Source organism: Dermacentor andersoni, chromosome 5 (assembly GCF_023375885.2).
Source record: "Dermacentor andersoni chromosome 5, qqDerAnde1_hic_scaffold, whole genome shotgun sequence".
NCBI lineage: Eukaryota > Metazoa > Arthropoda > Arachnida > Ixodida > Ixodidae > Dermacentor > Dermacentor andersoni.
This window is the reverse complement of record NC_092818.1, coordinates 181267470-181339558: the sequence shown is the minus strand read 5'-3', so window position 1 is coordinate 181339558 and position 72089 is coordinate 181267470. Positions and strand designations below refer to the sequence as shown.

At 44.4% G+C, this 72089-nt stretch overlaps 2 protein-coding genes and 2 long non-coding RNA genes across 4 annotated transcripts; 2 read left to right on the top strand and 2 right to left on the bottom strand.

Moving 5' to 3' along the window:
• Positions 1-1122: 1122 nt before the first annotated feature.
• LOC129384839 (uncharacterized) lies at positions 1123-9271 on the bottom strand. Its single transcript, XM_055070414.1, has 4 exons — positions 9126-9271; positions 7815-7938; positions 2491-2796; positions 1123-1528 (listed from the first exon to the last, which is right to left on the bottom strand). The coding sequence occupies exons 1-4, from the start codon at positions 9230-9232 to the stop codon at positions 1388-1390; spliced, it is 678 nt and encodes a 225-aa protein (XP_054926389.1). The 5' UTR covers positions 9233-9271; the 3' UTR covers positions 1123-1387.
• A 911-nt stretch (positions 9272-10182) lies between these two features.
• On the bottom strand, positions 10183-28388 carry LOC126532213 (uncharacterized). Its single transcript, XM_055070571.2, has 4 exons — positions 27739-28388; positions 19056-19106; positions 14736-16156; positions 10183-10416 (listed from the first exon to the last, which is right to left on the bottom strand). The coding sequence occupies exons 3-4, from the start codon at positions 16068-16070 to the stop codon at positions 10183-10185; spliced, it is 1569 nt and encodes a 522-aa protein (XP_054926546.1). The 5' UTR covers positions 16071-16156; positions 19056-19106; positions 27739-28388.
• A 19287-nt stretch (positions 28389-47675) lies between these two features.
• Positions 47676-50859, top strand: LOC126532443 (uncharacterized). Its single transcript, XR_007599794.2, has 3 exons — positions 47676-47784; positions 48806-48845; positions 50482-50859. It is a non-coding gene; the product is annotated as an uncharacterized lncRNA (long non-coding RNA).
• A 3851-nt stretch (positions 50860-54710) lies between these two features.
• LOC129384838 (uncharacterized) lies at positions 54711-64699 on the top strand. The gene is made up of 5 exons (XR_008612466.1): positions 54711-54780; positions 59114-59234; positions 61867-61964; positions 63811-63853; positions 64324-64699. It is a non-coding gene; the product is annotated as an uncharacterized lncRNA (long non-coding RNA).
• Positions 64700-72089: the final 7390 nt, after the last annotated feature.

Below are 72089 nucleotides of genomic sequence, written 5' to 3'. Positions count from 1 at the left end.
CTTTTCTTGCTCCATTTTGTCGTGCTTCTTTATTTCTACGCTGACATTCTTTTCGTCATCCCAGATGAAAACACGGTTGTTAATGAATAGTTTGTTGTACGCTAACGACATCTTGTCTTTATTTTCGCGGTTTGCCTGTGCACTGTTCCAGAGTTTCTTGCGGGTCTCTCTAACTTTTCACGAAATATCTTCCCCTAGTGAGAGGTCTGATTTCTTTAGATTAAAGCAGTTTTTTTAGTATGACACTTTTATCTCTTGCGTCTAGTAATTTAAATATCACTGGCCTCATCTTGTTCGGTCCTCGTCTTCCTAAACGATGTATGCGCTCAATGGCCACAGGTTCGAGTTCAAGAAATCTTGCGATTATTTCCTCATTTACGGCCTCTTCTAGAGCTTCGCTTGTTTCTTCTTCCATTTCTGGTAGGCCATAAGCAATTAGGTTTGACCTTCTAATGAAATTAATTTTTATGCTGGGTACCACTGGTACACATAAATGTTTAAAAAGGGAGGGAGAGGTAAGGGGGACCTTTACATTGTTCAGATGCTGCCATTGGTTACGCCTCTGGTGTGTGGACAATAAAGAAACCCATGTGGTTAATACAAAGATCTCCGATATACAGCGTGCCCAACATTCAAATCATCGTTTTGGCATGTAAATGTTGAGAGTTTAGCAAACAATTTCACTCAGAGTCTGACTGCCAACAAAACATTTCTAGGAAGACGAACTCTAGCGCTCGTTAGGTAGCAAAATATTGACGCCCCTCCTTTTTGAAGTTTGCGGCATTTTCGCACTTGCACTAGTTATGTTTTATTTGACAACTCTAGATAACGAAAAATCTAGGATGGTTTCTTGCTTTTTGTAACAACGTCTGATGATATAAGTCTCATGAATTTACTTGTAGGCGCCTCACGCCGAAAAAAAAAGGACAATGCGGCTCTTCCAGTCTCTTCCGAGAGGCCCGGCGAGTCATTCCATCAATACTCGGGTCGGAGCCCTACGAGGCTGAAACGAGCTTCGCCGCCGGTACTTTGGCGAAAGCATTGCAACATCTAGCCCGTACTTTTCAGTTTCATTAAATACTGAAGACCTGCCTTGCCTAGAAACTCACCCAAAGACGGAAAAACAAATCACACACTTTTTTTTTATAAATAAGGCTTCAAAGGTTGAAAAAACAATCGCCATCGGTGGCTTGTGCAGCGCCAGGTTGACTGACACAAAGGTCAGGGCTCGAGCTTTGCGCAGTTTCGCCAAAGCCGGGTTAAGGGTTGAGATTTACTCATCGGTCATGCGGTATAACAAATCCCAAAAGAGAGCTCGCATTACAGAAAAGGAAGGCGGACAATCATAAACGTCCCAGATGAATTGTGACACCGCGTGGTGGCGAGGTTATCCTCCAGAGCGGTTCTTTACAGCCGTGGCAAAGGCAATCACACGCTCCAAGTTCTTGTCGGAACCGCAAAGCGTGCGTACGTCTAAGTCGGGATGGAAGACGGCCCACCCATCACTTTTGTGTATGTAGTCTTTGATCTGGTGAAAAAAGAAAGCGGGAGAAATTAAGAGGCGATATAGCAGTAAATGCGAGAGAAACGCGTGAGCATTACGCCGAACTTTCATTTCCCAGAATCATGATTTAAACAGCTTGCACCACGCTGCAAAGTGTTCAGTAGCTAACTCGACCCATGACCATCCTCTACAAGGCTCGAAGTGAAGCTGATGGTCGTCTGTATATATATATATATATATATACAGACGACCATCAGCTTCACTTCGAGCCTTGTATATATATATATATATATGCGCCATGTGACCGGCTTCCCACACTTCACTCACATTTACTTTTTTATATTTTGACACCCCTAACGCTCAGGCATTAAAAACTGTGACCACAATATCAGGGACTATAGATGTTGCCGCTCTGACTTCAACAGTATGCGAATGCACACAACGAAGTGTCGCGACCTGCGAGTGGTAATGAAGAAAAGAGGCCATAAAACGCCGTTGCTGTCGCTCTAGATTTTTCATCCTGGTGTTAACAGCGCAAAACGCAGACGGGACACGAGACGAGACGATGGACACCACAAGCGCTGTGTGATCGCATTTAACACCAGTATGGAAAACCAACAAGCTCATGCTGCTACTCTAGACTTTTGTATAGCATTCCGTTTCATTGCCTATTAAACGGGCGTTCATCATCCACTATTGCGCATAATGAAAATGTCAGCGAAAGAAAAAGAAACTCCTAACATAGTCACTCTCAAGTTTACGCCCTCAAAGAACCGTGCTGGCGCTCCGATAATACGACGCCGATGGCGTAACCAGGAAATTACTTGTTCCCCCCCCCCCCCCCCCCCCCGTCCTATGCGGCGTCAACTGTGATTGCTCCCGTTCTTTCCCAAAAGATTCGATCACGCGGATACATACAACGCGAGCACGCAGAAATGGCCTCGGTAAATGTCCCCTAATAACTAAATGACCACGAATTCACGTACCTTGGCCTCTATTGTATTCATCTCCTCCCAGGTAACGAAGTGGTACTGGTTGTACTGCTCGTAGATCTGGTAGCACACTGATTCTGCGGCGTTGACCTTAAACGCGCGTTGAGCGTGCTTAGTTATGCACAAGACATCGTGGTCGTGCAAGCTGCCGCGCTCGCATGCTTGACCGGTCGAATTATTGTCAGCGTAAAGGACTTTCCCCTTCGCCACGTAGACCATGACGCCCAGGGACGTTGAGAACATGATGCTGAAGTTTCCCGCCAGAGCTCTGAATTTGTCGACCGAGTGATTGACCACGTCCTGCGCGCGCAGCAGTAGGCGAGAGTGGATGTGTTCAGGAGGTTTGTGCTTGGGCGATAGACCGGTCTGCTCGTGTCGTCCCCACAACCATTAAACCACCACTCTATGGAAACTTCCCCATAGGGCTACACTACTACAAACACAGGTTACCGCGTGTTTATAGAAATCACATACGTGGCAGCTTTCCAGAATTTTTCGCAATCTTTACGAATTTTGGCTTTCTCTACCGTTTTACGAGTGTCAAGCTTTACGAAAAATAAATTCGGCTCGCGAAAAAGTTGAATGATGCTGGAAAATAGGGCCGGGCCTCATTGAAAAAAGATGGATGCAAAAAATAAGAAGAGCAGGATGAATGTACCCATACCGCGCCCTCTTGTTCGTTCAAAACCACCCGCATACCCTCCAAAATAATTTTCAATACCTGCTGTATTCCAGCAGCTATATAGTACTGCAAACACCTGCCTTCGTCAATGCATTTGAATGTTGTGAATGGTGAAAGGACACCAGAAGAGTACTTGCCCTGAGCAGTTTCTTTAAGAGGCAAAATCGGCAAATCGCAAAAAAATCTGCTTACCAGCCCTCTCACTGTGGTAAATGAGATCCGCAATGTGTCCCTTCACAGTCTCTATTGCTCCAAGTTTGCTGCTGATTGTGGGTCGTACAAAAAGATATATAATCTTTAACAAATATGTGCATAGGCCACAAAACGTGAGGGATCATCTGCCTCAGTCACATGCCTGGGTTACATGCACTGGAAGTTTACGAACTTCATTTGTTAATAGGTTGGCTGGTATAAAATCAAAATCTGTCACACAAAAAAGAAACGAGAAAAGCGAAGCTTCCTACTCAAAGGACCAGAAGTTTATTTGTAGGAGAAAGTGCACTATTATAGAAACAAAATATGCGGCACATGAAGAAATCGTTGCTGAATAATCAGAACAAGATTACCACTGCCAAAAACTAAAAAAAATTAACATGTGCTTCCACACAGAAACGTCAAGACACAGCCAGCAGTTTCTGCTGCCGGCCCTCCCTCCCACTTCTTAATATTAGGCATTGTAATTTTGATAAATTGTGCGGATTCAATGTAGAGAGGCAAAATACCCCGTGCAAAGTGACAATAATTTGAAAATATGAATAGTCATTTTCTTCTTTATCTACCATGTTTAGTAGGGGCGACATTTCATAGTTTCTCTATTTCCAGAAAGAACTGCTCGGAAATCAACTAAAATTGGCCTCTCTCTCTCTCTTATAATCACAATGTTTCAGAGTTAGCTGTCATACCAAACACTGCCCCAACATACATACATATAAACGTATATATATATATATATACATATATATATATATATATATATATATATATATATATATATATATATCATCATCATCAGCCTAGTTACGCCCACTGCAGGGCAAAGGCCTCTCCCATACTTCTCCAACTACCCCGGTCATGTACTAATTGTGGCCATGTTGTCCCTGCAAACGTCTTAATGTCATCTGCCCACCTAACCTTCTGCCGCCCCCTGCTACGCTTCCCTTCCCTTGGAATCCAGTCCGTAACTCTTAGTGACCATCGGTTATCTTCCCTCCTCATTACATGTCCGGCCCATGCCCATTTCTTTTTCTTGATTTCAACTAAGATGTCGTTTACCCGCGTTTGTTGCCTCACCCAATCTGCTCTTTTCTTATCCCTTAACGTTACACCCAGCATTCTTCTTTCCATAGCTCGTTGCGTCGTCCTCAATTTCAGCAGAACCCTTTTCGTAAGCCTCCAGGTTTCTGCCCCATATGTGAGTACTGGTAACACACAGCTGTTGTACACTTTCCTTTTGAGGGATAGTGGCAACCTACTGTTCATGATTTGAGAATGCCTGCCAAACGCACCCCAACCCATTCTTATTCTTCTGGGTATTTCAGTCTCATGATCCGGATCCGTGGTCACTACCTGCCCTAAGCAGATGTATTCCCTTACCACTTCCAGTGTTTCGCTACCTATCGTAAACTGCTGTTCTCTTCCGAGACTGTTAAACAGTACTTTAGTTTTCTGCAGATTAATTTTCAGACCCACCCTTCTGCTTTGCCTCTCCAGGTCAGTGAGCATGCATTGCAATTGGTCTCCTGAGTTACTAAGCAAGGCAATATCATCAGCGAATCGCAAGTTGCTAAGGTATTCTCCATCAACATTTATCCCCAATTCTTCCCACTCCAGGCCTCTGAATACCTCCTGTAAACATGCTGTGAATAGCATTGGAGATATCGTATCTCCCTGTCTGACGCTTTTCTTTATAGGGATTTTGTTGCTTTCTTTGTGGAGGACTACGGTGGCTGTGGAGCCGCTATAGATATCTTCCAGTATTTTTACATATGGCTCATCTACACCCTGATTCCGTAATGCCTCCATGACTGCTGAGGTTTCGACTGAATCAAACGCTTTCTCGTAATCAATGAAAGCTATATATAAGGGTTGGTTATATCCTGCACATTTCTCTATCACTTGATTGATAGTGTGAATATGGTCTATTGTTGAGTAGCCTTTACGGAATCCTGCCTGGTCCTTTGGTTGACAGAAGTCTAAGGTGTTCCTGATTCTATTTGCGATTACCTTAGTAAATACTTTGTAGGCAACGGACAGTAAGCTGATCGGTCTATAATTTTTCAAGTCTTTGGCGTCCCCTTTCTTATGGATTAGGATTATGTTAGCGTTCTTCCAAGATTCCGGTAAGCTCGAGGTTATGAGGCATTGCGTATACAGAGTGGCCAGTTTCTCTAGAACAATCTGACCACCATCCTTCAACAAATCTGCTGTTACCTGATCCTCCCCAGCTGCCTTCCCCCTTTGCATAGCTCCTAAGGCTTTCTTTACTTCTTCTGGCGTTACCTGTGGGATTTCGAATTCCTCTAGGCTATTCTCTCTTCCACTATCGTCGTGGGTGCCACTGGTACTGTATAAATCTCTATAGAACTCCTCAGCCACTTGAACTATCTCATCCATATTAGTAACGATATTGCCGGCTTTGTCTCTTAACGCACACATCTGATTCTTGCCTATTCCTAGTTTCTTCTTCACTGTTTTTAGGCTTCCTCCGTTCCTGAGGGCCTGTTCAATTCTATCCATATTATAGTTCCTGATGTCCGCTGTCTTACGCTTGTTGATTAACTTAGAAAGTTCTGCCAGTTCTATTCTAGCTGTAGGATTAGAGGCTTTCATACATTGGCGTTTCTTGATCAGATCTTTCGTCTCCTGCGATAGCTTACTGGTTTCCTGTCTAACGGCGTTACCACCGACTTCTATTGCGCACTCCTTAATGATGCCGATGAGATTGTCGTTCATTGCTTCAACACTAAGGTCCTCTTTCTGAGTTAAAGCCGAATACCTGTTCTGTAGTTTGATCCGGAATTCCTCTAGTTTCCCTCTTACCGCTAACTCATTGATTGGCTTCTTGTGTACCAGTTTCTTTCGTTCCCTCCTCAAGTCTAGGCTAATTCGAGTTCTTACCATCCTGTGGTCACTGCAGCGTACCTTGCCGAGCACGTCTACATCTTGAATGATGCCAGGGTTTGCGCAGAGTATGAAGTCGATTTCATTTCTAGTCTCACCATTCGGGCTCCTCCACGTCCACTTTCGGCTAACCCGCTTGCGGAAAAAGGTATTCATTATCCGCATATTATTCTGTTCTGCAAACTCTACTAATAATTCTCCTCTGCTATTCCTGGAGCCTATGCCATATTCCCCCACTGACTTGTCTCCAGCCTGCTTCTTGCCTACCCTGGCATTGAAGTCGCCCATCAGTATAGTGTATTTTGTTTTGACTTTACCCATCGCCGATTCTACGTCTTCATAAAAGCTTTCGACTTCCTGGTCATCATGACTAGATGTAGGAGCGTAGACCTGTACAACCTTCATTTTGTACCTCTTATTAAGTTTCACAACAAGACATGCCACCCTCTCGTTAATGCTATAGAATTCCTGTATGTTACCAGCTATTTCCTTATTAATCAGGAATCCGACTCCTAGTTCTCGTCTCTCCGCTAAGCCCCGGTAACACAGTACATGCCCGCTTTTTAGCACTGTATATGCTTCTTTTGTCCTCCTAACCTCACTGAGCCCTATTATATCCCATTTACTACCCTCTAATTCCTCCAATAACACTGCTAGACTCGCCTCACTAGATAGCGTTCTATATATATATATATATATATATATATATATATATGCCGAAGGGACTACAGCGACAACGACGACGGCCAACGACACAGCAAAGATGGCGGCAAGACAAGCGACAAAAACACCCACGACGTGTTAACGATGGGACTATGACGACTGCAGCATCAAATACGGAGCTGAACGGCGCTAGTATAGCGCTGTGTATGCAGTCCGTCTATCCTATAGCTTTGTTTAGGTTCACCATACGAGGAATCATGTTGTCCAGACACGTGTACTTATTTTTGTTGGCGGGTTCACCTGCCGAGAAATGTGAACACACTAACGCTTCAAGCAAATCAACCTCTTTGGAACGTTCCCATTTCTGGAGTTTCCCATGCGGCTCTCCAAAGCACCTATTAAAATGCTCTCGCATTGTGGCCCAAACACCTCTTCCCGAGCATTGAGGTCCTGTAATGACCTAGAATCTGGTTGCAGGCGCCCTTGTATGCATTTTGCAGGTATGTACCAGACGGCAAATTTAGACTTAATCCCGGAGCCATCGTGGGTGCCTTACAACAAGGCCGTCTATGTTGGGACAAGGTGCGCCAAAGAAACAACGCCTAGAAATCTCATTTCAGACGAAAACAGCTACAAGTAGCTAAGCACTAGGCCGGGGGACATCTCTACCCATTAGAAACACCGAAGGTTTTCCCAGAACCTTCCACATACTAACCGAATGTTCTACGAAGGGATCACCGCTGCGGTCATAGAAACTATTAAACAAACATGCCTCAGGAATTCGCTCAAATGTTCTGCAAAGTCTTAAAGCAAACATTAGTGTTAACTTTAGCGCACACGTAAGAGAACTCACGAAGGTGGGCACGTCCCGTTGACGCCGACCTGACTTGTATGAAATCAGATGCACCGTGCATTTCGCCGCAAGCATCCTTTCGGCGGGCGTGATGTGCGTCTGCAAGATGACGAGGCCGAGGTTCCTGAAAGGAAAAGGAAGCGGTGGCTGACTCGCTGACCTTTATTTCCCGAATTTGCCAATGCACTAAGGGCAGGGAATTCTGCAAGCTTCTTTGCGATGGTGCTTCAACTGACTAATTTCGAGAGCTCTCGCACCCGCCAACACAGAATCTATGTCTCGCGTTACCCATCAGCTCTGCTGGCTCCCTTTGCGGCAAAATCTTGTACGGTAGCAACAGTAGCTCTGAAAAGTTTTTTTTTGTTTTTTTTTCTTCTTCGAAATTATATGTACCCTCTGGCCACCTGCAAGGAACGCTACGGATGTCGATAGCATATCATAGAGGAGATCAACTGGTGGACACGTTATACGAAATAAAACCATTCTTTCAGTAGCGATGACAGCGGTTGCTGCTTGAGGAAATCGCAACTTAAGCTACAGTAGCTGCGCCAAGAGTACGCGGCACCAAAATGACGCAGAAATAGCCTTCAGATAGTCTTAATCTTTGCAAAAAATGCATATAGCACAGAACCTTCGGATTAACACTCCTGAATAGGCAGTTATTTTATAGCGCAACAATAAAAAGGCCACCACACAACAGCCAGCCAATATGGGTATAGAAATTTTACCTTTCCACTGAAACATGCGCTTTACAGCTTGTCACACAAAACAGATACGTAACTGTTACCTTGTAGGGCTAAGCTATGAATACACGGACAAGAATATTGGTGGAGGGACAACCGCACGTGTAGCATGATACGAATCTTATTTAGTCGCACACGAGAAGTGAAGGTTATGCGTGCGACTTCTACCTGTAGCAGGGTTGTCCCTTCTGCCCCTTTCTTATTGCTGGGAAATTAGTTTATCGCAAGTAAACCGTCACTCTTACTTACTCATACTGTTAAGAAATGTTTATTATCCTTTGCTTTCTTATACTTCAATTGTAGTAGGCATGGCGCTGCTATAACTCAAATAATTCTTATAACTAATGTGATTTTGGATAGATTACCGCCTCTATAAATAAGTGAACGAAAGAAACGTTTACTTTCTTGGAGGTCACGTCGTTCTCTACAGACACGCAGCAAGAAGCTTTTTGATACCGCATCCAGCTATAGCGCAACAGAATCTAGGTGATCTGTACAACTTTCAACAAGTATTAGTGTAGACACGGCAATTTACAACGAAGTATTTGACGATGTCCGAGACACTTACGGTATACTTTGCGTTTCTCGGGCGAGCCTCTCCCCTGAGCGCGTGGTGTATATGTAGGCTCCGAAAAAGAGCAAATGGCTGGCATGATTCCTTATGGCGTCATACATCACCTATAAATATGGGAGAGACAGGGCGGGGTCAGTAGCGTTCACCGAAACAGAAACCTAAAATGTGGGAGTGCGATCCACTTGGAGCAATCGAGTTAGAGTTTCTATACGCAATGATTGTGCACTCCGTCCACCTTTACGTGATCCATACTAGGAGAATTAGATTCTTTTTTTCCCCGTGGTTTTCCAACTTCAACAATGTCTATAGTCCTCTATTTTTCTTTCAGCGTTCGCACTTTGACGCAATCGGATCTGTTGGCTACGCATGTCATGTGCATTGTCTAAATGGCACACGTAGCACAGAACTACTAAACATTCCCTCAAATTCGATGACATTAGTATAATCGTCACTGACACGTCAGGCACTGAGGAAAACGCAGCCTGCATCGGTCGCCCCCAGAGGCGGTTCTCCATCTGGCACTACAATATATCCCACCCAGCACGAGCTCGTATAAAGATGTTCTGAAGCAGAGGGCAGACGCTGCCAGAGCAGGCAGTGACAACGGCTGAAACATAATGCCAATGAGTCAACATTTCCTATAAAAAAAGTATTTAGAACGCATACAAGTCCAGAGATGCTCTGCTGACATGTTCGTGTAACGTTAAAAGGTACCTGCAGTTTTATAGGGTTAAACTATTTGTCGGCCAGTGTCTTTACGTTTTCCAGAATGACCCTGTTTGGGGTTGTATAGGTGGAAACACTCCATTACTGAGTAAAAAAAAAATTTCCCTGAGCCTACAGCCATTAAGCACGACCATATAGGTCATCGGTCAGTTAGAGTAAGGAGTGCTCACGGTGTTTGCACGAATACAAAAAAAAAAAAAACGAGTCTTGTTAAACATTTGTCTCAGAGATAGCCTTGAGTCTATCGATAGCCGAAATGAGAAGTCTACAAGAAAGCGAGTTTTACAAAAAGAGCACGTAATGTGCAGACATGCATCTAAACACGTTAGCCATAAAAACGAGAACTCGCCTTCATCGCTGCTAGGAACGTCTTCACTTTTGTAGGGGCGAAGTTAACGTTGAGGAATCCCATAGCGATGCAAGGGGGTACTCGATTAATGTAGCGTTGCAATTCTTTAGCTCCAACCTTGGGGAGCTGCTGCACCGCGCTCTGCGGGTGCGACGGGCGGTCGGCGTTGAAGCTCAAGCCGGCAACAGTGCGGGAGTTCCTCGGGAACGCCTGCGCAACCGGAGCCGCCAACATGAACGAAGTGCCTTGCACGCATCACCTAAAATATCTCTCCCCCATATCATCTGTATACGTATAAAGTCGCTGACGAATGAAGTTCACGTATAGAGCACCGTGAAGGCTCGCCACATAACATTTTCACCACTTCTATACAAACATCGGTGCTCTAATAATCTCATCGGATTGGCCATAACGTTATGTGAAGGGAGGGGCTGTACAGAGAAATTAGACAGAGATTTGGCTAAATAAACGTTCCTTAACCCTCATTTTGTACCTGTTCAGTATCTACGCTATATGAAACACACACTTCTCCGCTTCCCTTTGAGCACCAAAGATGTCGGAATATATTTGAACAGAATGGTGGCCATGTCTTGAATGAGTTGTACCGAAAGTTTAAAATATAGTAGGTAACCTAAAGCTACATATTTTGTCAATTAATGCTGACTCTCTACATATTTGCTTGCGTTATACCAGGCACGTTTCTATAAATTTGGTTGCAATAGGGAGCCTTTAGTAGGAAAGTAGGATAAAACTGCAGCTTATTAGGAATTTACCAATACAACCGTTTCATGCCGTTAGAAACGTATTTTCGAGCGACGTGGGTATATTGCCGAGTCTTAATAGAACTGAACGAACCATATATTTGACATATCGAGGCACCGTATGGGTGATGTCTAGACAAAGCACAAGGACACCCTGTTAATTACGAGATTATTGTGCGGAACACGTAATTAAATATGTGCGGAAGATCATGGTGACTGCGGCAGCAAGATTTTATCTGGAATGATCTCTATTATTGCTATCGCAACTAAGAAAGTAAAGTGCGGAAGCATGTTAAACTCCTTTAGCACGTGAAGGCGAAAGCCTGTTACACACTTGGAATACGCCGTATCGCATCGTCGCGTTCCGCTTGTTCGGCTCATTTTTGAAGCTTAGTTGCAGCTTCGCGCGCTCATATACCGAAGTAAGACTCGTGCCAACGACGGCTTTCTTGCAGTTTACGCTGCATTCTCTCAGCAGGGAATTCAGACGTATTCTGAAGTGTCTGTTGTATGGGTGATTGCAACGAACGTATGCACTGTTGGCTTCAGTTGACTGAGCGCTTGTGGCCTCAGCCTTACGGGGTTACGATCCATTGCATTTTTTGTTTGTTTACGTGGGTACGAGCCGTTGAGAAGGTCACGTGGTTTTTTGTACCGTTTGACTAGACGCCGCGTTTCTCTAAGTTGTTTGGGAGATTGCAATCAATGTGTTCACTGTAAGATTCCCTTTGCTGAGTGCATGTAGCCTCTGCACTACGAGCCATTGCACTTTACAGCAACGCTATATATTGCAAGGGCATTTCCGTCGTCCGCGAACAACCCGCGAACCAGCTTGTTGGCGGCCCTCGGCGCAACCGCGCGAAAGCGGTCGCACCATTGCACACGTGTTTGTCGTCATCAGCGTCCCTAGCTGGCTCCGTTGCCCATGATCATTGCAGCATAGAATTTCATTATATTAACGCGAAAGCTTTACTAAGCGCGTCGATCCGTGTTTCGCCGTTGCCAGCATTTTGACCTTCATATGACCGCAACTGCACCGTAGCCTTGGCAACACATCACCTGACCCGCCGCGCAGAGCTCCGCCCCCGCCGCCGGCTTGCCGCATGCGCTCTCCGCTGCTAGGTCACCCCCTGACCACGTGACTCGCAGCGCACCGGGTTAAGAGGAGCGCCGCGCTCGCAGGGTTGCCAGATTGGGCTATTAATAGCCAAATTGGGCCACTTATTATGCGGGTTGGCGTCGAAAATTCCGAGTTGGCTACATGGCTATATTTGGACTATTTTTGTCTTAAGGACTTCCGAGTCCAGAAGACGACATGAACACTGACAAAATTCGAGTTTATAAAGCCCAAATCTCACTGATGCTACCAAGATTTGTAGGCAATATCGAAGGCTGTGTTTTTAGGCAATGTTGGCACTGGGAGGACGGTGTTAAGTCATGGCTACCATGTTTATAAGTCACTCCAGTGCTAAGCTCTTCTTTTTGGTGTATTTCCAGCTGTGATGAGAAAAAGTAATGCGTTCGGTATACATAATAGGTACTTGTGGTACTGTCACGTCCATATTTTATTATTTTTGGACAAGTCGTAGTGGTTGGGAAAGAGTTCTTGTCAGTTTATAAAGGTAAATATAATGTTCTAACTTCCTATTCTGACGTACAGTGCTTGAAATTGTTATACAAATGGTTTACTTTGTACTTCACTACAGCCGTGCACGACCCATAAACTCGATTTTGTGTGTTCGCAAGTGGAATTACATTTTTTTTAAGTTGCACTGCGAGTAAGGTACCCAGCCCCTATCAGATATTGTCAAACGCATGCATTCATATCTGCATACACCGAAACTTGCGTACACGTCTTCACATCGCACGACTCTTGCCAGCGATAGGCTGTTTAAATATAGCGCCGTTCAACTCTTTTCAATACTAATACCACCTGGATTATTGCCAGCGCTCTAATCCAGGTGGAAATTAATACGATAAACATTATTTTGCTTCTTTTGTTATGGATCTGCAGGTCGTTCTGTTTATTCGAACTCAAAGGCGAATTGCGGTCAAAACTTCCGCTTATTCGCAAGAATAAAAGGCGAGAAGGTTTAAAGTTTTCTCCAGAGTCCAGTGTGTATACGCCTCCAAGGGGTACATTTGATAACGCAGCGTCGAGCTGCTTTCGAGTAAAACACTCAATATAGAGAGAGAAAGAGAGAGAGCGGGAGATAAATAACATGTTTGTTTTATGAATCAAGCATAGGAAAGTTTTCTCCAGAGTCCAGTGTGTATACGCCTCCAAGGGGTACATTTGATAACGCAGCGTCGAGCTGCTTTCGAGTAAAACATACAAAATAGAGAAAGAAAGAGAGAGAGCGGGAGATAAATAACATGTTTGTTTTATGAATCAAGCATAGGAAAGGCCTCCCTATTCCAAAATGCCTTGAACTCGGGCCGCCTCGTGGACACTAAATCGTGACGAGCCGTAGCTCATCCTCGATGGTGGAGCAAGCAATATTTGGCCCGATTCTTATAGAAAAATGTCTCGGGTAAGGCGAGGCGCTAATTGAAGTTAGCGAAAAACGTGGCTCAGTAAATACTATTAACGGCATAAGTAAATCGGAAAAGAAATCCTTCGGCTCATTGTAACGATAAGTGGTGTCCAAATGCACGTCTGAGTGCCACCTCTCATTAGAATTTTTTACGCAGATCTTGAGGCCGGTGTTGTGCTGGTTGCATGCGCCGGTGTTGTGCTGGTTGCATGCGGAGGAAGTAATTGAAGCAATTTTGGAACCAGAAATACGCGGTAAGGTTTGGACATCATCTACACCTTCTAAGACACCTGCAGAACATCATCAAACATTTTGGCTATGTTTTTGGTTACTTTGCGCTCACTAAAAATTTGAGTCCGGCTATTTCTGGGCAACAATTTAAAATCATTTGGCTATCATTTGTTGGCGCCATCTGGCAACCCTGCGCACTCGCATAGTCAGTGCGACCTTGGCTATGGATGAGAGCGAGGCCGGGCCCTCTTCTGAAGATGTTTGTTATGTAGTTGGAGCTGTATGGAGGTGACAAGCAGAGTGGCATGGTCCCATTGCCTTCAAATGCACGAACTGCTTGTCGAAAGGCTTACTTTGTGGCCCTAGTGGTTGCTCCCGGATTTATTAATTGGTCATCGCGCACCCTAAAATATGGAGGCGTTATCGCCATGTTCGGCCCGCACAAAATACGTGGGAAAAATTCTCCAAGTTGTTGCGAATAATGAAAGACGTACTTACGCTTGAACACGACCTCCCCATTTGAATCATGTCTAAAACACAGTAATGCGTGGAGTAGATAAACGCTGAATAGATTTCGAGAATGTTTCTGTCACTTCAAAATTTCTGACAAGCAAAGTTGAATTTATGCGGTATAAAAGTTCACTTCATGCGCCGAAAAAAACTATTGCGCATGTCGATAAGAAAGTGAACTCCAAAAGTCATTGAATATTTGTGAGTTGGGCTCATACAAATACTAAAATCATAATAAAATAGCAGTAACAGGTCGTTAGCATCGTTAGAGACAAAAGAAATCTCATTAAATCAACTTTAATGCAATAATTGAAGGAATATGAAATTATTGAGTACTAAGCCAGCTTTTCGTTACACTTGTCGAGCGCATTTGTTGCAAGCACGGTGCCAAAGAAGTATAAGCATTTCCCGGTTGCGCTGCCAAAGAAAGAACACACGCGCCCTTGTTCTAATTAAAACCGATGATAAAACTCGGCGTTGTGGGACTCACCTTGAAAAAGATCTCGAGCTTGCGTTGGGCGCCTTCAGGCCACACAGCGCCGAGAAAGGCAGAGCCATCGTATACGGCGTACTCGCATATGTGTTGCTTGATGACCGCATCGCTTGTAAACGTCGGGCCAAACACACAGAACAGCGTAGGCTTGCGCGTAGGGGTACTACTGGTTGTCGTAGGAGTAGGCGTAGTGGTAGGACGTGGCGTAGTGGTAGGGCGACGCGTAGTGGTAGGACGAGGCGTAGTGGTAGGGCGAGGCGTAGTGGTAGGACGAGGCGTAGTGGTAGGACGAGGCGTAGTGGTAGGACGTGGCGTAGTGGTAGGACGAGGCGTAGTGGTAGGGCGAGGCGTAGTGGTAGGCCGAGGTGTTGTAGTTGGCCGGGACGTTGTAGTTGGCCGGGACGTTGTAGTGGGTCGACGCGTTGTAGTGGGTCGACGCGTTGTAGTGGGACGGGGCGTAGTTGTAGGGCGGGGCGTAGTTGTAGGGCGGGGCGTTGTAGTGGGACGAGGCGTTGTAGTGGGACGAGGCGTTGTAGTGGGACGAGGCGTTGTAGTGGGAGGAGGCGTTGTTGTGGGACGAGGCGTTGTAGTGGGACGAGGCGTTGTAGTGGGACGAGGCGTTGTAGTGGGACGAGGCGTTGTAGTGGGACGAGGCGTTGTAGTGGGACGAGGCGTAGTGGTAGGGCGGGGCGTAGTAGTGGGGCGGGGCGTAGTAGTGGGCCGTGTTGTTGTAGTGGGCCGAAGCGTTGTAGTGGGACGAGGCCTTTTAGTGGGGCGAGGCCTTTTAGTGGGACGAGGCGTTGTTGTGGGACGAGGCGTAGTAGTAGGGCGGGGCGTAGTAGTAGGGCGAGGTGCTGTAGTGGGACGAGGCCTTTTCGTGGGACGAGGCGTCGTGGTTGGGCGGGGCGTAGTAGTGGGGCGGGGCGTAGTAGTGGGGCGAGGTGTTCTAGTGGGACGAGGCCTTTTAGTTGGACGAGGCGTTGTAGTGGGACGAGACGTAGTGGTAGGGCGGGGCGTAGTAGTGGGGCGGGGCGTTGTAGTGGGACGCGGCCTTTTAGTGGGACGACGCCTTTTAGTGGGACGAGACCTTTTTGTTGGACGAGGCGTTGTAGTGGGAAGAGGCGTTGTAGTGGGACGAGGCGTTGTAGTGGGACGAGGCGCAGTGGGACGAGGCGTAGTGGGGCGGGGCGGGGGCATAGTAGTGGGGCGGGCCGTAGTAGTGGAACGGGGCGTAGTAGTGGGGCGAGGCGTTGTAGTGGGCCGAAGCGTGCTAGTGGAACGAGGCGTAGTGGTAGGACGAGGCGTAGAAGTAGGCGTTGTACTCTTCGGCATCGGTGGAGTTTTAGTACTCGCGACTTTTTTCTGAGCTGTCGGCTTCGGTAGTGTATTCGCTTTGGTCGTCTTCGGTGGTGAGCTACCTGCGATAAATTAAAACAGTTTGTATGTATTGGCAGGTTAAATAAGCTCTACGTGGTCAGATTTATAAGGAACGTTCAAATACGGCCCTCATAACCAACTGACTGCTTCCAAGAAGCATTTTATCCATGGCTAAAGTCATATAGTGGTTTGCATCATTTACATCAATTACACATCTACATCAATGATCTTACTAACCTCTCTACTAAACCTAAATATGTTTTGTATGTCGACTACGCTAGTATGTTTCTCTCTGGTCCAGATTGCCATATCTTACACAATGACGGGAATTCCCTCCTTACCAAGCTTAAAACGTGGTCAATGGTAAACCATCTAAACATATATGTTAATAAGACGAAAGCTGCAATATTTAGAGCATAATCGAGGCAGCTAAATTCTCATGTAAGCTTAAGTTATGGTGGCGCACCAATAGAAATCACAAATAATATCAAAATTCTGGGTGTTGCATTTTCTCAGAGCATGCTATGGAATGGCCACATTATTGCTGTCCTAAGTTAGCTCGAGCAGTCGGCATTATTTCCCATTACAGATCATATCTTCGGTATCAAGTATAGATTCTGCTTTATAATTCCCTGTTTTACTCTCATCTTAATTACTGTTTCTCAGTCTGGGGCACAACCACGTATACAAATTTGCAAAAGATCTTTATACTTCAAAAAAGCTTATCAGAGTACTTTTTAATCTACCATACCACCGTCACTGGCAAGGTTTTTTTCTACAAAGCATACATAATACCAGTATTCAATCTTTACAGTTATAAGCTAGCACTTGCATTCCAGCGCGAACTAAAATATCATCTTGAGTCACTGCAAGAGTTGTCATTACTGAAAAAGAGCACTGTGTTGTACCCTACCCGTCATAAAGAGGAGTGGATTGCACGAACTCCTAGAACCAATTATACAACGGAAAAATTATCATTTACACTTCCAACTCTATTAAACAACTGTAAAAAAATCGGGACTGACCTACTTAAAATATCTAAACGTGAATTACGACAGCTTCACTGCACACATTCTTAGTAACTCCACCTGTATTCGTATGTGTATACTTAATCCTGTTTATTGTACAGCTTTATACCCTCTGTACGTATTGTATTGATTGTTGTTCTATTTTCTGTTTCTATCTTTATTTTATTTATGAAATGATCCTGTTATTTTTGGCTCTGCTAAATTGCGAAGAGATTATATGTATCCTTGTGTTTGTCTTTCCCTGCTTTTCTGTTGTTGCCCTGTAGAAGGGGGTTGCCGTTTACGAGCAGCTTTTACCCCCAACATCCTCCACCATCCCTTATTATTATTATTATTATTATTATTATTATTATAGTAGGTGAACCTACTCTAAAAAGCCGATTGCTCGTTTAAGATCACGTTGTGAGTTAAGAACTATTGCGCTGAAGTTCCGCAGAAAACATAACGTGTGCATGGAAGACCTATCTGACGCTCTTAATCCATGTATACCGCTTTCCAGTAATTGAAATTCCAATAAAATGCTTGTTCCTATCGCAAATAATGAGATTGCGACGTCGACGACGCGAAAAGGCGCAATCGCAAGCAGCGGAAACTAAGATCGAAAGTTGCGCAAAGTGGTACGCGTCATTACCATAGTGAAGGCTAGCACCAAAACAAATGAAACGTTCACGGCGTTCTTCTGTATTTGCATTACACTTTCACCTATCGTTTCCTCGATGACGCCTTTGCATGCAGTCTTTCATTTACTGCTCATTTACGTACTCGTGACCGCACTAGGGGGCTTTAAGATCATCACAGGTATCAGAAAAGCTCGAGGTTATTTCTTTTCTATTTTATTTTTCCCCTCTCAGGCTCTCTGTATTGATCAAACAGTCTCTGTCTGCCCATAGTTTATCTGCAGTGACTTCGACGAATGAATTCCGCACGAAATGCCACATAATTACGCGCATCCCGCGTTTTCACGTTAGCAGGCTTAGACGATACCATCCCGATAAAGTCACACCGTTTATATGTTAACAAAAGTATAGTCTGCTGCTAATAATCATTCGATTTTGGCCTAGCGAAGATGATGCGGCTGAACTTGAAACTATGTTCTCGAAACAAAAATAAAAAAAAAAGCCATCGCTCTCATGGAGTTATCGACGCTGCACACAGTTTTCTCAAAGAACAGACTATAATTCTTTCATGTGGGATACATTCAGCAATACACTCCATTCGTGTATTTCATGTTAAAATTCTTACTGCTTTGATTTCCTGCATTCCGCAAGACAGATTAGCAAACCGAACCTTAAAGAAAAAGCTTGCTATAGTATTTCCTGGGCACCAAAAAACAATAACAGATACCTAAAAGGTTTTGACAATGTAGCAGAAACGGCTAAATTGGAATTACCTATGTCGCTCAGAAACACAAGCTAATCAAATAGCAACGATGCGCTGAATGCAATAACTACGCAGAGACTGGACCGTATGGTGAAAAATATTACTTTTGTCGCACTAGTAAAACACATATTTTATGAACTATACACCAAGTACAGTGTGATAGAGGGGAGTCCCTCGACGTGAACAAGCATATACAGCGAACAGTATAAAAAACTGCAGTATTGTTTATCGTTTGCTGTACATTTATTGTAGATATAATTCGTGAAAAACAAGAGAATATTCTGACAGGTTCTTTTCGTCGACTGTTCATCATTTTCTTGTTTTCTTTATATAAGAACCCTTATAACTTAAATTTTTATTCATTCTAGATACTGAAGGGTGCTTACAGTTACTGGAGAAACAAACATCAGTTACTAACAGTCCATCTAGTAAGAATACTTATATATTTAGAGAGAGTATCTAGAGAGTATCGTTTTATGCCTTCCATTTCGCAGTCCCGTTTCTGCATTTGCACTTGTGGGCGTGACCTTACCTCCTCCTACTTTGTAAACTGCCGGCTTTTCAGTAGCGTCGACGTCATCTCCTGCAAGAAGTAAATGTTCATTAAAAGCTCTAGAAGGAGTTAAACGGTCAGCCAAGTCCTCACACGATAAACTCATTTTTAAACCAAATTTAAATTTAAACCAAACAATTTTAAACTAAGAAAATGTTTGGTTTAAAAAAACAACAAAGCCTGCCAATGTTGTCTCAAGTCTGAAACTGCAAGTCGGCACATTTGTTCTACTGTCTGGGGGACTACAAGTTGCTGATATTTTTTTTAGAAAGTGCAAGCGCATGAATGCCACATCAAGTAGGACTAAAGAGTCACTAATTAAGCTAAATATTCGGCAAATCTTAAAGATTTGTATGATTAAAATGTATGAATAAATAAACCTATCCCACGTTGTATCTTATGCCAAACTATGCCAGAGGGGCTTTTAGCAAATTTAATTAGAACACCAATGCTTTTTGCAGCGCCGATTTCAAACTGATATCTGGAAACTGGTTCTATAGTACCATGATATAAAGATGAATTAATGGGAACTAAATACTGTTTGGAACAAAGAATTGTGCAATTTACACATGCACCCAAAAATGAATAATTTTGAAATTGAATTGTTGAAACGTGGCGCCATGAAGGGAATCTACATTGGAGTTCACCGAGAATTCCAACTTTCCAAGTAATCCAACTGGAGAGGCAGAATTGGGCGCTCCCATTTGCTAAATATATAGGCGTACATCTCAAATTTTGGCTTTCCAAGCAGATGCAAATAAATAACTAAAGGCCACAGCGAAAATGAAATGCCATAACAAAGATTATTGCCGATATTTTGGCTGAGGGCAGGCCATTACATATGAAGAAGAAATTTGTATTGATGTCTTCGATTTCATTTCAGTAAGCAACCAAGGTATTGACTTTGTTGACACACGCAGCGTTAAGTTAGGCAAACCATCATAATAGGATGCCTTTATTGCATGGCAAAGCAACCGAGCAGCAGCCTCACTGCTGGTTAACAACCATATGGTCAGGTTACAAGGGCCCGCATCCAGGCAGTGACAGCTGCTCATATATAAACGCATCTGTAGGTAAGGGTGATGGTTGATAAGCCCAGCAGAGGAACGCCGTATGTGCGTTTAGAGCAATACGTCACCGATATATCACAGGTAGCCAATCTGCTCGAGGTAAATGCTAAGAAACATTTATCTCTTCGTTTCGTCGAAACGGGCCTATATATTGCGCCACTGTCGGTATATATATATATGGTTAAGCCGGTGTCAAGATAGCTGCCCCTTGGGGTAAAGCTTAATAGTCCCGCTCTTTCGCTTTTTTGAAGGGAACGCTGTTTGCGTGGTTTGCGTTGGGCGTTGATAGTTCAGAATAGCTGAAACATACAGGGTCCTGCAGCAAAACTTTGTGCCAAGTCGTAAAAATCCACGCGTGCGTTAAGGGAATACAACCAGCTTATTATTGTTGACTGACCCCTTGTCCGGCTCAATGTATCTTTTACTTTTAGCTTAGGAAATTGATTACGAATTATTGATTAATTTCTGAGGTATTTCTTTAAACTGAAAATTTTCAGTTAGAAAGTTGTAAAACCTATTGAGAACTAACAAAATATTTCTTTTTTCCGCGGAGATAGCTGCGCTGATTTCAATTGTTTCCGGACTGTCACGAAAATGCGCCACACTCAGAAAAGTACTACGCGACTAGGCGCTTGCGTGCAGCGACATTACTACCCTCGAACATTCTACCAACGAATGATCGATGCTAGACGCAGGCTAAAGCTATGAATAGGCCGCAAGCAAGAACTATGCTTGTTGGCACCTTCATCCACCGCCAAGAGCTCCACGTCCTTCTCGCTATCCGTCAACATCAAAAACACTGACAAAGCTTCAAGGATTGCCATGCGTTAGTTACCGCGTATAACATGGCCTCCTTTTGCTTCATTGCTTCAACAGACAACTTATCGCAGCAATATTGGACGCCAAGACCGTTGTATTCTATCTACGTTGCTTAAGGGGTCTCTGTGAGTTCGATTAGCATGCAGCATCGATTATTCGCAGCTGCATGTTTGAACACGCTAATTAGTCGCGGAATGAGAGGACCTACTCACATGGTACTTCTTCAAATCTCACGCGCTTTTTTGCAGCGAAAAAAAAAATAAGAACCATAACAGAGTAATTTTGAAGTCAGTTATTGTTTCATTGTTAAATAATTGCCTGCGTTCATAGTAAAAAAAAGTCAATTTTGAGTTGTTCAATAGGACAATTAAGAATATTAAGTTGGGTGCACGATGGTGACTCATCTATGGACTTTTTAAGGCTTGGCAGAAGTGAGCTGAAATACAGCTGATATACACAGCACTAACAGGGATGGACCAAAATGAATAAAAGGAGGGAAAGCGACCAGACAGAATGAATTGGAGAATAACATTTTCTCAGGCGAGTTGGCGCCCGCTGATGAACATGATATTGTAGCGCAAAAATACCAGAAATAAAAAAGTAACAGCGACAGACATAGTAGAAGAAAGACGGAGCTACACTCACAACTGTTCATTAGATTGCAGCATATACATGTATCAAACTTTGTGTCTGATAAATAGTTGCGAGTGTTGTGCTGTCTTTCTGCGGTCTGTCGCTGTCACGTCCTTCATTTCCGTTATTTGTGCGCTACAATATCTTGTCAATGAGAACGGGTTGGATCCTGAGAAAAAGCTCGTTTCAAACTTAAGCGTGGTGCTTGAAATGAGGTTGCTGCGATTTGCTACTATGTGTGCGAACTCTGACGCACCAGTAATTCCTTTCCAGTAAAATCAGTAATACCTCCAGCATCTTCCAATGCAACCAATCTACCAATCAATGCAACTAATTGTTCCAGCTTTCAGTAATATTCCTAAACCGTTGACCGTTTCAATAGTCCTAATAAGGTAGCACGCCTCGATATTGTTACGTGTAGGCACAGCAAGAAAACTATTTACGAGGTGTATATTCAGATAGTAGCAAGCACTGGCCAACATGGAAGCCAGCCAACATCAAGCAAGGCACGTCGTCGTCCTCTGATCAGCCAGAGACCGCTTAAAGGGAAGGTCTTACTAAATCGAGAGGTCGGCATCATCTTCCTCGAGTAGCACATAGAAATATTGAACACCATTATTTCGGGAATGCAACTTGCACTTCAAAGTAATATTTATATTTATATTTATTCAATACTGCCCGCCGCCATTTGGTAGCCAAGGCAGGAGTGGAACAAGCATACATCGCTGTGCAACGCGATGCAACAAAGAGAGCGCACACACAATAAAAAGAGAGCACAGGAGCATGAGCAAATATTTTGTGTTTCTCAAAAAAACAAAATGCAAAAAATACGAGCATGAACAAACACACTGCGTCTATAACAGAGACACGACAGCAGATAAGAAGGAATCTTGGTTTGTCAAGCTGACCATGTCACGCGGAAGCCCGTTCCATTGTGATATTGTTTTTGGAAAGAAAGAAAACTGGTAAGATTTAGTTCGCCATCGTGGCACTACTATTGTCGAGTTGTCTTTGCCGCGTGTTGGGTAAGAAGTGTTATATTCCATGTAAGATTGAAAATTAATGTTTGGTAAATTGTTAATAATACCATGCAGCAATATTAAACGGTGTAACTTGCGGCGGGATTAAGCCTCTGGAGTTCAGACTGCTTTAGATTAGTGACAGACACATGTCCACCATATGCGTTGTAGATGAATCTTAGTGCTTGCTTTTGAACACCTTCGATGCAATTTATATCTACTTGGGTGTGCGGATCCCAAAGACCGTCTGAATATTCCAGCAATGGGCGCACTAATGCAGTGTAGGCTGTTAATTTTGTTTTAGCTGTGCAGTGCTTTAGGCGGTTTCTCAACAGCCAAAGCCTGTTGCACCCCTTTGAAACCAAATGCCCGATATGCGAGCTCCAGCTTAAGTTACTGCTAAATATAACCCCCAGGTATTTGTATTCATTTACATGAGAAATGGTTGTGCCGTTTATTTTGTATGCGTAATTATGAACATGCTTCTTGCGTGCAATTGTCATTTTTGCACAGTTTGAGGTATTTAAAGACATTTCCCAGGACAGACACCACTTCGAAACCTCTAACAGGTAATCGTTTGGTATACTATGATCCTCAGCATTTTGAATGGGTAGGTATACAACGCAGTCATCTGCGAAAAAACGGCATCGCACTGGGGAATCGAAATTCAAGTCATTTAAATAAATAAGGAACAGAAGTGGACCAAGCACGGAGCCTTAGGGGACTACCGAAAGAACTGAAGCTGGCGGAGAATTGGAACCAGAGATCTGGACGTACTGGTGCCGTTCAGAAAGTAAGGAGTCAAGCCACTGAACAAGACGCTGATTTTGCAGTAGATGTCGGAGTTTTACCAACAGCTTACGGTCCGAAACACGATCGAAGGCCTTCGCGAAATCTGGAAATATTGCGTCTATTTGCCCACCGTTATCAAGGCATGCCAAGAATTCGTTGGTTGTGTGAATTAGTTGTGTGGCAGTGAACAGGTCACGCCGAAACCCAGGTTCCCTACTAGAAAAGAAGTAGCTAGTTTCTAAAATAGAACTCAAGTGCTTGAAAATTAAATGCTCGAGTATCTTACCCGAAGTACATAATAGTCAAACTGGCCTGTAGTTACTTACACAAAGTTCATCGCCGGATTTGTGAATGGGGACGACCTTCGCAACCTTCAAGTCAGTTGGAACTTCAGAATTTAAAAGGCTTTCATTTTAAATGACCACAAGGTATCTACCACACCATTCTGCGTAGCGGGAGAGAAACGTATTTGGGATGGCATCTGGTGCAGGAGACTTTCTTGCTTTTAAATTAAGCAGGGCAGCGACAACTCCTTCGACAGATATTATTAAGTCTGGCAAGATAAGGCACGGAGACTGAAATTCTGGGGTGTACGTACTATCCGTTGTAATCGCTGAAGAAAAGCAATGATTGAAAGCTGATGCAATGCAATAAGGATCGTTAATTTCCCTGTGATTCGAACGAATTTTACTGACTGGATCCTTGTTCTGTGTTAAGTGTGTCCAAAATTTTGCGGGGTGTGTAGTCGGAAACTTATGCATTAAAGATTCAGCAAATAAAGATTCAGCGAAAATTCGATAACCGAAGGCTTCTTTGACGCTTATCGCAGAAATTATGTCTCCGCCGTTACTATTAATCTCAGCTAGAGAAAAAAAAAGTATTTTGTCTCAAATCTTCGATATTCAGTTACTGGAGGCAGTGCACGTCGAAACCCTTCGTAGAACACTAGCAGAAAAAACATGTGTACTGCTTTCCGCTCAAGGTGACTGAAAAAATTAGAAAGCCGAATCTGACAGTGAAAGTCAAATGTGGCTTACTCTCGGTAGGTTCCGATCCAGCTGCGTGATAGGGAAGAAAAGCGAGTAGGCAATCAGTGAAGAGCGCTTGCTCAGTGGATGCAATTTTGGCACATACGGCGGCTTTTAGGGCCAGATGCCCTATAGTACTCTTTGCATTTCACCACTCTTAACAATTATAGAACTGCCTGCTAGGTGCCATGCTTTTTTATACCGGCTAGCCAATCCGCGAAGTTTGTAACCGTTGATTGGTCCATTATACCTCATCCTCATATCAACCTTGGATACGAGGTCCATCATGATCTATCGCAGACAGTGCGCTAACCTAACCGCATTTCTCGAACAAAATAACTTATTTCACAACATTTAGCATGGTTTTAGGAAATACCACTCATGCGAAACTCAACTACTTCTCCTTACTAACGACCTATTTTCGGCATCTGACAGTGGTTCTATTATCCACTGTATATTCTTTAAGTTCTAAAAAGCTTTCGATACCGTTTCTCACCGTTTGCGTTTACTAAAATTTAGCATGCTTAATATTGACTCGTATTTATTGCGGTGTATTAAATGATCTTTATCTAACAGCACCCAACACGTAACCGCTCCCAGTAATAAATCACGCAAATGTTTTGTCACATCCTGTGTGTACCGCAAGGCTCCATCCTCCGACCCCTATAGTTTCCAATTTACATTAGCGACTTTTTCCCCGACATTACATTAACAATCAGGTTATTTGCCGATGATTGTGTCCTCTCCCGCGCAATAACTAACCCTCATGATTATTCTCAACTTTAGTCTGCTCTTGGCATCATTACTTCTTGATGTTCACTATGGTCCTTGAAATTGAATGTTAACAAATGCAGAATAATGAAGATTTCGCGAACAACTGCTGACTGTACGATCCCTGTTTATACCCTTACTAATATTAAGTTGTCGTATGTCAATACATATAAATACCAAGGTGTCCACATAATTAACAATTTATCATGGAATACCCATATAACTACGTGATTAACATTCAGAACCGCCCTCTCGGTTTCTTGCGTCGTAACAATGCTTCGGCTCCTTATTCCTTAAAACTTTTGCTTTATAAACTTTAGTCAGGTTTAAACTCGAGTATGCTTCATAAATCCGGGATCGACACACTTCTATATTTGTAAACGCACCGGAAGCAATCACAAATCATTCAGCTCGGTTCATTATTGCTAATTATTCTCGCACTACGAGTATTACTTGAAAAAAAGTTCTCTAGACTTCCCTAACCTTTCCATCAGAAGGAAGCAAGCCCGCCCACATCCCTTTCATAATATCTTTACGAGTCCTGAACCGAAACGCACATTGTTCTCGCCACGTTGTTACCTTTCATCCTGCGTCGACTATAACTTCTAAGTTCAAGTGCCCGCTCTGCCAGACCAATATGTACTTCAACTCCTACGTGCCGAAGACATCATCCGAATGGAATCACCTCCCTGCATCCATCCTCAACAACCCTGAGCCCACATCATTCAAGACTGCCATCTTGAACTTGTAACACCACTCCTCTCTCTGTAACGCTACAAGGACACTGAGAGTATGTAAATAAATAAAAAAATAGGTCGGCACATTAGACGTCACAACAGACACAGCAGCTGGCAGCAGGCTCCTCCCTGCTGTGCCGGTCTTCCGAGAACTTTTCTACTGGCATCATCTTGGTTTATGTCTATTTTCTATACGACGATATTATCATCAATAATCATGGGCGTATATAACTCAGAACTAAGTCGTACTGACTTAAGCGTACCGGCCGAGGATAAGCCACTGAATCTGACTGATAGCGAATCCGGGTTCTTATACTCTCAGGAGAGCGCGTCCAAGGTCCAACGAGAAAACGCGAACTCGCTGATATTTATTGTGCACTTTGACGAAACGGCGCAGCAGTGCAAAATCTGTTCTGCGATTTGGCATCACGTACCATCGCCAACGGATACAGAAGAAGAGAAAAATGGCCTCCTCGTAATCCTTCGTTCTTGTGGCTCACTCATTTTTCACAGCGCCACGTCACTCAAGATGGTGAAAGGTGAATAAGTAGGTTAGTGAACCACGCTGCGAAATACACAACAGCGGTTTTAGTGGCCAAAAATGCAAAGTGACATCTGTAAGGCGTCGCGTATTGCGAGACCTGCCAGCAGAGCAAGCCACTGCACGGGGACCGGCAGGAAGGGAGCCAATTCTTCCTGTAGAATTATATTAAGAGCACCAATTAATCGAAACTGCATGCTTGCAGACATACTCGCCGTAGTTTCACATTAGAAGGTACAGTCCCCTCCTTGTCGCAATTACAAGATGTGGAACAGCAGAACATAGGCTGTATCTAAAGAGAGATCACCGCCGCTTTTGTCTTTCGCATGTGGCTGACCGAGAGGTGCGGGATAAGTTCGAGTAGCCTTTCGTTGTAAGCGGATGCGTCGGTGAAAACACCCGGCGTGCGGGTAGACACAGTCAATTAGGTCTAGGCGCGATAAAGCGTTCACTAAACACCTGCAATTAAAACACTAATATAGCGGGCACCAACACACGGAGCATAGCACGGCGTGTTGTCTATATAGTATTTTTTAAAAGGCCTGCCGGAGTATGCGAGACTTCTATAGCTGAGTAGACCACGCATACCTGGAAGGATGCTCCTTACCAGACTACTCTATGATGCAGACATAGTATGTGCAATGGCATACAATAAAAAGACGGGAAAGCACTGTGCACAGCGACTGAAGGAGAATAAATAAGGAAACGCTAAACCTCTACTGGCAACGACATCTGGTTAGAGTAGAAGGCTGTACAACGTATCATACGGCTCTTTCATAAGGAGGCCGGATTAGCGGTGTCGCGCTGCTTAACGCAAATGCTGTACAAGCTCTTAACGTCAACTTCAATACGACGAAGCATACGCCAGGTAAGACCGCTTAGCCTGCTCAGGCACCTTCACAGATATCAGCATTTTCTTGTTGCACAAAGAAGCCCTAATGTACACGCTTTGAAAAGGGTAGAATAATTATGGGATACGGTAATAAAATTTACCTGTTCAGAAACCATGTCAAGCCTAACAATGACTAGTGTTATTTATAAGATGGTTCGGCAGTTCCGGAACGCTACCGACTACGGTAATCAAAGTTGCTTGCTGCTGAATACTCGGTGATTGAGAATGATGCTACAGGATATCTCAGGAACAGAGAAATCTACGGTCTCAGCTCGATTGCACTGAACGACGAGGCTATAGCCTCAAAATCATTTCAGAAGAGCATCTCGCACACTATGATGCAGAAACATAAAAACTTACAAAACACTGCGGTCAATGCCATCACCAGAAGTATGCTTGCACAGACGCAGCAGATGCCCCCAAGAATAAATGCGAAGTTGCGGTCGTCATTCCTGCATGCAAGACAATTGACCCTTAATGCGAGTGCCAGAAGAGACAACAAACTACTGCATTATTCAAAGCGGTTACATTGTCCCACCTACAAATGTTAGGGTACTTGTTTTACGTCAAGAGGTCACGGCGTATGGCTAATCAGGTCTGCGGAGCCCGCAAGGTGAAGGAAAGTTTAGATAAGACCAAAAAAAAAAAAAAACCACCTGACTTTAGGACAAACTTGCGAAGAAAACCTAACCATCCTAAAGAAAGAATCGCAGGTGGAGAAAAATTCATCCTGTTGAAGAAACGTTACTTGGAGAGAAACTTGTGGTTAAGTGTTCGCCTGGCGGGCGGGAAGACGTTGTTACAAAGCCACGTTGCCACCAGTCAGTCACCGGTTATGTTAATGGGCACAGGTGGTCCCCGGCCAAAAACCCGGCTTTCTTCAGGGGGCGAACTGTGTTGGAGAAGGAGCACACACCTTGAAAACCAGCCCAACCTTGTGTGCATAACCAAACCCGAAACAGGATGATTTTTCTTCGACTGCGAAGCATTCTTTACGTGAAATCTCTTTATATGCCATCTGTAGCTACGTGCTACTGTCAGGCGGATATAATTTTTCCTTTAGGGTGGCTTTGTTGCAGAGAAAATCGGGAAAGAAAAAAGAAGCGCCAAGCAATTATTTCATAGCTGAAATCGCCTGCCTGAAGCTTTCCTGCAGAGCTGTGCGGGCGATTTCGAAAGTGATGCTCTAGCTGGGCCGCTAACGCGTGAATTGGTTCGGGGGTCTGTACAAAGATGGTTGCCTACTCACGTAAAAAGTGCCGACATAGCCCAAATATACTTGCGTAGGTATATCGATTAAAATTGGTTGGTGTGCATTTTTTAGCATGTTCAAATGCATTGTAAATAAACGTATCAGTGGCTGCAGCACGTCAGTCCTCACTTCTAGGCTCCTTTAATAACACGTCTCGAACATTATCCTATATTCTTTTTACCTTTAAAGGTTTCTTGGTCAAATGTACATTGAAAACAACAACAAATTAAAAAAAGACGTTCGGCATATTGGTTCACGTCATTTCCACGCGCGCAATGAAGTTGACATAATCGCGCTGCAATGAAAGTGAGTGCTTAACCTGCTCACTATAGGATACAAGGGAAACGATAGTCGCCATTACAAGCTCGTCGAGTATTGCGGCAGCGATCGCGATGCACATAAAGAGAGCTGCAGCAAAGGAATCATTTCGTTCACCTTCGGCGTTGAACATGTACGTCATAGACCACATGTCCACATAGACCACACCGGCCTGAAAGTGCACGCAAGCTGAAGACGACGCGATATATGTCGACTGCATTTGGAAAGGAATAAAAATTCAGGTCGATCCCTTTTATGTGATCTTCCTAGACTACTCGCTAGTGATATTATACTCATACCACTCTATCAGAGTGATTTGCGTACTAGAGGTGGTAGAGCAGCACCAGCTCTTGTGCGGCCTCGCTAAGTAACCGAATACAGCCGTGTCCGATGCAAGATAACCTAGGAAGTTGATTTAGCAAAGCATAATCACTGCTCGGCATCGAAATCTGCACACAACCATTTTCTCTCCACACCCTTCTCCTTTTCAGTCTTATATCCAAGAAGCACATCTCAACATGATGTATTTAGGTGTCTTACCACTAGAGAGATAGTTACAAGGGTCATATAGCTCATCTGCAAAGCCCATTATTTTATACAAGCATCGCTACAAAGTCCAGATGAAGTTTTTTCTATTAATTTCTCAGTGATTCGCCTAAGAAACCACGCTGTCTTTAATTGCGATTTTCTCAACGATTGTATAGAGCAAAGGTAGATTTCCGACCTTATTTAATGAGTCTAGCTGTAACTGCTTTAGCTTTTCTTTTAAAACTTCATGCCTGAACCATCAATTTAAAAAATTGTCGTTTGACACAAAAAAAAAAAAAAACGCCGTGTCTTGCATGTTACACAGCCTCTTTGTCCCTCCTATATGTCCTAAGTCCTAAACGCTGTCATGCTGAAATTTCCTTTCTTCAGCGAAACTACATAATTATTAGCCAACAATGATCACTTAATATCTTTGACCACAACATAGGAAGCTTGCGGAGATATATCATAGCTAAAGTAGTCATTACAGTCTAACCTCAGCTTCGTCTCGTTCTCCGTATACTTTTTATTACTTGTCAGTAATGTGTGAACCGATCTACTGCAGGACGTGCCTGAAAAATACGAGCCGCAACAATCGTAATGCTTCTGACAGGCCTCGCCGCTACGGCCGCGTAGTTCTGTTGATTTTGACTGCATAATAAAAAGGCAAATCACCTGAGCGTGTTACAAAACGTGCTGTATATTCTGACGCAATTGCAGGCGCCTCCGTAATTGCACCTGCAGATGGTCGACGTCTTACGAAGGTGTGCAACCTTGATGGCTGCGATATTGCGTAGCAACATTTGGAAGCTGTTGATTAGAGTGAGCTCAATCATCGGATAAGATGGCTGCGTGCGCAAGCGGTACAGACGCCGCTAAAAGGTATTTCTATGAAGATTACCGTTAAATGGCTAGTAATAGTTAAAACGCGCAGAATGACCTATGCTTTAATGCCACGAGTCAATACAGCCGCAAAACAAAAAATGTTTGTGTAAAAGCTATCATTGCAGTGTACAACGAACAACAACAATAATAATAAAGAAACTATTTGAATTCATACCCAATACAGACCTTAAAATACGCATACTGCACACATCAAAGCATATGGTAAGTCTCCTCTGAAATAATAATAAAGCACCGTACTTACTCTTCTTCATCGCCTAGCATGAAATAAAAGAAACTTTTGAGTGAGCTCAATTGGTTTACACACGTCTTTCATCCCTGACTTCGTTAAGGTGACGAATGCTAAAAACGGCGTGAAGACAAAACCTTTTTTTTGCTTTAGTAACCTGAGAATTAGTTTTTCTATGAACCAGAGAATAAGCCTGATAACTTCAATGCATATCGCTTCTATTGCACATTATCTAGCTGTTGCAACAAGTCCACACGAAAATGTATTGAGAACAGTTTTTTGGAGGCCATCTTTTGCTGCAGTTAAGAACACAGTTCCAGCCGCAAGGCGCATGTAGAAGGAAGGTAACTTTGTAATCCCGACAATAACGAAATTACGTTCAAGCTCCTTGCAGGCTTATTGTAGGCATGCTGATATCGACACATTCATCAGGAAGGCGTCTCCTCATGGCTAAAAAAAAAAAAAAAAGCAATGTTAAATTAACTTGTCGGGCTTTTCGCGCCAAAACGTCGATCTGACTATAAGGCATGCCGTAGTGGCGATATCGGGATTAATTTTGGTCATCTGTGCTCCTGTAACGTGCATCCATAACGCACCACCCCGGCAGCGATCGAACTTGCGACCTCGAGCTCCACAGCGCAGCACCATAGCCACTCAGCTGGCGCGGTGGGTGCGTTCTCATTCTAAACTCGTCCAAACCCATTGCACTCAAGCGTCTAGCCGGCGCTAACAGCGCGGAATCCCACTTGAGAAACACGCAGGACCATGTTTAGTAACCTCAGAATAATTACCAGGCTATCGGCCTGAGAGCACGTCGACGATGTGGTCCCCATAACCGCGGTAATTCAACTAAAAGGGGACTCTAAAGCCTGTTCGGTTCTTGCGTTAAATGAAGTTGCGCGAGCTCTAGACCCCACGAAAAATACTGGAAGGCCTCACAGCGCCATAAATAAGTTAATATAACAGCTTTATGTAGAGGCATCTTAGTTTTCGTTTCTACCATGTTGTGACATGATTACGCAGCAGGTAGTCACATGGCATCAGCACATTACGAGTCTTTCACCCTCGCTTCAGCTCGCTCCACGGTGTGCTATTTTGTTAGGTCGGGTCTCACAGCGAGTGGCAGCATAGGAGGCGACCGAGCAAGCTGCGTTGAGCGTCAAAACGTCGAAATGTCCTGCTACCACGTGAGTACCCACTGCGTTATCACATGGCAAGACAGTAACCTGCGGCGAAATGCTGCGGAAGCATATTGTAACGTAAATTATTCATGGAGCTCGGAAGCTTGCTAGCATGTAATTTTTTTGGGAGGGGGAGGGGAGAGGAGGGTGACTATACGTCTATGTACATTCAGTTAAAAGAAAAACAATAAATATTGAAAACTAGCAATTCAGTACGGTTTTAAAAAGGGTCCAATCAACATCTGCAAGCACCACAAGGCGACTACAACGCATAACCAGTTGATTAACGGCGCCGGAAGGGTGGCCTTCGGCATGCCAATCTATTCAACAAACCAAGGAGTGCTGTTTCGCGTCATCACATTAAATGGGCACTAAAACAGGTAGTTTTACCTTCTCGCGCACCTCTTCTTCCCTTGACCTCTTTCCCTAGCATCACTAGGACAAGGAGTCCTATGCGCCCGCTTATTTTCGCCTTCTGAGCAGGGATGGTGCGCATACCATTTTACGTTAATGATTCGTCTCATCTAGGGCGGTGTCCTACGACGGCTTGGGACCACCTTGTTGGCTGTGCATGCTATCACCAAAACCATTGATTTAAGGATCCGGGGAATATCAACAGTTTAAATAGAGGACAACCGGATGTTTCATGTGTGCTCCATAATTGTTTAAACATGAGCGCCCCATAATCTGAAAATGGAAATATGCGCGTGCGCCTCAGTTCTGTAAATATGAGTGTACAGCTGATTTCTGTAAACTTGAATGCTTCTATATCACTTGCAAATATGTGTGCTCCGTGCCTTTTTGTATATGTGTAAAATAAACCCTTTACTTTTCCTTTAATCTTCTGACCATTAACTGCTCGGCAGCAAGCTACTTTCGATGTAAAGTGACGGACGACGGTGTCGGGACACATAGCTTTCGTGTGACGAACGGGCATCTCATAAGTACCCCACCTTTAGACCCTCCGACGGCGTACGCTATCGATCCTCTGAGTGACGCCCAACTTTCAACACTAACCACACATGCACACATAGCAACGAAACGAAACGCACCATAGCAACCATAACGAAATAAAGTGCGAGTTCATCATGCGCAATGCGGCCACCCTTTTGGTTTCATTCAGCTCATCACCAGTGAAATCATAAATGTAAAACATGAACCATGAAGACAAAGACAGTAACGGTTGTTTGCGTAAAGCTTCGTGCTAAAACTGCTACAGGGAACTGTGGTTTTGCAATTATTTGGCTAGCAGCGATATGATGGTCAGACCTTCCTGCTTGTAGCTTCGAACGCTTTTGTTACTTTATGGCGGCTTAACTACCTTTGTTGGCCCCACTTTCTAGGTCATCCTATCATGCTAAACGAAGAAGGCAACATGACTCTGCGCATACGCAGAATCATTCAAATTGTTGCGTTTTAACTGAATATTTTCTTGAAGATGAACAATTTCTAAAGTCACAAAGCCGTTCAGCCACAAGGAAGAAGTTCATTTAGTGACCATCATTCCCCTCGCGTCTCAGTCGCTATGCTTGTCGATCCCATAGACACTACAGCCAGACTACCCCAGTAATATTGTGGAAACCTATGGTTGCTTGATGTCCAATCGTGCTCAGTGTGAGCTACAACGGATGAGCACGCGGCAAAGTACTCGCGGGGTGCCGCTCATACTGAACGCGATAGCACGTAACGCTGAATTTTTTAGGCCTTTACACTGTGGCTGTTCATCTTTTCGAAATACATTGCGCAAATTTCGTTATAACAATACGAGTCAGTGAAAGAAACGCCCAGTTCTAGACACAAATGAGTATCTGTACTCCCGTTTGTTCAGAAGGGGTTGTTGAATTGCAGCAAACGCGCAAGACGCTTCACGGTCGTTATGTGACGCAGACAATGAAAAACAAAGATTAAGAAATGCAGGAGTGCTTACCCTCAACAGTAGACAGGCCCGACTCCGACTCCGTAGTTGAAACTATTGAGAAGACACGAAATAAGCAGAACTCAAAGCGTTAATCAAAGGCGTTCATTTAGACTAGCATGCAATGGAAGTCTAATATTTAATAATAAAGGCTCGTACAGCCTCCCGGATATGTTGTAATATGGCGCGAGCATTCACCGCACAGCTTGTCATAGGCTTAGAACGGCGAGAAACGACTAGAATAGTATAGTGCGCGCATGAGCACAGGGCACACTCCAGTGGCCATCTGCTACGATGTTCATTTCAAGAAGACACAGGCTCTGATTACGATCTTGTTTGCGGAAAAAAAAAGAACACTGAAGCAGAACACATTTACGAATAAGATGTGTCACCTCTGATGCACTTCTCGTTTCTTTTTTTCGTATTTCTAGATCTGCGCATGCGTCATAGAATCAGGATGAAGAAACTAAGTGTTTTTTAGCATCTACGAGACATTGTATGTGAAATTTGCGGGAAAAAAAAGAACACTGAAGCAGAACACATTTACGAATAAGATGTGTCACCTCTGATGCACTTCTCGTTTTTTTTTTTCGTATTTCTAGATCTGCGCATGCATCATAGAATCAGGATGAAGAAACTAAGTGTTTTTTAGCATCTACGAGACATTGTATGTGAAAATGCTCTAGACGATGGGGCGTGACATACAACAACGCCGAGGGCGTGCAGTCCTGAAGAGAAAAGCATAGCAGACAGCTCTCACATCGGGCAGTGCTTCGCGCGCTTGCGCGTACTCTACTACCGCTACAGCGGCTTCTCGCCCTTATGAGGCACTGACACTCCACGCGATTGATACTCGGGTGATATCGAAGCACATTTCAAAGTCTGTCGCAGATGATTCCTTGAAGAAGGGAATGCTGAAGTGGTAAAAAAAAGGAGTGATAGAACTGCAACCTTTCCTTGAATATTACGGAAAGCTATTGCGATGGGTTTGGTAGGTGTAACGAATTTGTTTCGTGTCTTATTTAACAACCCGAGGTGTTGCCTCGGTTCCAGAAATGAACGAAGCCAGCTGCAACTTAAAACACACAAAAACCACACTTTATCAAGCAGAAGTCAAAGCAGTGGCAAAAAGCGTTATGGCGTTGAGTCTACAATATCCCAACTTATTGCCAAGCAGGGATCCATTGCATGGAAGTCCAACCAGAGGCCATGCAAGAAATTGCGCAAGTTCAATACATAAACTTGTGGCGTAACGTAGCCCTGGAAAATGTACAGAGTTAACTGAAGAGTCCGAGTTCATCTCATCAAGACTGTGGAAAAAGAAGTTCACCGGTTGTTTGTTTATCTTGGTTAGTCGTCCGGACGGCGTCCGCAGCACAGGGACGGTCGAAGACGCTCGAGAACGGCCGAGCCGTGCAGCTGTCGGAACGCCGTCCCCGTCTCCGCAACACCGTTGGAGACGCCACAGGTCGTCGTGAAATGCACAACGCGTCTGCGTGGAGACATCTACGAGCCGGTGTCCAGGAGCCCGTCAAGCCCGCACCTCCGCACCCCAGCAGTCTTCCTCGAACGGCCCCTGCTAACGTCGTGCCCGGTAGACACCAGGCAAGCGGGGAAGCTTCGATGCGGCTGGGTGAAGACCTTGTGCGCTGGGGTCCTTGTGGCTCCACGAGCGTACACCTCCGCAGTCCAGGCCCTCATCCGCCGAATCCCATCAGCCGACGTCTCTCATTCTGTTCTCCTCCTCTTCTTCTTTGGTCTCTAGTCACCAGTGGACTTCTGTTATTCAGTATTTATTTTCTATCTTGTATTTTCTTGCAGCGATCGCCGCGCCCGCGCAAGAGCCGCTCGGCACGTCGTCTCCGTCGTCTTCATCGCGCACAACGCTCGCGCAGCACCGCGAATTCAAAAGTCCTTCATGATGTCTACATGATAACTTAGCGCACAACATGACAGTAGGTATCCATACGTAACGGCAGCATACAGGAGTTTATGTCACAGGTCGGTTGTACATGACGGCGGAATACCGAATAGATGTTCCCCTCTATAGTGGGCCATGGTGTATATGATTACCCACTTCCTATAAAACATTGTTTCATTTGACAAGACTCCATCGTCAAGTAGAGAGCTGTGAATACTTTAAACGGACGGTAAAGCGAAAAACAATTTCTTTAGTACCCATAATTACCCTTGTACAATGCCAAAAACACCCCTCTTACAATTTTAAAACGCCTAGCAAGCCGTGAAAAGAGCAAGAACAAAAGACGGGTAGCCACGCCTCAATGAAGTTCCACCACCAGCTCTATATGACGTCACGAATGGGGCAGCGTCTTCTTGGGCCTAGTAAATTCTTTAGGGGCAATGACAGGCTACATTGTGTTCTAAAGGAACCAAAGATTAAACATGGAGTATTTCGGGAACATTTGGGCAGCTAACGCGGCCTACTTACGAAAAAGTACTTTAAAATCCGTGACGTCGCAGTGGCGTGCCGGCATTGGAGAATCACGCGAAATTCAAAAACTGAAACATTAATCTTCACTTTCTCCTCAAATAATCAACATATTATTTCGAAATGAACAACATAGCTTTCAAAGAACTGTTTATCTCTCCAAACTGATTTAATGTCTTGCGTTCGTGCCCCTAAAGCATCTAATGAACTGTGACCTTTTGCACTTGTCAACTACTGGGAGTATAAAGTCAAATATATTTAATCTAAAGAAGCAAAAGTGTTGCGCACTCTGTTTTATGCTCACGCTAATTGAATTTATATGTTAAATACGACTGGTTTTTTCCGGAACACAAAGGCTTCCAAAAACTGACTATTAAGTCAATACTACTGAGCTGCCTACGCCGGTCGGATGCGTCTATTGTTGAAAGCTCGCATGTTTCTACGTTTGGGAAACATTCACCCATATTGATGGCTTGCCCTGGCGCCTAGCACAGACGTCACCCTATAGCACGGTGGGCAGCTGCATCATTTGGTGTCTTGCGCGGCTTCAACGAAGCCGGAAGCGCAGGGACCTCTCCTAACCTTTCCTTTCTCCATGTAGATAAGTAACCCGTAGTAGTCAATATGATACACTGACGTTATCCTACGCGCCATGAAGCAGAAACATCATGGTGCGAAGCCGCTTCCGTGACGTCACGTGCAAGGTATCTATAGGCTGAGTACACCCGGTGTAGCCATAAAGGAAAATATGCTTACACATAACCGCTGCAAGGAAAAATAGAAAGTAAATGAATATAAACAAGGTCAAAACATAACTGAGACCAGCAGAGGACAGCTTTAGCGACATGGCTTGTTTCCTCTGTGAGCCTTTCACGCATACCGGTGAAAAGAAAAGTCACATCATCGCAAGTATCATCATGGTAAACGGGCTGGCAAGGAATCGCAAGTGACGGGAGGAATCACCAAGAGAGCAGCTTAACGAAAAAAACATCGCTAATAAGAGTGTTGCTTTTATCCGCGTAATGCAGTTGCTTCCCTTAATAAGCTTTTAAGCCTGGCTACGGGATCGATGGCTGGTGACGCTGGAAGCAGCTTTCTTACCGACACTAAGGTATTAAAAGGCTTTCCTAGAATACATGCGATAATTGTGGCATGCGCTTTGATGGCATTATTTATACTCAGCCGTCAACCGAGCTTGAGAATATTACCATCGAGCGTGCACAACGCAACGCATACGTGCTGGCTTCACTACCCGAAATTTAGGGCTAGAATAAACGCGCCCTACCAGATATCTCGGAAGCGATGCTGCCGCTAACCGTATCAGTTCATCCTGTCCTTCAAGAGCTCCAAGATTAATTTCAAGGTAAAATGTCTGTCGCAACTGCGACCGACATACGTTCCATCCCGGCAGAGAGAAGACATTTCAGCGTACTGCAAATATCGTGCACATAGGTAGGCCGTGGCGTCGAAATCAAGAAAAACAGATACCGCGGCATAAACTCGCGGTAAAATCAAACTTGCGACAAGCGATAAGCGAACAATGATAAAAATTCGCGTAAGCGTTTCGAAGTGCCAGCGCTAGGCTGGAACGCGTATACCCAATTTCGCTTCCTCCGCTCCCTAAGGTATTTTGTAGCGCTGATATCAACTGCGGAAAGCTTCAGCGCAAGGCGGCTATAAACAGGCATACGCTGTAACACTACATGGGCGACGCAAATCAAATAGGAAAGAAATAACGTGACTTACATTCCTCGTCCATGTTGCTTCGTCAGTGTTTTGGTGCGGGAACTGCAAGAAAATATCCAGAACAATCGCATCGAGCGTCAACCACCACTGGAAAGACACTGCAGCAATGTAGAATCTATAAATAAAGCAAGCTACTCAATGAGAAAGAACCCGGAGGGAAGCCTTGTAATTACGTGTCACCAAACGTTCGCTTGACTTTCCCCAAAAAATATGGCTGCCAGTGCAAGCGAGCGAGCCGCGTGCATATTTCTTCTTCTTTCGCTCGCGCAAACTTTTTTACAGCACGAGGTGGTGTTTGGACCAGGAAACCACCGAGCCGATTGACGAATAGATCCGGTAGCAGGAATGAAAAGAAGAGGGCTTATTTGACATTAGTGAGACTAGCTCCTGATACGGAAGCCCACTCTATGCTGGAGCATATTACACGTCTGAGTTCACATCAGGACACGTGGGCACCTCCTGCCATTGCACGAAATGTCTCCGCTATTAATACCGTCGTCTTCCCTAGGCGAATCGACTAGGGAATCTTATGACTGTATCCCGGCCAATCATAATCGAGGAATCGTTCGCAATATCCCGCCCATGATATCGCATCGTTCAGCTGCACTCCACATGCATTGGCACTCTACCTCTGATGGCACCTCACCTCTGATGCGTGCAGCAATCTGGGCATCCGAGGTCGGTGCCGTCTTTCGGTAGCCGTCGACTTGGGCGCCTTTCATCCATTAGTTGAGCTGGTCAGGTACGGTAGCGGGCCCTTTTCTGGACCCGTCTCCAGTCGGTGTCAACGCTGCGTTGACTTCCGGATAGGCACTTATGAATGGGTGGGGTTGGCTCATGGGAAAACTCTAATTAATGCCCTTGGCAGTGTTGAGACGTATCAACTTGCGCCGTGCACTATCAGTGTTTAACCTTGTAACTTCCATGCTGCAAGTAAAAAAAAAAGTGCGGTAGATCCAACGTACGTTTTTGGAGTCTACACTCAGCGAAGCTTTCTGTAAATGCGTAACGAGCGCTGAAACCTGTTTCTATTTCATTGTAACGTCAGTGCAAGGTGATACATAAGGCCCCATTCATATTAATACGATATCATCGAGCGATGCTCAAGGGACGAGCCACCGCGAGAACGACGACGAAGTGGGTCTGTGCCCTTGGCGCGAGTGAATGTTGGCCTGGTACTCTGGCTCCAGTCCAGTGTAAAAGCCTCTAAATAGCCTCTTTCGTCTGTGTCTTTCTACACGTAACATTCTGGTGGAAGTCAGCGATCCCCGTCCTCGTCCACATAATTCACGTTACAAGCTGTCCAAATGCAGCCCCTTTGCAGATGCCCGAGTGCGTGCCCATTAGATGTCACGCACCAGTGCTACGCATTGTGACACGCACGGCGATCATCTCAAACAGCTGGTTGGCCCTGATACGTTAAAAGTATACGTGCGATTGTGGCCCAGTAGATATGAGTACTGGGGTGCTGTGCTGGGAGACCCTAAGTTAGATCTGACCATTGGGCCCGTAATTCAATTTTTCGTTCAAGTATGAACTATTCGGCAAGACAGCAACAGTAGCAGCCACTGAGGAATTCCGCGAGGGTTCGCAAGGAAAGCTTCGCTTAAAAAAAAAGGGCTGCAATCCACGCTGTGAAGGTGGTTGACCAGCGAAGCCGTTTAGCACGTGTGCAACACGGATTGGATTGGAAAAATTTAATAGAAGTCCTGCAGGACGCACGTCAGCGCGCAGTGGGCGTCTCCCACGCAGGGACCGACAGGGAGTACCTGGCGGCCGCTGCGCGAGCCTGCTGGACGGCCCATTGCTGATCTTGTAGGAGCGGGCTTCGTATCGTTTTCTCCCTCTTGTCACACACGGAGGTGACACATAATTTTGAACAAAGGTACGAACTCATTTATTCTCTTGATGGGTGGTCATCGTTGTGATAGGTACGCACACTCATCGGTGATAATTTCACTCGCAACTGCAATTACACTCTTTGATAATGTCAAATCGATGCACGTACGCCGCTGGGTGGTTGGTTGGGCCGGATCGGTGTGGCATCGCAAGGGATGTGTGCAACACGGTACGCGTAAACCGCTCCCGTTTCGGTCAGGGACTAGCCATGAACCTTACGGGACTATGAGTGCTTGATTACGGGGGCATGAGCCATTGATGATGACAGTATGACAGTTTTCGACATGCTCTTCTGTATGTTGTATGCGTTATTAAAAAGAATTTAAGCACTGTTCACTTCACTTTGCTCAGTGTTTGTGGCCTCTGCCTTACGGGGCTATGAGCCATTGCATTTTTTCGCTTGCTTACGGGAGCACGAATGCTTACGGGGGTATGAGCCACTGCTGATGATAGCTTTTGTTCACGGAGAACAAAAATGCGTGGAATACTAGCAAAAAGCGGCTTCGCTGTAAAACAATGGGCTACAATCCACGCTGGGAAGTTGGTTGACCAGCTAAGCTGTGGATCAGGTTGACCTGAGCCGATGGACCAATGTGACGTAGCCTTGAACTGGGTCCTGCCGAGCCTGAGCATGACGCCGTTGTTCATATTGACGTTGCTGTTCCTTTCGTCGATCATCGTATTCGCGCTGCTCTTCAGACGTCCTAACCATGCGTGGCTTGCTTTGCGCAGAAACCACTGAGACCCACCTAGCCTGAGCACGACGCTGTTGTTCATATATGGACGTTGCATGCTCTCCGGGACTGCTAACTATGCGAGGCCTATGTGAAGTGCCTCAAGTGGCCAGTGGCACGGCAATGTTGCCTGTATTCGGGGCTTCTTTCACTCTCGGGAAGAACACTTTTATGTAGTACATGTTGAGCTAAAGAAAGCTGTATAGGGAGTTTCTCATATTGGTCTACAATTATCTCATTGGCACTTTTCATACATTTATGATATCTGAGAAATTGATTAATTAATTAAGAGCAATTATGACATTAGGCAGAGTGCGAAAAATAATCTGAGCATCTCCAAGCGACGGCAAACAACATTACCTTGGTTCTGTCAAGCTACATGGCATTTGCATATATTTAAATCTTGGTGCATGATAGTTGGGAAACCCTGTATAATAAGGAGAGCACGTTGTTGGGCGAGTCGGTCGTACATACTTAAGGAAGGGAACTGCGCTAAAAAAGACACGGACGAGTAATGACATGGACGGGCGCAAACTCGCGACTGATTTTATTCAGAAAGAACATGAATATATATATACCTAGATTCTTATGCAATCATTGCCTAAGCGCACATGCCAAGAACGTTTTCTCTTTCTTATACAAATTGATACTAGAATTCTAGTTCTAGTATCAATTTGTATAAGAAAGAGAAAACGTTCTTGGCATGTGCGCTTAGGCAATGATTGCATAAGAATCTAGGTATATATATATTCATGTTCTTTCTGAATAAAATCAGTCGCGAGTTTGCGCCCGTCCATGTCATTACTCGTTCGTGTCTTTTTTAGCGCAGTTCCCTTCCTTAAGCCTGTATAATAAATATGTGCTAACTATAGGCCAAACCCTCAGTAGAATGGGAAACACTTAAATACGACTACATGGAACGCATGACCAATTCTGACCCTCCTTTGCAGTGAATTGGTCAGTATACATTGACTTGAAGCATCTGTCACCAAATTACGCTGCCGGATTCCCTCTTTAAAGTATTACCTACGCATGCCTTTTCTGGTGCATTTCTCCCGGCGTATTTTCTGTAATGTGGACGAAACGTAGATCACTTCTTCGTGCACTGCCACCACTTCACCATATTGGCGAGCGTATTCAACGAAATTGGTCACGGAAAGCCATGTAGTGTAGCGCTGCAAAAACAAGAGCACAATAAGAAACAGAAATCAGGCACAAGCGCTACGACATCAACCAACAAGCCTACACCGCCACCGCCGATGACATTCCCATTCGCAAGCTTGGCCTCAAACGGACAATTCGCGTTTTGCTTTTAGTTGGCGCTTCGACTCTCGGATGCAGCCGACAGGCGTGTTTGTGCCGCCGTCCTAGACTTTGATTCCAAACGAATGACCAGTTAAATTTGTTGAGTCTTTTTGTTTTGTTTATTATTATATTCGGTATTTTTCATCGTTCATTTTCTTGCCAACATTGAATCTTTTCTTACAAATTTTGAACTGAAATTTCATTTCTACAACTTTATCTCCTCGTTTTATCTATGGCTCTAGTCTACAGCCTATAGTCTTGACCACGCCCTTAGAGTGAGTATGAGCCAACGGGTGAGACGCAAACAACAACGATAACAACCCCTACGGCTTTAGCTTATTGCTCACTCAAGCTTGCGTCCCTCAAGGCGGTTGGAACACTATTTCATGTTTACAAACTCATCCACGCGTCAGAACGCTTCTACACACATGCACTTTTCGAACAAGCCTTATAGCATGCATTCCTGTGACTAAAACACAATGTAGATTCCCCAAAGGAAAAAAAAAATACTTTTAGCGTTTACAGCAATGCCTGGCTTTCAAAAAAGAATTTCGAAGTATATATATATATATTATATATATATATATATATATATATATATTTGGATTGCAAATTGACGACAGGTTAATAAAGAAGATAAATGGTTTCAGGTATTTTGCAGATATAGCTTTGAGGGGGCAGCGCCAGGCCAGACGTGTGTAAATAAAATTTAAGCGGCAGAATACGGCACAGTAATCTTGTGAGGGTGATTTCCAATTTACGTGTGGGACACTATTAATCGTCCCAAGAGAAAAGTAATTGGTTTAAGTCTGTTATTTGGAATGTCTGTTTTGCAGAGTATATTAAAAGAAATAATTTTCTAAATCTGGCGGCGGTGATATCAGCAGAAGTGGACAGAACATACTCGACTGGTTCATCTAGGCATGTACGCGCAAGTTTGTCGGCAATTTCATTTAAGAACAAGCTACGGTGACCTTTGTTGTGCACACTGGCAAGCAATCGGTAACTATTACAGCTGTCGAAGAATTTCCAGGATGTTTTCCAAGAACTAAAGTAATTGCTAACAGTTCTGCCTGAAATATGGGTGTAAAGTAAGGAAGTCGCATTGAATAGGATGAGGATAGCACCTTAGAAAAAATGCCTACACCAGCTTTTTCTTCACACATCGATGCATGCGTCGCTATTACATCATTGATTTTCAACTGCACTAAATGATCTTGTAATAGGCCCTCAAATAACTAGTTGCCAGGAGGTTAGCATTGCAACAAAATATGTCGTCAAATTCAATCTTAATAGTATTTACAGGCTTTCTTGTGGAAATGGTCTCTGTATCTGAACTTTTAACTGTTGTAATCGTGCTTGCAAAAAAGAAAAGGTACCTGCGGGGTCTATAGACGGTACCACGTTTCGTCGAAGAACGCAGATCCTTCCTTAATAAATGCATACTGCGGTCGCCTGAATGACGATTTGTAAATGTTTAAGTTGGTTTTTACCGTGAGAATCCGGTATCAGCAAACAAGTGTGGGCAATCAGGCTTCTTGACATTTGAGCAAGCCAACACAAATCCGCAGAGCCTCCTGCTAGAAGAACGAGGAGGTTAATCTTTTATGCTGGCCTACCAGAGAATAAAACGCACCCAAATTTCAATATGGGCAGAATATGCATACGATAAATCATAATGAGAGTGTCCCTGCGTAGCCGAGAGCGTCGCGGGGACCGAGTTTGGGAATCATGTCAACAGAGCATGCTGCCTTAGACGTCATGTTCGATGTGCTTGCGCCAGTTAAGTTCTAGGTCGTATATAACGCCTAGATACTTGATAAAATCGCGCTGGGGGATTACTTCTTGGCGCTACTGGAGCGATAGGTTAACAGGTATATTTAAGGTAGATTCAAGGTACTCTTGCTGGCATTTAATGATATAGGAAGATCCTCAAGCCAATCTTCAAGTAGTCAACCCACGAGGCTGCGCGTGACTTTACAGACCGCGCTGACCGCGGATCGGGCGACTCTCTCTGCGGACACAGGGACGCTCCTATAACGCACAATGAACTTACTAAATTCTTTTACTTAGAGAGAAGGGTTTTCCCGCCGCCTCACTACAAGCTAAGCAGGCCGCAGGCGGTCACACTCAGACTCCTGCAAACGAACTCTTACCCAAATCCGGCGTCCGTTATCGGCATATATCCCGAGATTTATCCAAATTGTTCTTGCGTGGCCTGTGAGGTTGCTACTTTGTCTCATATGCTCTGGGAATGCGGGTTGCTGGGCCCGAATTTCACCAAGGAAGAGTGGGACGCGCTCCTGCGAAGTCCCGTCTTTGAGGACAAGATCCTGGCCGTCCAGCGTGCCCGTGATCGGGCCGGCAGAGAAGATCTGTCAGTCCCGTCGTGGAATTATCCGGGTGCGCGTTTTATTGCGTTTGCTGGACCAAATAACAGTTTATTCACTCACTCACTCACTCACTCACTCACTCACTCACTCACTCACTCACTCACTCACTCACTCACTCACTCACTCACTCACTCACTCACTCACTCACTCACTCACTCACTCACTCACTCACTCACTCACTCATGATAAGTCTGATTGTAGCATTCTCTGCAGTGAGTGACTATCGCTCGCTGACGCAAAGAATGCAACGGCGTCTGCGTAAACATACACTTGTACGTCGTCACACAGTGGAATTGAACTCATTACAGTATTAAACAAAATAAAAGAAAAAAACGGAACCCTGTAGAATTCCTCTAGGCCGATTATATTTTGACGTCGAAACGCCACCTTGGGAGTAATAGACTTTCATATAATTTAGGAATTCATAAATCCAATTTGTAATACATGGATGAAAATGCATTTTTTTAAGCTGCAGTCGGTGCTGACGTGCACTTGTTCTTCTAGCTTCTCTAAAATGACTGCACGAGGCTAACGATGGCGATGATGGCGAAAGTAAGTAAGTCCTCAAGTCCACCAACTTCGATTTAAATGTACAACACAAGTATTGTCTACAAGAAGAGTTGCTACTGTTGTTAGTCTGAGCTCGTTCGTGTTTTTTTTGTTTTTGTCTCGTCCCTGTCCTTTCGCGCCATGTTTTCTTGAGTAAGAAGACCCTGATGCCAGCTATACAGAACGCAGACATCGCGCTGCATCATTATTATTGGGCGTGTGGAATGTGCTTGCGCGGAGCAACAAAATTTCGCTTTTTGTTTGGGCAATTATACAGAATCTTTCCAAGACGTTACCTTCGGTCATAAATGCGCTGAGCACGTATAGTAGGCTGTTCTTTTAGGATGATGTTCGGTTACAGCGCGAAATTACTCACAACTCACATAAATATTTGAAAAGAAAGTACTTACTTTCTAAGAATAATGTTTTTTTATTTATTATGCGATTCTAGTGACGCTAACCATAACGCCAGTTACTAAAGTGTGCTTTATTTATACGCTAAAAAGAAATTGTCTTATGTAGTCATAGCGAAAGGCGCAATAGAAAGAAAAATAAAGAGAAAGAAACAGTTTTATCGCACCTGGAATAAGGTCACATGACTAGCTATAAGCAGTTCGACACATACTAAACCCTTTCAATTAAGGTCATGAGTCGTGTCTTCTTGTAGAAGTACTAAAGGGACAGCTTTCTGTGGGTCGGCGTCTATACTGCATGCCTGGCCTATCATCATCATCATCATCATCATCATCTTGTTATGTCCAGTGCAGGACGAAGGCCTCTTCCTGTGATCTCCAATACACCCTATAGGTCTTGCGCTAGCTGATTCCAACTTGCGCCTGCGAATTTCCTCATATCATCACCCCACCTAGTTTTCTGCTGTTCTCTACAGCACTTCTGTAAGCCCTCGACATTCATTCTGTAACTCTTATGGTTCACCGGTTGTATTAAGTGACATTACATGGTCTACCCATTTCGCGGTCTGACCGGTACATTAAGCTAAGGGACGCGAAACTTGTGTAAGCATGCCTCGGTAGCGGATAACAAGCGCGCGGTCTCGTTGCCCGTAGCTGTTAGCTCTGTGTCGCAGAGACCAAGGCATTGCACTTGAAGCTTCTCGACGAGAAAATATTTATGAGAGGGCAGAGAAGGGACGACACACATACAAATACATTTCAGGTTTCTATAATCCTTGTGTCGCAGCGACACGTAGCCCGTCTGTGGAATGGCATCGCCAAGAGTGGGCACATACCCTGCGGCCTAAATAGGGGAAATGTACGAAAAAAAAAGCACGGTATTCCAGCCTAGAACTTCCGCTTGCCAAATTAGAGTTAATGTTATCATCAGAAATCATACTATTTTTCTGTGCGTCAGCTATAGGGGTCAACCACAGGGACGTATTTGATGCCGTTTGCCGTTACATACAGTCAACAAAACGAGTAACTTTTTTATTTTTGTCTTGTAATTTGTTTATTTTTGTATGTTTCCTTATCTCTCTTATTTGTTTTTCTCATCGAATAAGTACCACTTCAAAAGAATAGGTAATCGTTTCAGCACGCAATTCTTGGCCAATCCCCCAGTGTGGGTATGAGCCATAACATGAGACCACCATCATCATCATCATCATCATCATCATCATAACCGAGAGGCCGGTGCGCGTTAAAGATACAGCCTACATTTTACGTATTGGTTTTATGTCGCGACTTCCTGTTTGATTACGCGGTAGAGGTGCACTCACTCACACTACTTTGTCGGTTAACATTGCAGTGCGATATAAGCCGTCTATTCGGCGAGAAACTTGAGTACTTACATACCTACAACAAACACAGGTGGCGATAGAGAAAGCTTACATTTTAAAGCCTTTGCTGGCCACTGTCGATTACTATTCTCCGACGCCTTGGCCACTTTTGGGCACAAACGCGTGTAGAATCAGCGTATAAAAAAGAAGAAGACGCATTCGGTCACAGTGTGAGTAAGAGCATTTCAACCCAAAAATCGAATTATATACGCGCAATCGGTTTTATCACTGTGGTGTTGTATAAATTGTGGCAAGGAACTTACATTGGCCGTAGTTCTCTCGGGTTCCCGTGAAAGCCGTGCGTTGAGTTTGCGTTTAATAGCAAGAGCACTTGTTAGGGTGTTCTTACCGCACATATGAACCTTCCATTTTCAAATTATTACAAATATGGGTCTCTGCAGCCCTTATTGTCAACATAGACCACCAAATGTTCCTTCCTTTTTTGCTCCCTGAAATCCATGTCCATTCTTCAAGCCAAAATCTCATGATTGTGCCTTGTGCTGCAGCGGTCGCACTTTTCGGGCAGTCGCGAGCAACAGAGCTCTTCATTCGCTTTCGTATTTACCGTTCTTCTTGACGGTTTTGTTGCCACGAATCGGTAAAACTTTCCGACAAGCCTACCGATTGTAGGAATTTCACGCTGAGTGAAGAGCCCTAGATTGTTGCCAGATAACATAGTAACGTCCAATAATCACGTAAGTCCTGAAATGCACGAAATGGGGAATGCCTATGCCGCAGAGTGCTCATACGCAGTGTAAATGTAGTAACAGCTAGGCGAGCGGATTAGGTTTGAGCAAATCGTTATTTGTTTAAAGACAGTTATTGCTTGAAATTTTTAAGACCGTGGATAGTACACGACATAAAAAGTGAGGCACTCACTTGAATATAGTAGCACCAAAAAAATATACATATCCATTGGGAGATAAATATTATCAGTTGAAGTAACATTCTTCCCCATACGGCCACCGACACCACGACGAGTTTTTCTTCAACAGTAAAGCTTTCTTTGTAAACAACCAAGTGCTCCCATTGTAGCTTCGCGCTACTTCCGCAGGGTGCCAAGTTTCCCTTTTATGAATGGCTCTTTTCGAACAGCTCAGACCGGGCGACCGTGGCGTTGCCAGCAGCCAGTGGGCCCTGCTCGCTGCGCAAGGGGTGACGGCCAATCTCCGGCAACAACTGGGCCCAGACCACGGTTAAAAAGCATCAGGTACGTTCAGCCATTACGTTTGCGCCCGGTCCACATTTAAAACTATGCGCTGACCTGCTGTGTTCGCCCCGCTGAGTCCTCATAATGGAGGAGCTCTCCGTGGTTGCGTCTTTGGTGTGCAACTATATTAACAAAGGACACAAAATACCACTCGCAGTGATAATTACCATGACTGCTTGAATCAAGAAGTCAGTGAACTTGGACAAAACCTCTAACAGCTCAGTTTTATTGGCGGAGTTCTCTTTAAAGTAGTGTTTCACGCACAGTGAGTTGAATGTTCTTTCTTGAGGACAGCACTTTTCAGCACGATGACACTACTTTGCCGAGCGATGACAGTACTTTTCCGAACGGCACCATGGTATTGACGCTCGCTCTGTCTTTCGCGCGGTCGAGGACTTGGGTGGTGAACGTTGTTTCGCTGCAGCCGCTCGCCTCGCACGTTTCGCTGCGCTAATCTCGCTGGTCTCCTACTTCGTCGGCAGTAAACTGGCGCGTCCGGCCTCGCTTCGCTGTCTAGCCTGACGATGCGACGCCAGCGATTCAACTTCAGACGATGAGGACTCCATAGCGCCTATCATAGCGCCACTCCTATCATACGCGATTTAGTGAATCGCCCGCCAGCCGGGGCCCCAACGACGTGCACAGCCTCGAAGATGTTCATCACTGTCGTCTCTTGCAACGGTGGCGCAGTGCAACGGTGGCGCAGTGGTTAGGGAGTTCGGATACAAAGCGGTAGCAGTGGCGGAAGAGGGCAGAAGTCATTTTTTTTTTCAGCTCGATTAAGATGGCTTAATTTGTGCGCCGTTATTGAGCCACGGCTCTTTTGCGAAGGCTTTCTGATGCCGGCGGGGTCGCAAAAGGAACCAAGTTATGCGCTCGCGTTAAAAACACAGGCGTGGAACTACTTGGGCATGGAACTACTTGGGGGTTGTATCTGCAAAAACGCATGGTACTGAGGAAGATGTTCCCGCAGCAATAAGGTCAATCGCTCTGTATGATGATTTTCCTTCGTTTTTTCCAGGTTATCATCATGGATCTCATCGGTATCATATACGCTCTAGGTGAGTGTAATACATTCGTATTATAAAACACGGCGCATCACTTAACTAGAACTCGCATACAAACAAAATGAAGCGAGCGCAACGTAGAGAAATTGTAAAAATGGTGCATATCGGTAGCTTTTTGCCTTGAATAACTCGTAATATTTTTGGTTGTGTGCTTATTTGCCTGCATCGTGCGAAGCTTAGCCGTCATATTCAAGTTCTATTCATAAGAAATTTCTCTGGCTACCTTCAGAAACACGTGATGCAGTGTTTTGATTTTCTTTTGAGCAGATATCTTTTTTTTTCCGACTTTATTAAACTATAAATAAGTGATGTATGAAAAATAAGCAATACGTAACCAAGCGTTTACGCGCCTGATATGTAGTGTCTGCAAGACTATTTTCGAACAACAAAGCCCGCGTGGAGACCATTTCTCTTATTACCCAAAAGATGCTTTAGCTAGATGCTACAGAAGGGAGAACATTTCAATCTGTTGTGCATTTAAAGTGAATTCACTGGGTGAACAGGTGCAACTACGATTTAAAAAAAAATGCTTTCACTGAATGCACAGGCGTTTATACCGCGCGCCACTATGAAAGCTGTAAAGTGACACACCGACCCCTTGGCGCTTCCTGTAGTCTTACTTCTTCTTTAAGCCAGACAGCAGTTTTTCTTACCTCTTCAGAGCCTGCACAAAGCAATTGGAAGGCTGCTTCAAGCAAATATTAAGGACAGATATTTGCCTTGCGAAAACCTGAATACCTGGGAATGAACCCATTTCGTTCCGCTTTCAGTAACCAATTTTTAGTAGATTCGCGGCGTTTAAGGGAAATAAAATGACTCGTCATCCTGGCCCTGCGAAATCGGATATCCAGCAAAGCTCCTAAACACCACCCCGACAAATGCTGAGGGGGATATGGAATGCTTTGTGGCTTTAGAGTAACAGTAATTTAGAGTAACCCTAGTAATGGGAGTAATGCTAACTCTGACAGCATACCACCGCCAATAGCGGTGGTGTAACAACATTGAAATCAGTTACTAGGCTGGCTCATTTATATACGGAAGGCTAGGGACGCCACTCCCCATGTCGCCCGCTGCCGTCCTCTTCGCTGCAGCTTGCGCAACAGTAATCGTTACCGGGAAACGTATGCAGGGAGCGCTACGTGCTTCGCATTCTTATTAGGAGCGCCTTATCATGAATTATGTGTTTCGGATGATCGTTTTATGCTTATTCGTTATTGAAACATATGCTGTGCCGTATGTTGTGTGCGTGATACGAAAGAACGCATGCACTGTTCACTTCACTTTGCATAAAGCCTCTGCCTTACGGTGGTTGAGCCACTACTCCGGGACCGGCCCACATTTTCGCTAACGAACGCGGTCACACACACACAGTTAGAATATGCCGACACTTAGCAGCAATGACTGTGGCAGTTTTGATACTTTAAATCCCGCTGTTTCGCTTAAACGCGTAAGCATTCTTTGGCGAGTACCCCAGCAACGTCTGTCCGTCCCGTGACGCCTTACATCTGCAAAACAAATGCATAAATGGCCAAGTTAACATATGTAATCAATCAATCAATAAATAAAACAATTGAAAATTAATTAATAAGGAAAACGAACAAATGAATGAGTAAATAAACGCTTCTCGCAGGCTGGGCAAGCTTCACGTTGTGGGCCCCGCAACGCGTGCTCTGGGTGATTGGCTTCCAAAGGAGTGGCGTGAGGTCAAGATCCGTCGCAGCGTTCCTGCAGTCGCATTACAAAGGCGCTATACCCAAGAAGGGATACTTCGCCATGATGCAGCAGTTCGCCGTGACAGGAATTCCATGGTTCGTCGAGATCCCGGCCGCCGGCTTGGTAGCGTTCGTCAGTTACACCGTACGGACTGCGTCTTAGGGGCTTCGCTGAGCCGATGAAGTGTATTGACGATCTTGGGTCCTTCCTGGCGATACGGAACCACGACAAGCATCAGGCAGTCGTGTACACGTTCCGCTTCTGATAAATTAAACTGAAAGCGGAGAAAAAGAGTATCCAGGGGCTGCAACTTCCATATTCTTGCAATGGCTGTAAATAACGCGCCAACTCGGTTGTCAAATAATGCCGTCCGGGCACATTATACGTTGGCACCTTTCGTGAGTATCGTTCTGTCCAAGGTCTGTTGGATGTTGGGCGTAACTGCTTCTTTAAGTAAATAGAGCATTTCCTGCTGTTGGAGGATAAAGTAATAGTATTCGCAAGTTCCAAAGCGTATACAAGTTGCGTGGTCACCGTTCAGCATGGCGAACTGAGAGATGACCGTGAAATGAACGTGGGGGATCTATAAGCAGTGCCAATTGTGCATTGTGATTGTGCAGTGTCGTGCAGTGAGTGTGCAGTGACAAAGTGCGCTGACACGCACTTTGTCAGCGAACCGACACCTTGAATCTTTAGACCCTTTAGACACAGCACGCAAGCAGCAGCAAACTTGGAACTGCGGACATTTACAAACATCAAAGCTGATAACACAAACTTTTTACACAAATTTGCAGTTGCTCATTTCACCTTCTTCAGGAAATCATATTTATAAGCTTGTTCAAAACAAGTACCCCTCTGGTATGCTTTTATCATCATGAGAGTTGAAACGGCAAGTTAGGAGACAGAAGAGTGAACTATTTCCGCGTACACAATTTATTTTTCGTAAAGCTTGATACTACATTGGTAAAATCGTAAAAGAAAGCCCATGTTTGCAAACTTTGCGCAAAATTTCGCAGAGTTGGCAGGTACGCTCTCCGTGCTTTATTTTCTGTAATAAAATTTTTTCTTAGCTTCAGAGCGGCCACATTCAGCGACTACTTACGCCGAAGCAAGCGGCTGAAAGCTGATTGCAGCTATGTCAATAATTGCTTAAAATAGTAACGGTATGTGCTTATTCAGAACCGCCACGCCCAGTATTTCACGAAAAACTTTGCACACAGCGCTATATCGCTATGTTTGCTTCTTTTTCTCAGTGTTTATAAGTTTCGGTCATACACATTACTCCTCAGTGGACAGCACAATCGGCGGATTCTTGTGCATGCAGTCCACAGGAGCATGCTGGACTTTAGAACTAATCTGCAAATACTTGATTTAAAAACGACGCCTAATACTAAGCACCATTTATGAGAGAAGTGCGAGCCTTCGCATAAAGGTCTAGCTGAGCATAAAGTTCATTCCTTAAACACCACCATCCAATAAAGTTTGATGCACCAGTTGATCTTCGCTGCAATAAACCTTGCAACGAACAAAACAAAAAGGGAACAAAACCAAGCTTACAGCCGAAAAACGAGCGCCACAAATCAACCGCTAGTGACAAGGCAAAGATTGCAGTTACAAAAATACCACAATATTTAAATCATGCAAAAAAATTCCCGTCGTATCGTCCTGGTTGAGAAACAAGCGGCTGCTTTAGTGGCGGATCTCACAACTTGATACACACTGGCGGCAATTGAGGCTCTTGCTCGGCGATTGATCCGCAGTACGACGTACGCAGCAGTGAAAGCACCCCTCGGTGCAATTTTGCCGCATGGAGGCCTGTCTAGTAGATTATCCCAATAGATTTTCGGCCCCTAACCTTACGATGCCGATGGCCCGACAGACTAAACGAGTTAACCCACAAGTCTTGATAGAACATACCTGACGCTGACATATGCCAACTCAGGTGAACGTGCCTTCCTTCGAACCCTTCTGGGATTCCTCTGTTTCTTGAAGCTAACAACAACAACGAAAAACCGGTGTAATAGTGAACATATAGCTCACTGTGACAGCCCTTGCCCAGATTTCAGACACTCCGCTAATTCAAACGTCGCTAGCTGAAGGCCATGCAGTGTAGTTGCGAAACGTTGAAGCGTGAAGTTAGAACACGCCCGATGTGCGATGATGCGGGCAGAGCTACTCAGACGCACTCAAATTTTGGCGAGCGGCTTTGACGGTACAATAAGGGGGGGGGGGGGGAGAGAATGGGGATCGCGAAGTTGTCTTTGAAAAGGCTGGCAGCAATCAATCGTGCAACGTTCACAGTTGTGTTCCACCGTTTGTTGCCACTACAAGCAGATGCCGTAGAAATTTCCGTGTACATTGTTTCACACACGAAAGGCAAGGAAAACTTTGTGACGCTCCCTGCGCGCCCATGCAAGCAGGTTCGGAAGAAAAGCTTATCTGCACTGATCCCTAGCGGCAATTTCGGTCAGGACTTGAAACGTAATGCGACTCATGGTTGGAGTATGTTGCTAAGGTTACCGTCAGCATTTGCATGAATGGAACCATGCGAGCTAACACTTTATTTTATTTTAGTTTATTTATCGACTTTTTCCTGATACAATTCAAGATACAGCAGCTGAAGTCGCAAAGTACCTGGCGAGGGTCTATACCTGCAGTGTACGATTGCACGTCACGTAGCATGATTCACGCTATGTTCAGAGCACAGTGCAGCAGAATTAACAATTTGTTTCCTGTTTTTTTGTTCTTGAGAAAAGCAGTGTCACACAGTATACGTTCATACATCGCCATTCTAATAACAAAGATAGCAAACAATAGCGCTGTAACTATATATATATATATATATATATATATATATATATATATATATATATATATATATATATATATATATATATATATATATATATATATAACAAAATGAAGCAACGAATTCTAATTCTTCTTATAATTCAAGTGTTACAGTTCGTCTTAAAAGTACACCTCTTACTTCGCTTTTAAGAACACTTCTTCAAATGCATGATCGAAGTTGCCCAGCACAAAAGTGTTTGCTTTCCATAGTTCATCGTGGAGCCCTGATAGTTGCAGGCCTTACTGGATAGTGAGACGTATTTTCGCCATGTTGTTGTTTGGATGGGCTATTTTGAATAACTTCTAATAGTGTGCCTGTTTCGCTGCAAACAATTATATTTCAGAAACAAAGGGAATGTAGGAAGCTGCTTTAGATCTCCGTGATAGTTTTTTTAACAACGTCATGTTTTGAAGGAAACAAGAAATAATTGGGTTTCTTTCCTTGATGGTGGTGTTGGTGACATGACAATCAAGATGACGACGCCAAACATTTATTCATCGACGCTGATTTTCGAGGGCATGCCCCGAAAAGATGCTTAATGTTGACGTTCAGCTCTCAAGAAGCGGACTGTGCAATGAAAAAAAGACGTCAGGGTAGAAAAGTAGAACCACAACTAATAAATGTAAAGCTAGAATTTCATACACATATAAATATGAATATAATCACAAAGGAATTAGAGCCCCGCGAATTTCAGCGGTAAGTCTACCGCAAGGAAAAGGACGCAAATTCGAAGAGAACAAAGAAAGGAGTAAAAATAAACTCCATTATAACTTGAAAAGGGTTGAGATACATTCGCAGTGTGAGTGTAAATTCCAGAGAGAAAACTTAACTATCAATACAGTGCAGCTTTTCTTTTTTTGTCGCACAGGAAATGATACGTGTGAAGCGTATATACCTTTGACTTAAATCTATAGCCAAGCTCTTGAAAGATGATGACGATGATGATGATGATGATGATGGCAAGTGTCTTTCTTTTTAAAAATACGTAATTGCCCGAACCTCATAGGTGGCATCAATGTAAAATTTAGTCCCAATCAGTGAGTAAATACAACAATTTTTTTTCGTCTTATTTCTACATCCTGGCTTGTTATTTTCTTTCCACTCACGTTATTCTGACTTCTAGAGTGTTAGATTTAGGGCGAATTCGCCAACTCGCACCGTTGCGCACTGGGGGCGCCCCAATGCGCCGTTTCATCCAATCATCGTCACCTCAGGGCACCCCGGGGAGCACTGGTGCGATTTGCCGAATTCGCCTTTAAATTCAACAGCTGGCAATCTCATGAAGCCTGGCGGCTCTAAGGCTTCTCGCGCTGATCCCGTGGCACGTGAGCGCGCACAGAGGAGAACGACGCTATCGGCCGCAGCGTAAGTGCAGCTTGCTTTCTTACCTTCTAGAGCGAAGCGGAGACCGATCGCGACGCAGTCCCACGATGCACTTCTTACGTCGAGCAACGGCAAGATAAATGTATTGAGATCGGCCGCACAATAACTCCTCGCGAAAAGCTTCGAACCTCTGTGCGAGACGCATTTCTGCTAGAAGGGTTTATTCGAAGAGCCTATAAAAAAGCCTGGAGACGATTTCATGTGAAGCTTGGAGATTGTCCAGAGACAGCGCTTGCAGTTATGCCTCCCACGTTCTTGTCAACTAATCTCTACATATTTCCTGCAGGCGAACAACTTCAGAATCAGAATCGGTTTTACTGTGGTGATTAGAAAGATTACAGAATGTTATACAGAAAGAGGCCCCGAAGTCAAAGAACGCAATGGGACCTCCTTTACGAGCTAAACGTAATCAAACACAGATTCCAACAGTTTTAATAAATCGTTAACAAGGAAGAAGTACAGGTATTAGTATGAATAGCATAATTGAAGAATTAACTGTGCATAAGTAAGAGACATAAATGAAAGCGCTGTAGCATAATGTCGTTGAACATTAATAAATTAACAACGTAAATGACATGACTTACAAAGCATAATTTGCGAACTTGAATATATATGCACGACAAGCACATCAAACAAATCTAATGGTATGACAACGAAAATTAAATGAAGGCACACTGAAAGAATGATTGTGAGTATAAACCAGGCACGAGTATTCGACAGAATATATTCCTTTACTTATTTCTTGAATTCTTGAACTTTGAGCATTTTTATATCTAATGGTAGTGTGTTCTAGAATGCGACAGATGAAAAATGGACGCTTTGCTTGCCATAATTACTATTTTTCGTAAAATGAAGTTCCCATTTTGTGCAAACCTGGTAATATTGGTACTTATTAAAGAAGATTGTGGTATCAAGCCATCGTATCGTCTGTAATTTATTTGACGGAACAAAAAGTTACCGAAGTTATATTTAAGGAGTTGTGTGAGTGAAAGAATATGATTGGTACGTATAAGATATGCGGTGTCGTGGTTGTATGGGCTAAATATAATTATCCTAATAGCCTGAGTCTGTAGGATTTGCGTGAGTTTAAATGGGTTACGTAAGTGTTTCCCGAACAAGTAACGCAATAGTTAATGTAGGAATGAATAAATGAAAAGTACAACACTGTTAGCAGTTGATAGTTCAATATGTTTCGTGCCTTTAGGAGCACCCTGATCCCGTAGGTAATCTTTCGTTTTACTTCGGTTATTTGATCAATTAATTTAAGATTTATGTCTACTTCTATACCAAGATAATCATACATATATCAACAAACATAGTTATCAATATTTTGTCCACAGAAATTTGAACCGCATAGAGTTTCCAGTTTTTATGAACGCTAACTTGGCAGTTACTGTTCTCCTCTTTATTGTTTACTTACGTTCTGCCCATATCACGCTGTCTCTTCCCTCTTCTTGGTCTGAGCGGCAACTTTGTAACTGTGGTTAGCCAGAGAAAAATGATTAGCGGAAAAATATAAACAATGAATGCGTGTAAATAGTGTCCCCTTTCCCTGCGTAGGATCACAAATCAAATGCACTTCAGTGGTCTCATTATTTAAGAACCGTTCTCTTCAGACTCTTCGCGCGCCTGCCGCAAAGTGGCCGACCATGGCGATACCAGGAGTGTAATTCTGTGCTTGCCGATGCATTGATGAGGGGCAAAAAAAAAATGAAGATGAGAATGAAACGACTCGAATAAAACAGCAGACCCTACTTAACCTCCATACATTAATTTATATTGTGTTCTCTTTCCCAGCTGCTACTCGCCTCTAATTTGAAATGCGTAGTTAATGGGTGTCCTGCAAGATACCTCGCCCGATGCAGCTTTCGATCTCTCTCTCTCTCTCTCTCTCTCTCTCTTTGTCGGGCGTGTATATTTTGCCCGCAGCTAGCAAAGTAGCCAGGGCGGAGACTTATGGTCAGCCTGTACAGCGCAACCATGCACATCGGCGTGGCGTCATATAACAAAAAACGCGTAGGTTACCGAGCACGTTCACACGTTGCACAAAGGTGACAACGACGGTTCCAGCGGCTGTGGTTTGCCCAAAGTGCTTGTTTGCAAAATATAGCATTGCGGAAGCAGTTTCCATACTCACAGGCGATGTTGCTGGTTTGCCGGCCGGAGCTTTCTCGGCCCATTTGGCGAGCAACAACCAGCAACAACAATCGGTGCACCTTCCACTTGCAGTTGCGTTTTACGACAGTACGCGGTGTAGCTTTACACATATTGAAAAATATGCGCTGAGTCAGTGGCAACTGAAAATTTAACGTTAAAATTAACATTACTGAAAAAGAGCCACGTTACAATAGGCTCAAGTCATCCGGGACGTCACTATCGTGGATCTAACCTGAGTTCCCTTTTTTTTTTGTTTTTTTGCTTGCGTCACTACCTTTGCAGTAGACTAATTTACTGTAAGTGACTCTAACGTAATTATATCGCGTCACTCGATATCCTTTAGCAACACTTGTAGTCAGTGCCATTCAACAGCCTGTGCACTCAATAAGACTTGGCCACAGCCTTCAGGGCAGTTTTAATTCAGCGTGCTGGATGCCGCTGCGAGTTGCGTGCAACACCGCTAGGCCTAAGTTTAAACCGAGTATTTCTTATGCAATAAAATTACCTTTATCGCCAGAACAAATAGATTTATTACGAAGAGGGTTAAGTTACACCGTGTTCAGATGCAGTCAGGGCGAAAGAATTCCATTGAGCCGTCACGTCCCACCCTTAAAACATTCATTAGAGGAAGTGATCATGCATGGAGGAAGTGCTCATACGTCACAGTTTGTATCCCTCTCAAGCTAAAAACAGCTTTAACTGAATGAAGTTATGTATGCATTTAATTATTTTATTTTACGGAGGTGATGTGTGGGCGGAGGTTAATGGCACAATAACTGTCAAATGTGTCATTGGTAGCCCTAATGAACATTTGATGCATTCTCATCTCCTACAGATTGTAAGCGTATACCGCGCGGTGTTATAAATTGAAGCTTTCTTTGTGACCACATCCAGAACTTTGCTGACCACATCCCCAACTTTGTCTTGTCGAGTAGCTTAACACAGGGAAGCACTTATTTAACAAATTGGCTTATACAGCCATCTGTAGCACCCCCACAGGGCCACATGTGACAAGTTTTGCTCTCTACAGCATTATCCAATGAAACAACAAATGGTACCTAAATCTCCTTGCTGTAACAGGCATACACCTTCAAGCATATAATTCCTTCGTTAACCCCTAAATTGTTTGATTAAATTGATCACAAGTGACCTTATATAGCTTTCTTTATTTTATGGCTTACTTGCAAACTTTACTGCATCGGAAACGCTTATAAAGCCTTTTGAAGCAATTTGATTTACGTTTAAACATGAAAACGCCCTTTTAGTTCTTCACTATGCAATATATGTACCTGTCATTGACACAATCGGTACAGTTAAACACGAGGTAAAAATGCGTAGTAAGCGTTCGATTCCGAAAAACGTGGTCTTCGAACGCTGAAAAAGTGCTCCCATCTATGTAGCAGAAAACAAAGACCCCAATGAACGCGCCCCGTCAGTGCTGCCATTTATGTTGCAGAATATGAAGACTGAATCAACGCTGCTGAAAAGTTTTGACATTATATAGTAAAAGCAAAAACGAGCGAAACAGCCACGGATTTTAAACGATGGTACTGCAGCCTTCTGTGCAGTAGAAGAAAAACGATGTGGATGGCGCTGAGTTCGTCGAAATCGCTTTAAAAGCGTGGTTATTGCCGCTGACGTCAAAACACTTACGGCGTTAAAGCGAATATCTATTTACTTTCCTCCTCGGGAATTGGTGCACGTACTCGATCGGCTTCTCGTCCCGCAGGGTGTTCAATCCCTGAGACAGTGTAGTAGTAAAGTTGGCCGATACCGGAGACAAGGTAATGAAGACAGCCACTCGTGGAGACTATGCAATCTGCAGCCACGATCCTTACGTGGATCGCGTGGTGGGGCTATTCGTGCCTTGCCGTCCTGCTGGACAGGCACGTCAGCACGCGGTCTAAACAGCGAATAGTTACGTACGCGTTACCGTAAAGCCAAAGGCCACAAAACTACCATGGGCCAAAGACTTGCCTCGCGCGTACTTGGAAATGAAACAATTTTGCATGCCTCTGCGCCATCGTCTGTTCAAGTGAAATCATGTGTGTCGTTGCATAGCATTTAATTGAAACATTTCACTCCAAGTTTCTAGCCCCGCTTAACGATGACTCCGACAACTGTCCTTAATCTGCCGTAATTTTTTCACCATTGTTAGCCGGTGGGGGGCGACCGAGAGGAGGCCATACGTTGTTCCTGCGATTGGAACCGGCATTCCACCCCCCATCACCTCACCCCCCAAGGGACGTGCCAGCATTCGCAAGTCACGGCTGATTCCGGTACGATCTGGTGAGGTGCCATGCGGGGTCTACGTTGACCTGCTCCAGTATCCGCTGGTGAACACTCGCGATTCAGTAAGGTACTGAAAAAAAAATCGGCAGCTTGTTACACTCCTGCAACACGTGAAGGCGCAAGGCTGCTGCACACGTGGCAATGCATTAAAGCGCCGCTCACCTGATCCGGCCATCTTAAGCTCACAAGCGCAATGCACAAAATGCACGCTACCGATCGTGTGTGCTAAGTATTACGTCTATACGCGACGCGGAAAGAGCCTAAATTTCAAATGAAGCGCCGTTTGCCCTTCTCCTCTTGGGTGCCGCGTTCCCAGCCGGAGAGTCGACAAATATCGCACAAGTGCGCCTACCTACATGGCAGCACTGTGACGTCGCTCACGGTGGCACGTGAGCTTGAGAATTATTCAATGCAACAGCAGTTCTTTGTTTGATTAGTTGCTTCAATAGAGGAATTAAAGTTTAGAGGAACAATAAAACCTACAAACGGAATGCCTGCGTGTCTTTGTTTTACTTGGTACCATAGCAAGGGAGATGTACCTTAGCTTCGTCTGCTCGTTACCACGTCCTGCTGTCGTGCGCGCAGAGAGCGAAACTACATGTGCCATTTTCTATCGTGTACCAGCGCGCGACGATGCTCCGTGGTGTGCTTGCGCCTGCCTCAGTGTTCGTCTAGCACTGACTCATACCGCTACTCAGTTGTTCTCGTGCAGAGCCCGCAAAAGTGCGCGCTGCGCGAAATGAAACAACCAACCGCGCGATAGCTCGCGCGATAGACCGTCAGCCGAAGTGCGCCACGCAGGAAAACAGTAAGAAAAAAGAAGACGGGGCCCATGATACATGCGTTACGCAGTCCTCCAGCTCTGGTACGAGAGAACGCAGGGAAGGAATTTCACTTGCGGATTCTAGACGGAGCCAAGTGGAGACAGCTTTATGTAGGCGGTGACGCTCGCCTCCTGAAATCATGGGTTCGCGGCACTGAAATGTTTGTCTCTGCTAATAATGAACGAATGTGAAAAATAATTGTGGGCGAACGATGCCTAGAGGACACGTAACAAGTTCCAGCGTATAACCAAAATATGCAAGGTGACCTGGCGAGCGGGCCTTGTAAGTTATCTGATCGGAGGGTTCGGATTTCTTGCAAGACATAACGAGCGGCAGTGTGAAGCAAACGCATTGAGCTGTAGGTCGATTTCCTCAACGATACATGCGAGCGCCCAATGCACTATCTAGACGTAATCCGGAATCTTTAAAGAAGTGCAGGCAATCAGTCTTCTTGGTATAGTACATTATTAGCAGCAACTTTGAGCGAACCAACATAAATCCGCAGAGCTCTAGACGAACGAGGAGGTTAATCTCGTATGCTGGCCTACCAGAGAAGAAAACGCACCCGAATTTCAATATGGGCCGAACATACATACGATAAATCATAACGAGAGTGTCCCTGCGTAGCCGAAAGCGTCGCGGTGACCGAGTTCTAAACGTTATTTAATTCTTTCTTTTGTCCTTTCTTTCTTGCAGTCTTCTTTTCGTTCCTTTCTTTCTTTCGTTCTTCCTTTTTTGTTCTTTCGTGTGGTTTTGGTTACTTTTGTTCCTTCTTTTGTTCCTTCTTTTTCTTCGTTTCTTTTTTCATATTCAGCCAGTGCATCTTTGCTTGCTTTAGGGGCTATGAGCCATCCCAGATTTCTTTTCTTTTTTTTCGGGTATGAGCCATTACTGATGATGTTGTCTCTACCAGTCTTCAGCTTTTCTTAAATCACTCGACTTGATGATATTCTTTGAACCACTCGACTAGACACCGTTTTTTTCGGGTATGAGTCATTGCAACGAGCCACTTAAGGCTTTCACCTTAATAGGCTAGTATGCGCAGGCTTTTCTCTACACAGTGATAAAGACTGCGTGCGCGGTTGGTTGTGCCGTTTAATTTTCACCAGACAGATCTGTCATTCATATGGCCCAACGTCACTCGTATTCTCTATGAACGATGTTGCATTTATGTTTCTTAAGGCAACTACACTTAGTTGAACTTCGTCTCATAATTAAGGCGCGTTTCAACGTATAGAACCGTAGTGCGTGCCGTCTTAACATATTGGCTCACTGGCATTACGAACAAGAAACAATGATGGAAGCCGGAAACACGAGCTGCTGTGAAAACGGTACAATGCAGTGACTGCTTTCTGAGGTCGGCTTCGTGCACAGTATTTGTGTAGTGTAAATATAAGCTGCTGGGTTTATTCAACAATATATTCGTATTGCTTTTCTTTAGGTCACAAGCGTAGCGAAAAAAAATATCAATCAATTAGGTAGTCAAACAAAAACTTGCAATCTGCCCTACTCTTACTTATTTATTTGAGACTGAGAGGCAAAATGGGTGTACTGTGCTGTTAGATTATCAGCTTCAAGGCACGCCTGTTCCGTAAACGCCTGTTTATCACTTTTCTGACCTGAACGTAAAAGAACACAGCTGTCCATAAAAAATTCGTGTCTTTCTTTTCTCGTATATCACGCGCGTATATCAGTAAAGCTGACTAATTTAATACAGGGAAGTGAATAATCCTGTTGCTCATATTGGCACCCACACGGAAATTACTGGATTTTTTTTTGTACACCTGCATCACAGGACTTTCAGGAACGAATTCGATCGTCGCCTTCCGCAGAAACTTCGCAGCATCAGTTAACAAGCTACCTCACCTGCACCGGCTGTAGACACTCCTTCCGGTGCGTGACCATTTATTATTAATTAATTAATTAATTAATTAATTAATTAATCCGTTCATTCATTCAATAGCCTCAACGTTTCCATTACAAAATGTAGTCAGTATAAGAGCCCAGCTTTTATTGCATCACCAGACCAGCCCACCAACCTTGTCAATTTTAAATAACGTCCTTGAGAAACATGTGTACAGCTTCTAAAGCCTAATTACTTGTAATTGAGGGGACGAAGGTAGACGGACGTGGCTGTTCGTTGTAGGTCCATATAGCAAAAAAAAAAAAAAAAACAACGAAGAAAAAAGAAAGGAAACTTGACAACAAATTAGTCCCGAGAAATGAAAACAAATTTGAGACACAGCTGCAGACAAAAAATTGCTGGCCACCGAGTAAGTAATTTCCCCTATGTTGTCCTTGGTGTCTTGTTTGCAGGCTGGTGGCTTTTTGATATTATATGTATATACAGTATATGTATTGTATGTAGGCACTTGTAGGTTGAGAACGCACGTTCTAACACCTGTTCCAACGACCATTCCGTGGTGCAAGTTTCTTTCGCCAGGTAGGTAGGTATTAAGCACACCGCCTTACCGTTTCACGTATTCCCTGATGAAGGCCGTACCCCGGCCGAAACATAGGAAACAAAGCATTTTTTTTTTCGTACGTGAGTCCTCAACCAACAGGTTCCTGCTTAACTACCGGATCCCGGCAAACTCGCACTATATATCTACGATACATCTACGATATTTTTCGAGTTCATTAAGGTCAGCTGGACCCAGCGCTGTATCCCAGTTGCACGGCGTTGCGCTGCCGAACTCAAGGTTCCATCCAGGCTGCGGCGGCGGCATATTGGTAGGCACGAAATGCAACAACACTCATATGCTTAGAGAACGGTGCACGTCTAAAAACCCCAGCTGTTCAGAATTAATCCAGAGTCCCCCCATTATACGGCGTACCTTATAATCATATATGGTTTCGGCATGTACAACAATTTCTTTTTTTTTTATGTCTGGATTCATCATGTGTACGCCTACATACATATCGCGTCAGCTTTGACGCAGCAGATGCTGCGCTTATAATAATAGCTGCCGCTTTCTCACAGAAAATGCGGCTCGCATAACAAGCCGCCAATATGTGTCGGACCACGCAAGGCACCGCGTTACCAAATTGTTGACTTTTCCGACATGAGGTCACTGTTACAATAGAGCTTAAGTTTGGCCTTGGTCATTTCGTGAGTACATATGCAGAACCGCGTGACAAAAATACTAACAAATAAGGGACACGTAGGACAGGGCGGGCGCAGTCTGTTGCCGCTATGGGGGCAACACGGAAGTCTATTGGCTGTAATGGCAATTACACGGTGTTACGGATGAGCGTTGATTTCACAATGATAACTTGCATGCGTTGAGTTTGGCTCCAGCCTAACCGTATTACCGTCGCATTCTGTGTGCATGTCACTAACACAGCGGCAAGCATCAAGACTGCAGGTTCTTGAAGGATACAAAACGAACAAAGCGCTTCACATTTTGGCCGAGTAATCGCGAATACTTGCAAGTGCTGATACAATAATAATGATAAAAAAGGCAGGGCATGTCGCTTCGACAGAGAATATGATTGAACCACCGTACAGAAGTGTACCTGCGCAGACTTCGAGTTGTCGGCCGCAGATGCAGCAGGCACTGACCACTTTCTTTACTGTCGGTTGTCATCCTTGTTCCGGAGGTATAAGGGTAGAATAGCCCCGATTTAAGTCAGAAGTTTTTTATTGCTTCGGCCATTTTTTTCGTAATATTACGTTTGACTGTGACTAGTGCTTTTTTTTACATATGGGCTACCATTTCCTGCCGCTTTTTTACAGATAACCGCAATGTTTACCCTCATCAGATTGGTCCTTGGTTTCAGTGAGTAAATATTTATGCTGTGTTATATACAGACACACAAAATAATTATTAAATAAATCAATATACGAATGTTTTACAAACTGATTAATTACTTTATTTATTTATTTTATTTATTTATATTTATTTTTTTATTTATTGACTGACTAGCATTTCACTGACAGACTAATATTGACTCACGGATGTACGTCGGTAGCGATGGATCAGGGGATATTTCGTAGTATGGGTGGACGGAACAATGTATGTACGGACGGGTATGGACCCGTATGTACTATCAGTCTTGCATAGACAGGTCGCGTACCACGTGCAATGTGTCTATCGATGGTCAGCGGCGAGTGCCATCGCAGTACTGCCGTGCGCCGCGAGGCACCTGAGAGATCAAAAGGGGCACCCCCGAAAAGTGTATTGTCTGCAACGACGCCCCGCTTCCCAACGGCATAGATATAATTTCCTCATAAACGTACCTTTTGCAGTTGTCGGCTATGCCGGCACCATGTTCACACCGTGGCTACTCAACAAGGCTGGCTTCGGGAAGACAGGCGTGAAGCCAGCGACGTTGGCCGCCTATCTCCAGGCGCGCCACAAGGGTGCCATCCCGAGGGACGGGTACTTTGCAGCTTTGCAGAAGTGGGGCATGGCGGGCCCGCCGGCATTCTACAGCTTCGTGGTCTTCGTCTTCATGGCACGCACGGGCTACTGCCTTGTGTAGGGAGCTCAGCTGAAGAGGTGGCATCGTCCGACGGTGCCCCTTTCGTTACCGGATTGCGGCACCCTACACAGTGTCACCTCGACGCCCTTCAAGCCGTGCAAATTGAAACTCGGGCAGAATAAATCTAAGAGGCAACCTGATAGTGCGACGCGATGCTCTTTGCTTTGAAGTGGATTATTGCACTCAGCCGAGATCAAGACCAACGAATTAGATGTAAAGGACTCTGGGGAATTGCCATGTGCGCTCATCTATACCAAGCATCGATGGTGACGCCACCAGCGCAAATTGGCCCTGCGCTGCAGTTAGGATAAAGCGACCCTTCTTACCGGTACTCGGCGCCGAAGCAGACTTTTGCAAAATTTTAATCTCATTTCATTGTACGATATTATTTCAATATACATATATTAGGGCGCATTAATGGGTCAGTCAAAAGGAAGGAGAGGTGGTGGGGGGCTGTTCACATTCTTTTTTTCTTTGTCACTGCACGAATCGCATGGTTCTGATTGTCACATTAAGCGATGAAGTTTTCGAACAAGTGCTGAAGGCGTTCTTACCTTATGTCGGAAAACTATTATTGAAGTGTTATGCGCCTCCGCTTTCCTAAGGCTTGTAACGTTTTTTACAGCTCGTCTATAACGGACGCCCGAAGGGGCTTCTATACACATTCCAGTTCTTTTGTTGTTATTAGTTCCATGGTGCGTTCTTTGTAATTTTGTCCAGAGGCATGTACCAAGCTTGAAATGCTCATGCTTTAAAAAAAAAAAAAAACATTAAGCCGACCATAAAAGCTGATGCTCATTTTTGGACAAAACTCGAACTTGCGTGACAGAACGACCTCCTCGTGAATAAAGAACTACCACAAGACAGAAAATAATGATGTTCAACTTCGCAGATTTCCGAAAAATCTATAAATCTACTGAGATCAAATGCATGTACCTTTCTGGTCCCCCCGCAATACAGCCAAGTGAATACAGCCCTGTTATTTTAAATATTGATTTCGACCAGGGCTGGCTCAGAGGATGAATATTTTTTTATTAGCGTTAATAACAAGTTAAGTGAAGTATTTGGGATGATGTCCAATGTACTTAAACAGGGATACAGTGACAGGCACTAGGAAGAATGCTACAGATAACAGGTACAGTTATATGCGAAAACACCCGTGTACTTAGATTTAGGTGCACGTTAAAGAACCCCAGGTGGTCGAAATTTCCGGAGTCCCCCACTACGGCGTGCCTCATAGTCAGAAAGTGGTTCTGGCACGTAAAGCCCCATAATTTAATTTTAGTTATATAGAACATTGCTCCGGGCAATAGTGGCTATTTCACTGGAACATAGTTGCACGTATTTATTACGTAACGTTAAAAAATAGAACGCCGTTACCAACATTTTGTAATATGTGTAACGTCGTTCCGTTTATGTATCCCCAAAGGAGGAGGAGGTAAAAAATGTCCGACGATTACGATACTCCCTAATGCGAAATTTGAGCGCAGCTGTATACGTGTTTTCATTTCGCGTTATATTGAGGGCAAATAATTTGTCAGAAATCACCGCACCGACTGGCAGTGGGCCAGTGCCGTCAGCGCCTTCATGGAGGGAGGGGCAGCATGGGAACGCTGGCCATAATGAGCGGCATGGGAGCCAGCTGTGGGAGAAGACGAACGCCGAGGTACGCCTACGGCTCAACCCAGGAAAGTATTTTATCAAAATTCTTAACAATATTTTCATTGCAAGTCTAAATTACAGTTCTATCGTCCCACGCTCCACTATTCAAATCTAGTTTCTCTATACTTCTAACCTTACGGAAAACCGCCTGCTTCTTGGCCAATCCCCCATAGTGGGTACGCGCCACTGTCTGGGACACAAGACAAGACAAGACTGGCGCCTGAAGTCCATACCACGGCCGAACCACACGTGCCGGTGAGCGAGAGCTCGCGCCAACGCGCCTCACGCATGCGCAGATGGGGCAAGACAGGTCGTACGCGTCGAAGCGCGGCGCGAGGGCAGATATCTTCTCCAGACAAATATCGGTGCTTTGGCTGCGCCATAAAAAAATATGAAACGGTGTCTGTATACCAAGGCGAAAATGCGAGCCAAATGGATGCGCTCGTCTTGTAGGTTCAAACCGCCATTCCTCTCGAGGCGCGGCGAAGGCAAGCGCATGAGCGCGAGCTTTCACGCGCCGGCGAGCGTACGCGTAGTTTGGCCTTAAGAGCTACGCTCTACAACTTTCATTCCGCGCCATATTAAGATGGAATGCCAATTGGCGGAAGGGCACTCGTTGTCAGGTGAGAAGAATTCCTTGATATCTAGCAAAATATTTGCTAAAATGCACACCTCTACTCTCACAATGCCTCTGATGTGCAAGAAGACAACGACGAAGGCGCGAGCAGCGGCACGAGCGCGAGGCCGTCTGTGGCATGCTCTTGGCTCCGCAATCGCTACCGGCGCATGCGAATGGCTAAATCATGACCTCCGAAATCATATTTGCTTATCCAGTGAGAGAGGCGCCGCTGGGGCGTGTATTTTCATAGCACCTATTACTAAACTCAAATAACGCGCGATTTAGCCCAGTAGTTAGCGCGCCTATGCCTGGAGTGCCCGTAACTGCGGGGATGTGTCTTGAAATAGCAATGGCGGTGAAAGCTTCTTTGGTTACCCTCAGTGCGTTTTGCTTAAGTTCGTATGCAACACCTGATCTGTAGCAGCACCTTAAATGTGCGAGTAAACCTGATAATGACATTTTCAAGTGAGACAATGGCGAAAAATTCACGCATTCTATTTCATAAATCAAAGTTTGGTTAAAGGTTTCTGAGAAGGCCAATTCGCAAGAATATATGCTTAGATATAAATAAAGTCTCTCTCTCTCTCTCGCTGCAACACCCCAAGTGCTAACCTCTATAGCAAAGTCGTTGTACATTATGCGTTATTTCACTTGCAGGTGCGTACGCGTTCTTAGGACACCGGAACCTCGTTCCTTGTAGCTTGCTGTCGAGCGTTGCCAAACGGTAGGCGACCGAGGTTGACGTGGAAGGCATGAGCCACGCACCCTATTTAATTGGCTTTTGGCGGAAGGAGAGTCGTAACATTATGTTCATGCGGGTATTTTAACGTGATTACAATTTTATTACGCAGAATTTAGATGCGAAACAACGCATTACAAAGTGCAGAGTAGCATATTAGAGCACCAATCAGTGTGAACCAACCATGTTACAGGAGTGTAACATGCTGCCGAATTTTTCTTTTCATCCACACTATGGCGAGAGGAAGGAGGTTGGCCTGACCACGACACGGTAACGACGGCTGTTCCTGTTGTATCCTCAGCACACGTGCCACCTTTATACCCAGCGTGAGGTCTCGGCCAAAAATTAGGCGGTTTGCAGAAAATGGCTACAAAAAAGTTTAGAGAGTAAAAACTGCCTTAGTGGAGAAAGGCATGTTATTGCACGGTGTTCAAAGTGGAACGGTCATCATACTGTAGTGAATCAAAACAATGATTTTAAAAATTCTATTCCTCAGCAACTCGACGTCATCGCAGTCGTTATCATTCCATAATCAGGCCAGCATCTCATCCGCAGCTTCGCTTTCTTTATAGAGTAAAGTGCACGACCGGTTCTTGCGTTAAAGCTACTGTGCTGTAGAGCGATTCGGAGACTGACGTCGCGCTGCGATCCCATTAGAGGGACGCAGGACTCCTGACCGCACAGCCGTATACATGCTCAGTTGTCCAAGTTACCGGGCGGTATGCTGAAGCCGTGCTCCCAGCGACTCGTACAGTCCGTCACTTCGCCGTGCCTCGTCACGGGGGTCATTGCCCCTTGCTCCGGAAATCCGGAGCCCCTGCTCGATCAGCACCGTGAATTCAGCGAATTTGCGGGCAAAGAAAACAAGGTCAAGAACGGAAGATGAAGAACCTTGTACACGTGTCGGCTCAAGAACAACTTGTCCGAGATCGTGTGTTAACGTGATATCAAATAGTACGTTAATATTGTTACGTAAGAAGACACAGATGAAAAGCTATATACAAGTATGTTTACAACGTAATACGCCGCACTTGGCCAAGAGGCAACAGCCCGCGCAAGCCTCCATTCGTCGTCGTCATCTTCTCACTGCTCGCCTCTTCGTCATCGGTAATACTATTCCGTAGCAATATTATGACTACGTTGTGGCCCAGGCTGAAGGCGCCATCAGTCTACTCAGGGCAAATTAAAATCACCTACAAGAATAATCTTACTGTATAAATATTTATTCGTACAAAACCGTAATTCATGCAAACATTCATGAGGGCCGTCAATAGGTCTGTAAGTTGCGAATAGAACAAGCGCATAATCCCAAAGATACTTTAATACACAAACATTCCAACGTAGGCATTATTTCTAAAACTACAGCTTCTATCTGACTTTTAATTAGGACCGCCACACCTCCTCCTCAAGAAGACCTCTAGAAATGCGATAAACATTATAGCAGAGAGGAAAGATGTCTTGGTCGCTAATATCCTCGCAAAGCCAAGTTTCCGTAATAACAGTAATGCGTGGGTAGTGTTGAAGCAACAGTATTTCTGGGGGATCTGTTTTATTCACTACACTTCTAGCATTAACATTAATTAATCGTAGTTGCTTATTCTGTGAAGGCTCATTGATTCACGATCGTGTTTGCAGAAGGCGACTATCTGCAACCTGTGCCCATTTGTTCTGCGATTCGTCCCAAACGAAAACATGCTTGTCTATTTTGAGCTTGTTCTGCACCAGTGTGAATGTCTTTCCTTGAAGTTTATTCTTTTTTGCACTTTCCCACAGAAGCTTGCGCTTCTTTAAGGTAGATTGCGAGTAGTAATTCTGAATGAAAATTCTAGTTCCCTTCAGTTTTTTTTTTTTCATTTTGTAGTATTTCTTTTTCTTTTCATTAAAATTCTGAAGATACAGTATTAACGGCCGCTTGTCACTTTGCCTTCCTAATCTGTGAATATGATCGACAGAATCATACTGCAGATTCAATTTTTCATTAAATATATCCTTAACAACTTTATCTTTGAGTGTATTTTCGGTCTCCTTCGGAATTTCAGGTATACCATGAATGATGAGATTAGAACGTCGGCTTAGATCCTCAAGGTCTGCAAGCTTTTTAGCCTGGAAAGTGATCATATCTTCAATAGACTGTAAATTATGGGTATTTGATACAGGGGTATCTACTGTTTGCGTGATTTGTGTCTGCGTTTTTTAAGCACACTAGAAATTTCCAAAACCAGCTTCTAAGCTTTCAGGAAATGTATTTGCAGTTCTTGGATTTCGTTACGAAGATCAGCCTGCCCCTCTAATATTTGTTTAAGCATTGCGGCCTGTGTAGGGCCGGGATCCACTTCAACACCGCCGCCAAGTAGCAGTTTACACACAATGAGACACTCATAAGCCATAACAAGGCGTATTACATAGCGTTGATGCAGCATGAACGATGTATTTAAATAAAAACAACCAAAAGCTTTAGATATTTGGGGTAATAAATAAGTATGCAGATTTAAGCAATCCTTCCTGCCGTGAACTCTAGTTATACTGCGACAGCAGCTGACTCTCACTGCAGGCAACGCCCTCTTCTCGAGAAATTCGCGATGCCTACACAGTCTTCGTCCGCTACAGAAATGCATTTCCAGGCCTCTGAAATACATGAACAGAGGTCACCGCTGCCAGAATATGCGTGGTCTACGAAAATTCGCACAAGTAGAAGAACGCAGATGTTGCGCGTTACCTCTGAGATCAGTGCGTCCGTCACCGAAAAGGACATTGCCGTAGTGCACGAGTGTAATACCCAGTGGCGGTGCCGGGAAAAGTTGTTTTTTTCGTCATATTGTCATAAAAGGAGAATACGAAGAGGTGTCCTAACGGCACTTGCTGGACGATCACGGCAGCGTAAAAGCAGGAAATAAACAAATAAAAAATAAAGAAAACCAGGAAAGGCTTGCCGCATTCCCTCACAGAACTTCTGCGACAGATGCCATGGCCTCCGCATGAGCTAGGCGCCACATCAATAAACAGGGAGAACTCGAACTAGAATTATCATATAATGAATGAATACAAGGTTTAATGAAATGAAGCTGGTTATATAGCCTATGTCCTCCTATGATGATGATGATGATGATGTGATGATGATTATGCATTTTAAAGAGTGGCACATATATGAAAGTGAAGTCTTCTGCTTCTTCTTCCTAGCTGAACATCTATCTACACAGGTCAGGTTTGATGCCCTCTCTTTGCACACTTTCTATAGCAAAGAAGAAACAATAACATTTCTTTCTGTGTTGTCGCTGTTTGAAGGTTTATATTATTCTCCTCTTTATGTCATCTGAGATACTTCATCTGAAGCAGCAAGCCCTGCATATGTGGCATGGCTAGCATCTTCGGCTACTAATACACACTCTCTCTTTATCTCTCTGTTCATTCAGAGTAATTGCCGGCGCTAAAGAAGATTCGTCCCGCCATTTTAACGGCATGCATCCCGGGATGACGCCACACTTATATTTTGTCATTATAATATCGGCGTCAAGTGAAACGTGAACAGTGAAGCGCGTGCCCGATGCACAACTGAAGGTATAGTGCGCGCCGTCCAATCATCACCATTGACAGTGGGCACATACGGTTTGACAGCGCTGCGATGATGCTCCCCCTATACTGCCATATTTTTGTTTCTGCTCTAGTTCTATTTTATTTAAAAGCGAGAAAATGAAAATAAAAGAACACAGAAGCTAAAATATCACCATATAGGGCGAGTATCAAACGAAACGCGAAAAGCGGTGCGCAAAATATAGTTTGCGCTGTCATAATTGCTGCACGGTCGCAATTACTGCTCCGTCATCTTTTCTCGCTTTCAAATAAAGAAGAAGCACAATTATAGAAACGAAAACATCGCATTATGTGGGGAGCATAACCGCACAGTGAGGTCAAACGAGATGTGCGCGCCTGTTAAGCGTGAGCACTGGACGGAGTGCACTATAGCTTTAGTTATGCTTCGGCCACGCGCTCCGCTGTTCGCGTCTCATTCGACGCCGATAGTAGGGGTCAATTGGATGAAAATGTAGATCCTTAAAATTATACGCACTATTAGGGGTTTGCCAAGAACCGGTTAGGCTAAAGTAATATTTAAGGTTCATCATCACCGTCATCATTGTCGTCATCATCATCATAATCATTACAGCGAAGAAGGAGTAGTTGATGTTTTACCTACAGGCACGCGTACTTCTAAGTGTCTATCCTGGCGACGCCCGGAGCTGACTTGGACGCGTTGTTGTCCTTGAAACGTCCACAAGACGGTGAGAGGGACAGTCAGCCTTCTTTCTCGGTGCCTTCAACCTCAAAGTCCCCTGAGACGTCCTCGCTTTCTTCCGGGGCGGCGGTTGTGGGACATGTGTCCGAGCGCTCGATTTCATCCACTGCCCCGTCGCTGCACTGCGGCGATGCGTCCACGACTACGAGCAGCGGAAGTTCCGAATTCGACAAAAGCGACTACAGCACCGAGAGTGAAATGTAAGCCCCTTCTATCCTCTTG

What these genes read in the sequence shown, in the direction of transcription:
- LOC129384839 (XM_055070414.1), bottom strand. Translation starts at nt 9,232, where the DNA reads ATGTATGACGCCATAAGGAATCATGCCAGCCATTTGCTCTTTTTCGGA. An exon ending in CGAGAAACGCAAAGTATACC is followed by an intron (nt 7,939 to 9,125) that starts GTAAGTGTCTCG and finishes TTTTCCTTTCAG; the next exon opens with GAACCTCGGCCTCGTCATCT. An exon ending in AACGGGACGTGCCCACCTTC is followed by an intron (nt 2,797 to 7,814) that starts GTGAGTTCTCTT and finishes CTGCGCGCGCAG; the next exon opens with GACGTGGTCAATCACTCGGT.
- LOC126532213 (XM_055070571.2), bottom strand. Translation starts at nt 16,070, where the DNA reads ATGCCGAAGAGTACAACGCCTACTTCTACGCCTCGTCCTACCACTACG. An exon ending in AGCTCGAGATCTTTTTCAAG is followed by an intron (nt 10,417 to 14,735) that starts GTGAGTCCCACA and finishes CCGGTTGCGCAG; the next exon opens with GCGTTCCCGAGGAACTCCCG.